This window comes from Lytechinus variegatus, chromosome 9, assembly GCF_018143015.1.
Source record: "Lytechinus variegatus isolate NC3 chromosome 9, Lvar_3.0, whole genome shotgun sequence".
NCBI lineage: Eukaryota > Metazoa > Echinodermata > Echinoidea > Temnopleuroida > Toxopneustidae > Lytechinus > Lytechinus variegatus.
Genome location: NC_054748.1, coordinates 24,630,187 through 24,702,275, shown reverse-complemented (window position 1 = coordinate 24,702,275; position 72,089 = coordinate 24,630,187). Strand labels below are relative to the sequence as shown.

General features: G+C 36.1%; 3 protein-coding genes across 4 annotated transcripts in view; 1 reads left to right on the top strand and 2 right to left on the bottom strand.

Annotated features, from left to right (window-relative positions):
• The window catches only part of LOC121420965 (gamma-butyrobetaine dioxygenase-like), an 11,825-nt gene extending 10,544 nt beyond the window's left edge, over window positions 1-1,281 (bottom strand). Inside the window, exon 1 of the mRNA XM_041615524.1 lies at window positions 1,196-1,281. The gene's annotated coding sequence lies outside the window, so the exon portion shown is untranslated. The remainder of the gene's footprint in view (window positions 1-1,195) is intronic.
• An 11,081-nt stretch (window positions 1,282-12,362) lies between these two features.
• LOC121421507 (cleavage and polyadenylation specificity factor subunit 6-like) lies at window positions 12,363-62,158 on the bottom strand. Of its 2 annotated transcripts, XM_041616238.1 has the most exons (18): window positions 62,050-62,158; window positions 52,616-52,708; window positions 51,305-51,421; window positions 47,167-47,336; window positions 46,131-46,210; window positions 45,266-45,355; window positions 44,133-44,575; window positions 43,732-43,771; window positions 39,335-39,453; window positions 38,451-38,579; window positions 36,043-36,202; window positions 34,906-35,045; window positions 33,927-34,403; window positions 32,937-33,001; window positions 29,285-29,397; window positions 26,125-26,284; window positions 25,519-25,767; window positions 12,363-14,687 (listed from the first exon to the last, which is right to left on the bottom strand). In XM_041616238.1, the coding sequence occupies exons 1-17, from the start codon at window positions 62,107-62,109 to the stop codon at window positions 25,548-25,550; spliced, it is 2,676 nt and encodes an 891-aa protein (XP_041472172.1). In that variant the 5' UTR covers window positions 62,110-62,158; the 3' UTR covers window positions 12,363-14,687; window positions 25,519-25,547. The 2 variants fall into 2 exon arrangements, with proteins under 2 accessions (XP_041472172.1, XP_041472173.1); XM_041616239.1 differs by lacking the exon at window positions 45,266-45,355.
• Window positions 62,159-69,504: 7,346 nt separating this feature from the next.
• Window positions 69,505-72,089, top strand: part of LOC121421506 (zinc finger protein 652-B-like) — a 19,699-nt gene continuing 17,114 nt past the window's right edge. The window contains exon 1 of the mRNA XM_041616237.1: window positions 69,505-69,917. Coding sequence (XP_041472171.1) covers window positions 69,544-69,917 — 374 coding nt within the window. The 5' untranslated portion in view covers window positions 69,505-69,543. The remainder of the gene's footprint in view (window positions 69,918-72,089) is intronic.

The window sequence follows — 72,089 nt, the reverse complement described above, 5'->3', positions numbered from 1 at the left end:
TATAGATAACAGTACATTTCATGTCAATATTGATTACAAAAAATCAATTTTTAACAAATATGCAGCATTGTCATCTTTGTTGTATGATTTATCCTTTTTTTATCAATGAGAAATATCAAACTTTTCCCTGTTCAGGGCAACACCTTTTGAGGAACTCCTAAAAATACACTCTTGCCAAAATTTGAAATATTTCATTGAGCTGAAGATATCATTAAAACAACATCCTCAACCAAAGAGAGACTCATGTAGGCCAATATTGAGAATCATTATCTACATTCTTTAGACAGTTAGATCTAAATCCTTTACAAATATATGAAGATTACTTTTAAAACTGATTCAGAAATAATTTAAATCCAAATTTTTTATATATACGAATAAATCGTTCGGCAAAACAATTTTCTGAGCCAATTCTCAGCGAGTCAGTGCGTACATCGCAAATTGCACGTCCCTAAATGCGCGACATAGGAAAGTATACAATAAGAATAAAGTATAACAATCATGAATATTAAACAAATATGTTTCAAATAAGAAAAAGCAACTAAAAGTAAACACGATAATGATAATAACAATCAAAATAAAAAGTGAATAAAATATGCAAATGAGCACTGACGAACTTATCTTTATTAAAACTAAATCTCTGCGAACTTTTTATGGTACCAAACAACAACAAACTTCTGAAAAGTTCGTCGGGCTCTAGATAACGTCGTATACGGAATTTCAGGAATATAGTTATAAAGACTATTTTAAATTCTTTGGCTACAGTTCATAAAATAGCAGGATGAGTCATACTTTGAGATACACATACTCATATTTTAAGACTGAAGTATAGGTCTACAAATAGGCCAGCTCATCCAAATGTGAAATTGATATTTTGTATATGGAACTTAATCAAATCGATGTAATTAGATGAGCTACTTCTTTCTCGCTAAAATACATGCAACACTAATATGAGACTGTATTTTAATTATATAAAAATAAATATCTAAAATATAAATAGGACCAATATGCTTATAATTCATGTAAGAGTATAAACTACGAATATGCACTATTCTCTTCAAATTGTTGTGCGCTGTTTCTTGAAATAGTCAATATGCCGTCCCGAACAGAAGTATATCACCAAAACATAGCATTTCCCGCCATTTCATATTAATTTAAAGCGTTGAAATTTCATTTAAAATTTATTCAAAGAATTTACCTTGAAATCAAGACGAAAGGGAAATCAAAAACACGAATGCGCTACCGCATCAATAGATCCCTTCGTGAGGAGATATTATCACGTATTGAAATGAAAGAACAAATCATATTGCAGGCTTAGTGCCAAAACAAACAAAATTATGATTTGATTTGCAGTTTGCACTCCCCCGGGGGCGCCACTTACATCGACGAGCGGATACCATGCGCGACCCCCAAAACACGTAAATAGGATGTCTTTTTCAAGATAGGGCACGTTACGTACGTAATGTAAAATGGGTGTCAAAAACACTAAAATAATGAAAAAAAGGATATCTATTTCGCTAGGAAAGCTACGTGTTAAGGGTCAATTTTGCGTGGGTATAAACAATCAAGACTAAAATGTTTTATAAAGGATGTACTTTTTGCCCCAGCAGTGAACACTACGTGTTTAGAGTCCTAAACCCAAGGTAAAACCGACGACCGACGTGTTTGAAATATCACTGTACTTAATTGTTTCGCATACATTCGTAATTCCGAAGCTTCGTAATTCCGAAGGTTCGGTTATTCCGAAGGTTCGTATTTCCGAAGGTTCGTAATTCCGAAGGTTCGTCAATCCGAAAACGAAATAAGGTTCGTAATTCCGAAGGTTCGTTAATCCGAAAACGAAATAAGGTTCGTAATTCCGAAGGTTCGTTAATCCGAAAACAAAATAAGGTTCGTAATTCCGAAGGTTCGTTAATCCGAAAACGAAATAAGGTTCGTTAATCCGAAAACGAAATAAGGTTCGTTAATCCGAAAACGAAATAAGGTTCGTTAATCCGAAAACGAAATAAGGTTCGTTAATCCGAAAACGAAATAAGGTTCGTTAATCCGAAAATTAAATAAGGTTCGTATTTCCGAAAATGAAAATAATTCATTTTGGTAACAAAAATGATGTTGTCATTACAAGATTACACGATATTATGCAATGATAGTAGTAACGATCGATGATGTGTGTTGGGGCCAAAGCATGTATTTCATTGAGAATGGCGCCCTGATCAAGCATAGGCTAATTTCGATTTTATCTGAGCAATTGCTGCCTATAAGCAAATGGTTTAATTAAAGATGCAGGGGATCAAGTGTGTTTGAAGCGTGCGAGCAACCTCTAGATAATAGGATTTGTATTGGAGGGGATGTCATTTTTAATAACAGCTTCTGCTGGTAATAAAAATAAAAATAATACTAATAATGATCCATGTGAGATGTTGAAAGCGCGAATCGCAAGCTGAAACTAGTAGACATTTCATGTAACAAGACGTGAAGTGAGCATTCGGAGCATTTTTTGTAATCATGAGAAAGATGTGTATCTTTCTAAAGAATTAATGCGAGGGCGAGTTGTAATTTGTTTATATACTGACCTGGGGCCCGTTGCATGAAACTTTTTACCTGAGAAAACTCAGGTTGTTTTTACAGGAGTTTTTGCCCTGTGCTAAAGTAATTGGCGGAAATCAGACTAACCTTAGTTTTCAGTTTTTACCAGAGTTTTCTCAGGTAAAAAGTTTTATGCAACAGGCTTCAGACAGTAATCTTTTAAGGACTGCATTTAGTGACTCATGAATAGAATATATATCTCACGAACTATATAATGAGAGCGCGAACCGCAAGCTTAAAATTTGTGATATTCCAACCTGAAAACTGGACATTTCATACTTCTTTTTTGTAACCAGGAATAGAATGAGTTCCTCAATAAACAATACTTGATGCGAGCGAGAAACGTGAGCCAAATTTTTCCGATTTTCCAACCTGAAAACTGGACATTCTATAGCATTCTTGTAAAAAAAATAATAATAGCTGGGAGAATAGTTTTCAGAACTGAAGTGGCTTCCCTGGGTAAATGATATCTATATCAATATCATCATTCTAGGCCCACATGAAATTTCCAAAAGTTTGAGCACGTGATTCGCTCGCAACATCTCACAAGGATGCCATTTTCACAGTATTGACCAAAAAGGTGAATTTTACATCTTCAGATTTGACTTTTTCCCCCAAACCGCTTGCTCTCTACGCTCGCAGAAATGAAACGTAAATATATAACTTTAGCATGTTTAGTGATCGCTTAAAAAATTGTGCTCAATTTAGTTACTACAAAAACACACAACCTCTTTACACAGATGATAATCTAATGGTGAAAATATCCGTTTGCACCAAATTGCCCCTATTGGCCCCTTTTTTTTACTTTGCCCCCCCCCCAAAAAAAAAAAAATATGTTCCGCCGCCATTGGCTAAAACACGCATCGTCTTCATGGCTAACTGCAAAAAGTTCTTAAAATGTCCCCTTTAGATCAGATCAGAGCTTATATATTTAAAAATTCTGTTCGCGCTTCTTGCTAGCAGTTATTATCTAAATTTAGTTACATAGGCATCTCGCTTTGAAGATCACAAACATATTGCCCATCATATTAACAAAAATATAGCTCGCGCTCGCATTATTTAAAAAGGGTTTATCATGTTATTACATATTTACTTTATTTTATAAGGATAAAGCTAATTATTGACTGTTAGGACTACCCTTTCAAAGAAACAAACAAAAATCAACTTTAAACTGCCGATCAAGGAAAATATGGCTAAAAAAAATCCCCCCCCCCTCTATTTGACGAAAGTTGGATCCGCCGGGAGGGAGGCAGGGGGCATCAAAAATGGAATAAAAAACAGGGGAATTAATATTTTCCAAAATGGGAAAGTTCCTTTTTCAAAAATAAATATGCCGTTTTTCATGTTTTTTTCGAAATAAAATACTCTTTTTAAAGTATACAAGTTAAGTTGAGTTTTCAGGCTGGAATATTGAAAATTTTCAGCTTGCGCCTCGCACTCTCATTCGATTGGTGAAATATGCATCCTAAAGAGGTCACTAAATGCTTTCTTTAACAGGTTCCTTTTCTGGTCAGTATGTTTAAGCTCGCGTTTTGCGCTCGTGTTAATTCTTTAGTGAGATGCACATCTTTTTAATGACAGCGGAAATCTGCTCGGATTTTTAAAAACTAATTTTCATTATTTATTGAAATAACCTAAAGTTTAGCTTGTGATTCACACTCGCAACACCTCGCAATAATGCCATTTTAAGAATAACTGACCACAAAAAACGTTATATATACAACTTCACCTTTGAATTTGTTTTACCAAGCCGCTCGCTCATTATACTCTCTCCCGAAAAATAAAGCCTAAATATACATTTTGCCATAATAAGAAGTCACTTCAAAAAAGTTATTCTCTACTTAATCACTATCAAACAGGCAATGACTTCAAGCAGATGATAATCTTAAGGTGAAAATATCACCACAGTCCCAATTTTGACGTATGAGTTTCATTTTTTGGCTTTACCCCCAACGAAAATTCGTTCGGAAGGCCCTTGCCTTCCCATCCTCATATGATAATTGAACGGCAACAGTGTCCCCCGCCCCCCTCCCCTTGCCTCTGCCTCTGCTTTCCCGGTTTTCATTTTTCGGATTAACGAACCTTATTTTGTTTTCGGATTAACGAACCTTATTTTGTTTTCGGATTAACGAACCTTATTTCGTTTTCGGATTAACGAACCTTCGGAAAAACGAACCTTATTTTGTTTTCGGATTAACGAACCTTATTTCGTTTTCGGATCAACGAACCTTCGGAATAACGAACCTTTTTTCGTTTTCGGATTAACGAACCTTCGGAACAACGAACCTTATTTCGTTTTCGGATTATCGAACCTTCGGAATAACGAATCGTCGGAATTACGCCACAAATGTTCGGATTAACGAACCCTTTTTCGTTTTCGGATTAACGAACATTGAGGTATAGGCAATTTACGTGTTTCGGAATTACGAACCTTCGGAATAAAGAACCTTCGGAATTACGAAGCTTCGGAAATACGAAGTGTAACCAATTGTTTAGGGGCTCAATTCAGGGAATACTTTCCAAAAGTATCGTTTTGTTTCCAATACTTGTTAAGGGTAGGGTTTCACACGCCTATACTTCATACTTGTTAAGGGGTGCATTTTCAGAATATGGAAAATACGTGTTTACGGTGCTTTTTTGAGATCTCACGGTCGCGCATAGTATCGTCCGGGGTCACTGGCACTATTAGGTAATTCAGGTTATACATCTTCTTTAGCATATTCTGCTATAATGATGTTTCATCCAGTCACACAGGATATTGTTCTTTCCCAATTAAAATTTCATTTTATTTTGTTTATTTCCATTTCCAACATTTACAATTTTGTGTTCCCTTTTTACCAACGATATTATTTTCTTGTTTGTACATTATATAGTAACTTTGTCTTTAAAAATTTATATATATATATTTTTGGTAGTCAAGTTTCAACTTCAACCTCTATAATATGTTTTGTTCCACATCTTGACATAATTATCATAAGCAATAAGGCAAAGAAAATTAGGAAATATACAGGAGGCTGCTAAAACCGACTCTTAGAGTGCAGCCTCCTATAAATATTTTTTTGTATGTATCTGTTAAATGTTCGGACAAACGCTTTAGGGTTTTAGCCTATTTCTATACTCGTTCAAGTTTGTCTATACCACTTATTAATATCTTTATTATAATGAATAAAATTATGGAAATGAACTGAACTATTTTCGAGGTGAGTGGACACTACGGACCAGTGGATAAGTCTTCTGACTTTGAAACGGAGGGTCGTGGGTTCGAATCCCAGCCATGGCGTAATTTCCTTCAGCAAGAAATTTATCCACATTGTGCTGCACTCGACCCAGGTGAGGTGAATGGGTACCCGGCAGGAATAATTCCTTGAATGCATGAGCGCTGAGAGGCAGCTCGAGCTAAAGCCGGGGTAATAATAATAATAACAACGCGCCTCGGAATAGAATATTTCTAGATAGATGGCGCTATATAAATGCCTATTATTATTATTATTACGGACTATCCAAATGGAACTTAAACAATCGGAGTTATCAACCATCATTCAACCGCAAAATATCCTTAACAGGGCCCAGTTACATGAAAGTTACTATTATAGTAACTTTGCCATTCAATGGTAACTTCCCTTAAATCCTTGATTCTGATTGGCTGATTAGCATTGTTGTCATGGTACTGTTACTATGATAGAAGCTTTTATGCAACGGGGCCATGGTATCTTGATTGTCGCATGTTTCCCACAACAATAAAACACTAATACTCGAATAATTAATTTTCATGAAAATGTCGCGACATTTTCATGAAAATTAATTATTTGAGTAGTAATACCCCAGATCCCCCCGATCTTCGCAATTATAAGCTTTTCGCTCTACGCGCGTGTACATCATGTACATCTTCCGGGGAGCGTTTCGTGGTCAATGACTTGTCTGACACTTTATCCGAGTTACCATAGAAACAGTGCTTCTCAGCCAATCAGAATAAAGGAAAGATGTCAGATCTGACAACTTGTCAGACGAAAATGTTGATGAAACCCTCCCCTGGTCTTGAAAAAATATCCCCTTGTGACGCGCTTATTGTGCATTATTATAGCATTAATTGCGTCCACCTTAATATGCAAGTGGTGCCCCCGGGGGAGAGCTCGATCCGAGTTCGATTTTTATTGAGCGCCATAACGTAGTCCCGGTCGTGCAAAATTATACACTAAGTCCACTTTTTTATTTTTACTTTTACAACTGATTCAGGCTTTACCTATACGCCTAAGCGAATTCCCACTTCGTCTTATGATCATGCTTTTAAATGGTGCACTCTTCTTATCCATTTTGCCCATAATTTATCTAAAACTAAACGACAATCCAGCTCCCACCCCCAAAAATCCCATGTTGTAGAGCCCATTTACAATGCCATCCAATGATGTATAGAGGGGGGGGGGGGGGGCGGCTTGGGGGTATATGGACCGCCATAATTTTTACGACCAAGAAAAGAACAGGGAAAAAGGAAAGAAAATGAAATATAGCTAGCGTGATCATTTTTTAATATTGATGTCAAACTCTATCACAAAATTCGATTTAAAAATGAAGGCCTACTTTCTTTTGATAAAATTAGCTTGTATGCTTCAGCTATCCTCCATTTGGAATTTTTCAGATAGGAGCTACATTCATAATCACAGTCAAGTATACCGACTCTATTTATCTATATAGAGTAACCATATTTAAACAAATCCAAATTCCCCCGTGCTTAAAATGATTGATCAATATCATTTGTTGATTAAAAATTGGGTCCTATTTTTGCTGATGTGGGCATATATGTCCTTGACTTTGGATCACAAGTGATAAGCTCACAGTAAATGACATTCTTATCAGTCATGAACTTAATTTGTTCTTATCATTAAAATTCGTTGTTACATTATCTCGTCATGATGAATATAGAATATTCTTTTATCATACACTGGGGAAGATATATTGTATTATTGGGGTGGACTGAAACCCCGCGATCTTTGTTTCTCACAAAAATAATATTTAGAGCTATTTTTTTTATTTAAGAGTATTGTTTTTTTTCAACTTTCATATAATCGTTATCAATGTCTGTCTTTAAATAAAAAGGCAAATAACTTAAAGGACAAGTCCACCCCAACAAAAACTTGATTTTAATAAAAAGAGAAAAATTCAACAAGCATAACACTGAAAATTTCATCAAAATCGGATGTAAAATAAGAAAGTTATGACATTTCAAAGTTTCGCTTCATTTCACAAAAACAGTTATATGAACGAGCCAGCTAAATGAGAGAGTCGATGATGTCATTCACTCACTATTTCTTTTGTTTTTTGTTTGAAATATGAAATATTTTGATTTTCTCGTCAATGTCATGTGAAATGAAGTTTCATTCCTCCCTGAACACGTGGAATTCCATTATTTTAACATTTTGTGCTTCAGGCAAGGAGGTCCTAATCGTCAAATTCGTAAAAAGTGAAATATTGTATAATTCAAACAATAAAAAACAAAAGAAATAGTGAGTGAGTGACATCATCAACTCTCTCATCTGGATGTAACTGGCTCGTTCATATAACTATTTTGTAAAAAATAAGCCAAACTTTTAAATGTCATAACTTTAATATTTTACATCTGATTTTGATGAAATTTTCAGGATTGTGCTTGTCTGATTTTTCTCTATTGGTTCAAATCAACATTTTTCTGGGGTGGACTTGACCTTTAATAAATTTGAGGGCTCGTAAATTTTCAAACTAGTGCACGGGACCACGGGTTTACCAAACCATCCCTAAACGCATTATTTATTCATTGGTAATGAGGTATTGATATTTCCATATTTTCTTGTGAAATAGACCCTTAAAAGGGGGGGGGGCACTCACTTATAATGGTATATAGTGGGCTTGTGCGGCCCCCTTTTCATGCATTGCCAACAGTTCCAAACATATCATTTTCACCATTTTAACCGGAGGGGGGGGGGACAACTCGTCCCCCCCCCCCCCGTTCATGAGCCCCTCACTTCAGCCTTTAATCGAAGACCCCCCATTTCACGATTGAAATTCTAGTTCCCAATTACTCCAAATGTGCAGAGGGTCATCTACTTCTTAAAGGGATGGTGCGGACTGAATATATTTATATCTAAATAAACAGAGTAAAATTTACAAACCAAAATGCCGAAAATTACATCAAAATCGGATACCAAATTTATTGAATTTTAACGTTTAGAAATATTTTGTGAAAACAGATATGCACATTGCCATGAATATTCATTAGGTTGGCTAAAGATGTCACATCCCTACTTTCTTTTTCCTTATCATGAAATCATAAATGTTTCATTTTTTCGTACATAATGATGTGTCTCCGTTATGATGAAATAAATTGTGACAATAAACAACTAATGCACGTAATCAGTGCCAATCCAATTGTTTTAGTTCTTGGTAGAAATTTTTTTAATAAACCTAATTTCATATAATAAAATACAAGACAACAAGTGGGGATGAGACATCATCAGCCCATCTAACGAATATTCATGTCTTTTCATGACATGCCTAGAACTGTTTCACCGGAATAATGCAAATCTTTAAAATTCATACGTTATTTGCTTTCCTATTTTGATGAAATTCTCAGCATTTGCTCTGTGAATTTTACTCTACTTATTTAGATATAAATATTTGCAGCCCAAACCATCCCTTTAAGTCCCTCTATTCATAGCAACTTCGGTTCATGGGGTATATATATATATTTTTTAGATTTTGGGGGCGCGCATCCCTACCTTTCCCATGTCCAAGTGTGTTCCTCCCCCGGCTTAAACTATGGAAATATAATACAGCCAGTCAATGAATACTATAGTATTGTCCCACTTCTTATCTCCCAACACTGATGGGGGGGATAAACTCTGAGAAAATTTTTTTATACCAATATTTATCTGTACAGATTATTGGATTTCCCTTCTGTACTGCATTTTGTACAATGACAATTTGTTGCAGTTTATTCCTTTTATTATTTGTACTTTATGATCTGAACAAGAAGGGGTGGAAGGGGGTTACTGCCATTACACAGCGGACACCGTGCTCTCACACAGCGTAAAAATGACTGATTTGGGGGAAAAGAGCCCAGTTGGGTCATTTTCAACCATGGATCCATGAAAAGGGTTTATTTCACCCTCTCATGCAAAATAAATAAAAATAATTGAGACATATTTGGGGTAAGGAAGACAGCCAAATGCTTGTTTATGTATGGTACTTCTGAGAGCCCCTCTGATCGGCGATGCTTGAAGGTCCATTGGAATTTCATGTGAACAAGCACGTGATCAATTTTTTTAAAGACAGTGCCCCTCGTATATAATTTATGTTGAAAATTTGTAGTTTCTTTCACAACTTGAACTCATTTCTCCTTACTTTTTTTCACTCGGGTCATGTTAGCGCTTCTTTCGGTCTCTTTTTCCCCCTCACAACTCGAGAGCATTTATTTTCTGTATCATTTCTTTCAAAACTTTAAAACTCTTTTCTATTATCATTTCTTTTACAATCTTAGCATTCTTTTCTTCTCCATTTCTTTCAAAACTTCGCACTTTTCTGCTCCATTTCTTTTACAACTTTAGCAAAAACTTCTTCACAACTTCGGCATTTTCTGCTTCATTTCTTAAACAATCTTAGCGCTCTTTTCTCCATTTCTTTTACAACTTCAAGACTCGATTTCTGTCACAACTTAAGAGCTCTTATCTGCTTGACTTTTCTACAATTTTAGTACTCATTTCTGCTTCACAACACAAAAACTTTGCAATTGTTCATGCGATTGATACGTTTTCTTAATTGTGCATAATGTTCAATATAATCAATTGCAAAGTTCTGTGTAAAAAGTGCGCATTTGGGTAGTCTACAAAGCACAGACTAATATTTGACACTTTAACCAATAACGGGTCTACGGTGAAGACTAGGCGACAAAGGCTCTGGCCCGTATTCTGAAGTCGGGTTTAACTTAAACTCAGGTTTAAGTTGCGGTTTAAGTATGGAAAGCCAATAGCTACATAAATCACTAACAGTAAAGATATCATATTTCAGCTCATTTGGCTCTCAAATCATTTATAATTGTCTAGGAAGTATAAATAGATGATTGTCTTCACCATCGATGAATCAGGAAAGAGCACAGTGAACATAAGAAACATACAACTTAATAAAAATTTTGACACTTTTGGCTTCCCATAATTTTAGCACAGAGTTCGACCATGGTCCAAGTTAAACCTGACTTCAAAATACGGGCTTCTGAGTCAAAACAATGCTGCCCAACTTTGGCAAAAGGAAGCAAGTGACACATCAGTCAAATTTGAGTTGCTTCTAAAACCCCCTTTGTATATTCCACGTTCAGGCAAAATTTGGGGAAGAAATGATCGTTCTATGGAAATATATTGAAGAAAATATGCTGCTGGATTGCATTGACGCCTACGTAAATGACGAACACACATATTGCTCATTCATAACAAATTATACTTTCGTAACTTGCTTCCTTTTGCCATAGTACGGCAGAATGGTAAATGATATAGCCAGCCACAGTACACAGTGTATTGTGATCGTGCATTTGCACATGCTGCCCCCAAACTATGGAATAGCCTGCCGTTTGATATAAGAAGCTCTCCATCCTTGGCTCTCTTCAAATCAAAATTAAAAACATATCTCTTAGTTAAGAAAACATGCTGTGTAGACATAAGTAAAAAGAGCTCTGAACAGCGCAGCTAAATATATCCATATAAAAGCTGCGCTATACAAATTTAATGATTATCATTATTATCTAGTCTCACTACTACAGACTACACAACATCACGAATTGCAAAAACAAGGGGTCTGTGCCTGCAGTCTACTCATTAGGTAACTTATAGATATGGTTCAGTCTGAATATAAGTTGGTGTGAATTCAAGCAAATGAAGGGTAAACAATTTGAGAAATATACATGTATAATAATAATATACAGTTCCTGTATAGCGCATATCACATTATGAATAATGTCTCTATGCGCTCCCAAAGGACTTGGATATTATTACCCCTGCTGTAGCTTGGCAGCCGTAATTACTAAGATTACAGAGCACACGCATTTCAAGGAATAAATTCCTGCCAGGTACCCATTCACCTCACCTGGGTTGAGTGCAGCACAATGTGGATGAATTTCTTGCTGAAGGAAATTACGCCATGGCTGGGATTCAAACCCACGACCCTCGGTTTCAAAGTCAGACGACTAATCCACTGGGTCACAACGCTCCACATTTGTATTTGTGAAGGTTTTATGAAAATCCATCAGAAAAAGAGAGAAAGTAGGCTAATTCTCGAGGTTTTCATTTGTGATGCGACTAATCAAATAAAGACATGCATAGTATTGTTAGTAATACTAAAACATGGTAAACATACCATAATATCAAATCCCTGTGTATTAGGACCATGTTGCTCCAACTTCATGCTCTTTAATGACAACAATCTTATTTCAGACTGAACATTCACTCTCGCAGCACAGGAAGAATAAAGCAAAACTAATACAATGCCACAAAGTATAGATAAAAAAATGTTACATTTAGGATAAAAGTGAAACATTTATTCATAACAACCACGTGAGTTTATATAAAAATAACAAAGATGCATTTATATTTGGTTCAGGAAACATTAATGAAGTCAATGATATAGCGATTCCCCCCTTTATTTTCTGATCATTACATCGATAAAATGTACAGGGGGGGGGGTGACAATGTGCCAAGAAAATAAAAAATGAGGACATACAGACTTATTATTATCATCATTATTTTATTCATTTTTTTTTTTTGGGGGGGGGGGACTTTTTGAAAGCTATGTTTTCTTCTCTGGAAGTATTAAAGTTAATGCCAAAATTTCATGAACTTGATTAAAATGTTGATCTGTCCTTCAAGAAACTTATTAGAAAGATCATAGTCACCACCCATTTTCAAATATCTTCAGAAGACATTGAAGATGACTTTAAATTTCAATAAAAAAAGGCAAGAAGAGACATGACGACTAATGTTCCTCGGGTCTCTTCAATGTGGGAAAAATCAAAGCTATTTTCTCTCCAACCTGCTCAAAGAGGAAAAAAAAAAGAGAAAGTGGTTATGATTTAGCAATGTTGAGGGTGGATTGCAACTTGGTCAAACATGAATAGGCCTAGTTCTCTCATTGCCTAAACCAATTTAGTCTAATGTTAAGTAACATTTGTCTTTTTTTTTCTTGAGACAATTTGGGATTTGACCAAGTGGTAATTCACCCAAAATGCAGTACAAAACATTATTTCATTTTTGAATAACTTTTAACAAAATGTGTGCTCGTCTTTGCAAGGGGCCGAAGAGCCCTTTGAAAAAAAAAAGAAATGTATTTGAGCTTATGGATCAGTAAGTGATCTACAAGGTCAAAATGAGAATTTTACAAACTATGAATCCTTCACTTCTGAGATAAAATGCTCAGTTTGACATTGAAAAGCTTATGTTTTATATACAGATAGTAAAGACAGAGAGAGAGAGAGAGAGGGGGCGAAGTGGAGAGGGGGACAGATACACATACAAATTAATTGAGAAAGTGGAGCTAGCATGACAAAAGTATCAGCAAATGCAATATTTACATCTTGTTTTCTTGACACTTTGTCTTCTAAAATCATCAACAAATGACCTTACAAATGTAGGTTATTGGTTACACATGTTCTACCAATTATGTTTCGTTAAAAAGAGGTTACACTGAGCAGATTTCATCGAAGTAAATGTAAGTGCCAAAATTTCATACATCTAGCAAAATTTTGAATGACACATATTCATACTCAACAACAAAAACATCACAAATTTCTTATACAAAACAATGTTAACATCCTAAAGTTCAAGCCTATTCTTCTGCAAACTTGCAATATTTTGGTTCATGTGTAAAAATAGTAACGCCCAAAGCAGATAGAAATGGTAAATATACAAAGGTCGATCTAAAATCCAGTCTGCTTCAAACTGGTTTGCTCTCACATAATTAACATGGGTGTCACTTAAAACTACCTCAGACTAGATGCAATGCCAGACTTTATATTACACAACAAAGACATTGCTGATTTCAAGTGCGCATTCAACACTTAGATTAATATCTTACACGAAAACAACTGTCAATAAAGACTAATACATGGCGAATGTCGAGATATGATGTTTAAAGATCACCGCCAAGGGCATGTCAATATCTTGTGGAATCTTGTAAAGTAGGGTAGAAGGTTTATACTGAAATCATAACAATCGCTTGCTGATGAAGCACTTTTACAGCCATGAATCAAAGAGTAATCCAAAAGAGCTGACTTGGTGTTTTCAAGCTACATCTCAAAGTTCAATTGCTTGTGTATACAAAGATTGTGGACTGATTGTCAAAAGGGTGATCGAGGGGCAGAGTATTCTGTGACAAGGAGGTCTATAGTCAATAGGAGAATGGTTTTACTTCTACATCATCAAATATTGAGAACTAAATACTATTGGACACAAAGACACGTACAAATAACTTGCCTCGGTCTGCAGGTCGGAGGTGAGGACTTTGGTATGTCTTGGTGGTGGATGGGGAGTGTATCTCTGACCAATGCTGCAAATAATCGCTACGAAGGTCCTTGCTGAACTGTCTCGAAGGCTGAAGGTGTCCTTGACGCGATGTCCTTCATGATGGACGATACTCTGATCCACTTGCTTGCGATGCTACGATGACATAGATGCTTGCGAAGCTGCAGCGACGATGAAAGTGACACTGATGATGTCCATGAACACTCAAAGCTCCACCTTGCGAAGACTCTTGACCCATGAAGGTTCTCTTGCGAAGAACTCTGCAGTATCTCTCCCGGATCATCAACTACGACAAGCGAAACCCTCACGCTCCCCAATTTGATCTGCCAAACAAGTGGCTTGGCGAAACTCGAAATTGTTAGACCAAGAGGTCGTATGTACCGTACTATACCCCCTACTCCCTATCAAACGTCAGACCAGAACTGTCACTATTCTCTAACCACAAGTTTATGGTCCCGACCATAATCTTACTAGTTTAATTTTTACGGCCATGACCACTGGCATTTATACAGCGGGTTATTATGTAAAAAAGCGATTACTTGGCCACAGCTGGATGGCAGAAAACACCTAAAACACCTAGAAAATGAAAAACAAAATGGAGAAGGGTGGCAAATAATGGGAGAAGAAAGAAAATTGCGAGTTAACAGAAGTATTCAAATAAAACAGTGTAATACATGTACCTGTATATCTCGAACATAAATTATATTGAACATGAATTACATGTAGTGACCTATTTCATTCAAAGAATGCATGAACAAATTTAAATCACAAAGAAAATATCAACCATTTATAGACAACACATATTCAGGTACAATAAATGTTTGATATTAAAGGCAAAATTCTTTAAACAGCCTAAAACATAGACGTGAAAAGAATGAGAAGGGTTCACTATCAAATCAGGTCATATCTGATTAAGATTTTTTTTTTTTAAACAATGTGGGATACAGATGAATCAACAGAAAATCTTCCAAAAATCCAGAAATGGTTGATATTCTCCACAATATAAAAGTACAAAAATATAATCACAAACTCTGATTTCACAATAAGATCTTAGAAGGTAGACATATATACTGTGCTTATACGCTGCCCCGGCTCGTGGTGCAGATCAGCAAGCCCGTGCTGCCTCGGCTCGCGTGGCAAAAACATCGATCAGTGGACAAAATTTATTTCATGAAACATGTGCTAATTGCAGGGGCAGATTTGACTTTATGTTCACACAGAGAAAATTGCAGTGTCTGCACCAGCTCGCGGAGCAAAATTGCAATGTCTGCAACATGTCATGTCTGCATAGCCAAGTGCAAGTTAATTGCGTTTACACGTATACAAAAGTCGAGTCTTCACCGCAAGCTAGTGCAGCATGTAAACACAGTAATAGTGTATCTTGATTGCAACTAATTTTCAGCACAATATCATACCAAAATAAACATATCACACTGAAATAAACAATTCAATAAATTTACATATACATCCCAGACAATCATATGCAAAAAGCTTTTGTACAATAAAAATTCTTGATTTGATCAAAATTATGTGATTTTTTTCTTTTTTAAATTTTCCTAATAATGAACAATTTAAGTAAATCTACACTTTGCTACCAAAGTTAACGATTTTCAAATCAAATTTGACTATTCAATTTTTGTTTGGTTTAACCCTAAAAAGACCAAATGTGTGATACTCAGTTATTTGGTTGCACAGTTACATAAAATTTTGTAATTGCATGAAGGTCCGAATAATGCTCAATAGCAAAATTCATTTGAACGTACATGTACATGTAATGCTCACAAATCCAATTTTGTGTTTCAATGGTACCAACTCGCTTAATTGCTGACAAATTTTAGTACCCCCCCAACAAAAATACAATTGTAATACAGGAATTGAAATTCCCAAATGATAATGGAATAGAAATTGAAATGAATAAAAAGAAAATAAATTTGAAATCACATTTTAGCAAAGTAAGTTTGCTGAAGACACTAGAATTACTCCCAACTTTTTAGGCATCAATATATACATGTATCCCAGTCTTGTTAGGGTCAATAAAAGTTAAACCGTTTAAAACGGAACCCACAATCATTTAATTCATTTTGTTCATACCTCTTTAATACAAATCAATAACATATTGAGATAACAAAAATAACATTTGTTCATTTGCAATACTCTGAAGAAATTATAGAGACATAATTCAGTCAAATAATTTCTTCCAGAAAATTTAAATCATGATATTTCAAACATAGATCAAATTAAATATCATACTGGTAAATAAATCAAATACATTGTCAAACATGTGAAGAAAAATATCAATCATCAAATATTCAAATTTTACAACTATGGACTAAGGAACAAAGTATATAAAAAAAGAAATATATGCCTGGAACCTGTAGTGAGAAAACAGAAATCACATGTTATGAGTAACTTGAAAAATATGAAATATACTCCTTTCAACCACATAATATGTCATTTGTTATTCTACTCAAAGGATGCAGTTTTTGTCTTTGTCTTTGCCCGAGTATGATGTTACGTGAATCATAAGCAAGACCACCTGTACACTAGGGTGTCATGTTACTTGACGAGGATTCGGTACAATTGTTTAAAACAAAAATCTGCCAACTGACGTTGTCTTTAAAAGGAAAACAAAGTAACGCAAAACCAGAATGAAGAGGCAGTGGGTGTCGTATTCATTTCTATACTTAAGCCAGAATTTTACTCGGTATTTGTTTCAATAAAATGCTATCCATCTTTGGCATTCAATTGCATTTTTTGTCGAAGTATTTTGCTTAAATCTAAAAGGCAGCCGCCTATCAGACTTCAGTCTGGCTTGCATGCTGTTTACAAACATGATAGGCGCAGCCATACATTCTGTACACAGATGGATTCATACATTGCGTTTTATTTGACTCAAACTTTATGACGTCACAATGGTTATTAGTATTTTGCCTAAATTTGATAAAATGAATTACTTTAATGTGATCCGAATACGAGTTTAAAGGTCAAGTCCACCTCAGAAAAATGTTGATTTGAATCAATAGAGAAAAATCAGACAAGCACAATGCTGAAAATTTCATCAAAATTGGATGTAAAATAAGAAAGTTATGACATTTCAAAGTTTCGCTTATTTTCAACAAAATAGTTATATGAACGAGCCAGTTACATCCAAATGAGAGAGTCGATGATGTCACTCACTCACTATTTCTTTTGTTTTTATTGTTTGAATTATACAATATTTCAATTTTTACGAATTTGACGATTAGGACCTCCTTGCCTGAAGCACAAATGTTAAAATAATGGAATTCCACGTGTTCAGGGAGGAATGAAACTTCATTTCACATGACAATGACGAGAAAATAACAATTTATCATATTTCATATAATAAAATAAAAAAGACATAGTGAGTGATGTCATCAACTCTCATTTGGATGTAACTGGCTTGTTCATATAAATATTTTGTTGAAAATAAGCGAAATTTTAAAATGCCATAACTTTCTTATTTTACATCCGATTTTGATGAAATTTTCAGTGTTATGCTTGTTGAATTTTGCTCTTTTTATTCAAATCAAGTTTTTGTTGGGGTGGACTTGTCCTTTAAGCATTTTGCTTGGCCAAGTAAAATGTTAAGTAAAATACATAAAAATCAATACTTAGAATTGAATACCGACCCAGATGTATTGCAGATGCTTTGCACAAAGCATCACAATATTAAAGGCAAAGACAAATAAAGCAGCCACCTCCTAGATTACAGTCAATACAGGTAAATCCTTATAAAGTCATATCATTGATTGCAATATCTGTAGATCTTTTCCTATCAGACCAGGTAGAGATAGTTGTTCACTCTTATTTATCAATATATTATTTTTATCATAAAGAGAGGAACGCAGATTGATAACGAAAATTCCCCTCTAAAAAGATATACCCCTGTTGCAAGAATAGTTTAAGAATAGTTTAAGATGTAAGAATAGGTTAAAATGTTTAAGATCACGAGCAAATAAAAAAATGCACACTTTTAATTTCCCAGACATTTTGTTTGATTGAAAAATCTTTCTGGCGCAGGCCCCTGAACTCACATGTCACTTTGCTTCAGTGCACAAGACATTTTATTTAGGTCTAAAGTAATTTAACCCTACATGTAACTAGGCCGGGCTTTTTGGGCTGTTCTGTGGCAGGGGGGGGGGGTTTGAATCACCCACCCCTTAGATATTGGCCGCCGATCGTGCAAGCACCGCAAAAATTTGCACGCTGGTAGTGTGTGATGCAATCTCCAAGGCTGTATGGTAAAATTATCCAAAATAATGAGATTTTATTTTATATGAATTAATTATGCTAATTTATGCATAAATCATACTTTTTGCTCAAATTCACATAATAAAGCACTTAGAATGCTAATTTTTGGTAAAAATATTCTTTGTAGCATTCTTAACAATCGCAAGTTCGGTTTGGAAGTCTATTTCTTATGTATTTCATTGTTTTATGTATTTCTCTGTTTTTCAACCTTTTGTTTTTCTTTGTTTTTTCACCAGATTTATTGCACAACCTTTTCGAAGCATAATTATGCTAAAATCAATTGATTTCAGCTGTTTAAAGTAAAAATAATCATATCTTTATGAATAAGATGAGGAAACTCAATTTGCATTGACTTTGTACACAAAATCAAGTTTTGGAACAATTTTTGGTCTGACATGCACTCACAAAATGTTACGTAATTTTGGAACCGCATACCCGGGCGTCATAAATTTGGTCTCAAAAGATGTGCGAGAGTAGAGCAGTCAAAAATAATTTTCGCGGTGGAATGATCGCAGGAAATGTTGAGGGGGGGGTTGATTCACCCCCCTCGGCCATTTTGGGTTAAAAACAAAGAATAAATGTACACATGTATTGTCATACATTATTTCTATATGAATTTCACATTAACAGAATCACATTCAGTTACTGATGTGTGTAAAACAATATCATGATGAATTAGTGATTGCAACATGTAAAATATTGTGTGTGGTTTTTTTCGGGGGCGGGGGGTTAATATGTAACAAAAGATCATGATGTTTATGAACATGTATGACAATATAACTAATTAATTTTAATTTGTCTAGAAAATGATCAATAAAATAGATTCTGTTGAAGCCTCTTGTAACAAGCCCAAATACTAATGAAACAGAAACTTACTTTTACATACACAAAATATTTGCATAATCAATGAGTTATTGCAGAACTAGACCATTTCTAAATTTCTGATTGTGTACCAATACAGGAATTTCTTTTTTATATAAAATTTGGCAAAAGGATAAATTTATGTCAAACTTTGGTCATAGCTTATAAAAGGCAAGTCCATCATAAAATAAATAACAAATTGAGAATTTCTAACCAAGAGAAAAAAAAACCCAAACAACTTTTTTGGAAAGAGAATAGGTACCCCAAGGAACTTTCACTGACCCATTATTGTTCTATGTACACCCTGTATATGAAATATTTTAAAGAAACTATCAATATTGGATGCACAAGTGAAGAAGTTCCTGCTTTTAACCATGTTACATAAACACATTTTGACTTAATTTTCCAGAAATTAAACAAGCAACCCTCTGTGTGATAAGAGTACTATGAGTCTAGGAACTCTTTCATAACAAAACTAGCAATAGTCAAACCATGAAACGGAACAGTTTATAAACAATTCAGACAATATTTACTTCTTTCACAAAAAAAGAGCTATGAATAAAAACATTTTTGCAGAATGTGAGAAAAAGCTACTTACTAGGAAATTTAGAAATTCAATTCTTGCTGAAACACTTATATTACAACTGTATTATTTCCTCTATGAACCTTGCGTGCTCTAAAAACAAATAAGTATGTGTTTTCGGTGTATTCAGAATACATTTTTTTGTATAATGTATAATGTCGTGTAGACATTACAAAAGTTTTAATATTCTATTGACTACACAATGAACAAACTGAAGCAGGGTAGAATTAACATGAGATTTTAAATACATGTACAAAAATTCTCTTCCTAGATTATATTAGAGTAAACCACATGTAATCAAACTAATAACTTTGGTATGAAAGATTTAGCATTATTGATACATACTACACATTTTTTTTCTAACTGGAAGTGTCTGTACATGTATATATATTTTTTTTTACTTATAGATATTATTTTTCATTTATATTCTAATAAGGCACACGTCGCAGAAAGATACAGCCTAAAACCTTATCAAAACATGGAGGATTTATGATTTCAGAATGTCAGAAGGAACAATACTGAAGCATGGAATGAAATAAAAGTAATATGAGTTACATTATTTATATAACTAACAAGTGTTTGGAAGACCTATCATTTCATTTATTCCACCGTCATGTTTAAAGGTATTATGAAAAAGAAATCTTGAATAATAACATTACTACGAGATGGCCCTAATTTTACTTGACAATGGAATTAAAATTTTCACAAAGAATTAATGGAACATGAGATATGTATTTAGCAAAACTTAGATAGGCTTCAAAAGTAATATATAAAATTTTTTTCATTTTTAAGAAATTATTGTTTTCTAATTAATATAGAAACAAAAAACGTGTATAGTCAATCATTATATCATACAGAAACAAGGTGATTTTAAAATGAGAAAAAATGCTCTGTTTTTTCCTCTTTCAAAAGCTGACCTTATTTTATCTTTTATTTATGATACTTCCATTCGAAGACACAAAACTAACAGATAAAAAAAAGAGCTGAAATGCAAATATGTAATTTGTTAATGAGGGTATTCCCCCCAAAGAAGAATGATCTGTCAGTTTATAAATATTTACCTCTTACTATTATCAAATTATTTAGTGACACACACGCTCAATAATGAACTGATTGTGATTTAAATCAATAAAGGCAAAAACAAGAAAAAAATAAAACAAGAACTTACATGTACAATAAAATAATAATAAATAATGTTCAACAATACTGTGAACTGAACTTAAGTCAATGTTCTTTTTTGTTAATATCAAATGAACAAAGAAGGGCAAAACAGAACACAAGAATGCTACACAGCAGAGATAACAGTGTAAACAGAGAAGAAAACAAAAGTGAAGGAAAATTGAAGGGAAAATGAATTTATGCACAGATGAACAATATATAAACAGAAATGCACTAGTGATTTTTAAAATCTTGAATACTTCTGAAAACATGAAAAGGATGATTTGTTTTTGCAAAAATTCTGTATAAACCACATTTAGATTGATGTTCAACATGTCAAATTAATTACAATGAATCGTTAATACCCTAGCTTAAACACTCTGAGTTTAATAAATAATGTCATCAGGGATAAATTTATCAATAGGGATGTCTAGTCAAATAATACAGTAATATTACAGTGCATAATAGTTTCATAACAGTTATATCAAAGCTTACAAAATCTTTGCACAATCTGAATGTTGAAAGAATACTGTTCAATTTCTTTTATTTGATTAGAACTTCTAATGAATTTTCATCAAACCATTCAAAATCCTGCATTTATTGGGGTGATAATAAAAATAAAATTAAGATCTTCTAGTCAATCCGATAATTTATTACAATTAATTATCAAGTCCTCATGACCAAAACGCCAAAATAAACAAAAAGTAAAAAAGGAATTGAATTAAGGTATTCTTCAATGACCGGGCGCACATCAAGTAACATGGTAAATAGAATGTATAATTTTGTTCTGTTCATGTTGTGTATACTTGGAAAATGACAATAGACTAGTACATTAAAGAGTCAAGTGAATTTAATAGTCAATCACGTTACCAGTTTAATTACACCCATATAGGTCCACTATCTGATAAAGTTGCACTTTTCATTAGCTTTTTTTGTTCTGATGAAAAAATCATATATTATTATTATTGCTGAATATTTTCAAACTGCCTAGCCTCACAAGCACTGAAAACTAAAATTCTCTTAAACAGGTAATTAAAATAGAATATCTCTTTTATGGTTTACAACTCAAATTTCAATGCAGTTGCGGTTTGTGGAAAGGGGGTGGAGGTACACTTCAATGCACCCTTTGTGAGACAACCCTATTTCCATGTTATATCGTTGTTATAGAATTTTCATGAAAACCCAGCCGGAGCCCCCTTCCGTTGTCTGGAAAGGGTGCATTAATTTGACTCCCCTCCCTCAACCCACCCTTTTGAGAACACCCCCCCCCCCCCGCCTGCTCCACTCCCACTCCGCCCTAATAGATTCTCCCTCCCTTTTCTCACTTTCTTTTTGTTATCAATTTACCATTATTTTTTGTCGACATTTCTTAATTGCAAGTAGTACAAAACCAAACTTATATAAAGAACAAGGGAGCATTTCATGAGTTTCATCAGTGCTCTTTTTGCTAGCGACCAATCAGACGCAGCGTTTCCAGTAGTTTTATAACACCTACCAGTTGAAATCAACGACAATTTTTTTCATGAAATGCTCCCCAGATTAAAGGTATAAAATTGAAAAAAAAAAACCAGAAATCACCGCTCTGAGTCAAAGTGCTCTTTCATTAAAAGCAATACCTCGAATACACATTAATGCAATCCCTGAACCTTTCTGACATTAAAAATAAAATAAATACAATGAACAAAATTACGAAGAATTGCTATTTGAATATCATGAGCCGGTTCATTGGTTTTTTAAATTTTAAAATTTCAAAAACGAAATATAGAGTAAATATTTTATGATACATTTGCTATTATTTTATTTTACATTTCAACTCGATTTTCAGGTTATCGTGAAAAGATGTACACTTTAAAAGCTTAACAAGGATTTTTTAAATAGATTTCCTAATATCTGATGAACACACAATATGCAATTTAGGTAAGACAATCATTTTCAAGTAAGATTGAAAGAAAAACAATCTATCATACGCTGAAAGGGAAACCCTGGATAAAGAAAAAAAATATGTATCAAAATACATTGTCACCACTAATCTTCATTTGATCACACAACCTTTTGAAAAATAACAAATATTTCATCAGCTACTTGTAATAGATATTTCACAAAATGCCTATGAAATTTGAAGGGCAAAAGAAGTAAATGTAATTAATAGAATTTACTGGCCCACCTTAATGAAAGGAGATGAGAGCACTTGGTATACGAGCCAAGTTCTAACATATTATATGACAAATAATCACAAAAATTTGGTCTAAGTTAGTGACTCTCAAATATCTAATCATCAATTACAATACATCATTTCTAATTATATACCTACTTTAGAATCAAGTAATTATTAGTTTACATGATTGATTTTGTTTTAGTATTTTAATGTTGACTTGAACAAAAAAAATCAAAATCATTTTAAGTGGATGCAATTTATACATTTAGGACGCATATGATTTACAATTTGAGGGGAAAATTGTCAATAAAATGTAACATAGACCTACACTCTCGGAAAACATGACATGTTTTTATGATTCAGAAGAGCATCACCTGAAAGCTCACAAAAGACACCCCGTTAAGAAGAAATACTCTTTGGAACTACGCAAACTAAAAGAAATTGGGTAGGTGATTATCATACAATGTACCGATACTGAAATTTGTCTCTGATGCATAATTACAATTTCTAAAACATTTGATGAAAAATAACTATCCAATCACAGCACAGTAGGATCAATTCGTCTCCTTGGATTATTTAAGGACATAGCAATTAGCATAATTAAATTTACACTAGTGGTCTTTGTGATTGATCACTTTTGTCATAACAATGTTCAAATACTAATCGCCATGCCCTCGACTACTGTCCTTGTAAAACAATATTGAGTTTTGAATTCACCTTTAAATGCACCCCAACACAATGAATGCCTATTTTGGAGCAATGACAATGACAATCATGATAATATACACAAAGGGAATCTCAAAGTAACGAGGCAAACAAAAAGTTACTTGTCTATCTCAGATTTCAATAGAATTAGAACTTTTATGGCATATGTACAAAAATACAGTCACTCAAATGTCTACATCATCTGGAGAAATTTTTCTTAAAAAGCACAAAAACATGTATATTCCCTTTCAATTAAAGTTGGGCTAAATAATATCCCAACAAATACCGAATCTGCGGTTCTTAAAGTATTCAAATATAAAATTTCAAAACATGAGCTCTTGTAATACATAACAAATTGAGGGGAATATTAACCATCTTGAAGCAAGTCTCCAACATGTCTACTACTATTGTTTGCCAGATATATCTTTAAGTTATATTGTCTCAGAAATAGATGAAACTATACGTCGGCACACATTTGTGCATGTTAGACGAGGCATACTTCATCAACTTTATCAATGAATGAATATATCATTCTTCAAACATGCATTTTGAAACTGAACTTTTTTTTCTTTGATCATTCTCTACAACACTTAATACAATTAGGTACAAACTTTGGAATTTCCAGCAGTAGGAATCAAAAATGTTTCAAAGTTACACAAATAGGAAAAATAAGAAAATGGATAGAGATTATAAGAAAAGAGAAGAGAATTTTCCAGAGGAAATCTACTGTGATTCATTATATATCAAATGAAACCTTAATTCAGAAAAAAAATAAGATCATTCTTTAATAAATGAATTAGTATCAACTATTAAACACCATTAATTAAAATCGAGAAAGAATGTTTAATCAATAAATTACCAAATTCAATTTAATATATCCCCTGCCGTGAAAGCAAATATCATAAGAATAATTTCACTTACCGAGATTACTTACCCAACCTACAAAAGACTTGGGAGCTCCCATCACAGTCAAACATGCTTTGCTGGGATCATTCCTCGATTGGAGTCGTCATCTAGCTAGAAAACTTGAGAAAAACTTGCAAAGAAACAGCAAACACCTCCATTTTCTAAAAAATTTAATAAGATTATACTACATCAGAAGGGTACTTACCAATTTGCGCATCTGAAAATGAAATGCTTTGAGTTAGACATGGAAAAAACAATGATCACGATTACTGATATCCAGAATGGCTGGCATCGGCAAAGGTTCACTTCTTCCTGTTGAGTCGTTTCCATGACAATAGGTTATTATGATCCAGTGACGGTTAATAACACACCAATTGTACAGGTTTTGTACCAATTATTGTTATTTTCATTAAACTGATTTTGTCAGTGTGGGCATTTTGCAAGTCAGGCGAGGTATAATGGTAGGTTTGAGATGGCATGGTTATAAGTCTCGGAGATGAGGTTAGCTTTCCAGTGGTTCAGACATATTGAAAGATAGATGTGGAGATTTTATCCAATATCTTTATGATTGGATAGATTTTCTCGTGTCTTTCAGCAGCATTTCGCTGCCATCTCCTCTTCTTTTGACTACTGTTCCAAAAAACTTTCTGAAAATCCTGACCAACTCGTAAATCATCGAATAATTGAGAGAAATATTCAGACTCGACAGTCAGAAGCAAACCAGTGCCAACCATCTTAAGACACCACTAAGAAAAATGTTTACTTACAAATTCAACGACTCTTCTCGGAGCAGCGCTTAACGTCTTCTGTACTCCCTGTCACGGTCGCGATCTCGGTCACGATGACGATCCCCACGCTCTCTGTCACTGTACTCCCTCTCCCGGCTACGCTCTCGGTATTCCCTGTCCCGACTGCGAGATCTTTCGCGCTTGTGTCTTGAGCTACGGGATTCACGTGACCTGTGGCGGCTCTCGGGGTCACGCTCTCTTGAACTCCTGTCCTTGCGTGACCGGGAACTGAAAGTATAACATCGAAAAAACAGTGTAAAATATTGAAAATTACAATTATAAACCATTCAAGTGTGTTAAACAATAGCCACAAACAATCAACCACTCCTACAAAATGAAAAATACACTATTCATGGAGGATTTTTAAAATCAAAACCCTGGTTCTTTTTTCCCTCAAAAATGTTGACTGCCCTTAGTACAAATCTCCACTTATTCTGGAAAATTAGATTAAATTTGGGTTCACATTTATAATACTCTCTTTTTTATACACATAAAGCACTTTTTTTTACACAAAATGTGTTTCGTTTTTGTTACAGATAGGTGGCAGATATGAACAAAATCAATAATTCCTTTTCTTGCTCTTACCTTGATCCTGACGAGCCACCATAGGACTTGGTCTCGATTCCGTGAAGACAATCCTGTAGAGAGCTGATGAGAAGCTTACATCGGTCATCATTGGCGACCTTTGACCTCTTGATTAGCGAGATGGCAGTCTCTAAGGTGTCTATAGCACTGGTGAACGAACCTAGGAAATCAACAACAAAAAAAAGGAGATAACAAAGAAGAGGAATTACCCACATTACCAAAACTTCCAAGTATGTGCCAGGAATCCATCAAGCTATGAAGGTGCTAAGCGTCTTTTGAAGCCGCTTTCTTGCATTCCCCATTGCTTTGTCTATGACAAAGTATGTGGATTAGTGATGAAAAGACACTTGCAAGATGCTGGGGGAAATAATGATAATGATAATAATAATTGGCATTTGTATAGCGCTTTATCAATCTACGACTGCTCAAAGTGCTTCACAATTATTATTACCTGCTCACTGGATTCATAGCATTTCAAGCAGCCTGTTAGGCGCACACTTGCTAAACCAACCACAATGGCAAGGCTCTTGACTTTTAAGATATTCAAGAGTGCATGTTTTTTAATTGAATTAAAAATGAAAACAGTATGCTGATCAAGGAATGGTAACTTTTTTTGTAATGCACACTACAAAGCATCAAAATAAGCCATTATACAAAATAGAAGTATTATGTCATAGTTGAGAACTACGGCCTTTTTGCGGTAAACACGACGTATGTAGTCCTGAAATGGACCATTTGTTATATCTCTTAGTTGTTTGATAGCTCTTAGTAGGAGTGGGCTATACATGGGTCAAAAATACTTTTTTTGTAATTTCAATATGGGAACAGTTTTTTTTTATTCCTTGTAATGTATCTCAACATGAAATGACAATATTTTTTCTCTCGGGTCCGAGAAAAAAGTGTGCCGGGCCAAAATCCAAAATGGCCGCCAAAACCCCGAAAAATCACTATTTTGGCAACAACTTCTTTATTTGGTGGTCTTTTTCTTTGGTTTTGGTGTCTATTCATATGTGTTTGGGGGTAGGCAATTTGTTTTTCCTATAATTAGTACTTTTAAACCATTATTTGTAGAGTTAAAAGGTAATTATACCTAAATTTCCCAATTTTTATAGCCTTTTTTCAGCCAAAAAGCAGGTTTTATCGTCCTGGGATTCTTGGATTTTAGATGGTACGAGGTCAACAATAGGAAGCACCTTCATAGAGCTATGTCGCTTTTATTCCTCTACTGAGTTTTACGGATATTTGGGGCTATACAGTATACAATGTACTGTACATACTGCACTGCATAAATGCATTGGCCACCATGACAAGGCCTGTATAAACTACAGTGTTATACATGTACATTTGTAGAAATGAGCTCTTAGGTTTGGAATAAGATGCCTCAGAAATCGAAGATATGTTTTGTCTCAGAAACTGAGGACATGTTTTGTCAAATATTCTAATTCAAGGGGCGGAGAAAGGTAATTAACCCCACATCATGGCATTTACACTGTAGCTATTCTGGGCCCCGTTGCATAAAAATTTACCATTATGTTAACTTAATGGTAACTTGCATGGAATCCTTGGTTCTGATCTGATTGGCTGTTGATCAATATTACCATGATAGTTACCTGACCCCATAAACATAGGCCAGTTAGACACCACAACCAGGTAAAAAAAAGCCTCCAAATGAAGAAGATATGGCTAGATATGTGATGTACATATATGATATATATGTGATATTTTTATGTGCAATTAACGTTGCTGGTTTCATCATGTATATCAGCTGACAAGCAATCAAATTCACAATTTAATTTTAAACCTTAGGAGCTTATTTCTAATGTATGACACTATAGTTTATATACAGGCCTTGTCATATGTCATGGTGGTCAATGCATGGATATATAATGCAGTGTAGTATGTACAGTAACAGTACATTGTATACTGTATAGCCCCTACAGATAATAAACATTTTTTCATTTAATAAGATATATTTCACAAATATCCGTAAAACCCATAGAAGAGGAATAAAAGCGATATAGCTCTATGAATGTGCTTTCTATTGTTGAACTCGAACCATCTAAAATCCAAGAACACCAGGACGATAAAACCTGCTTTTTGGCTGAAAAAAGGCTATAAAAATTGGAAAATTTAGGTATAATTACCTTTTAACTCTACAAATAATGGTTTAAAAGTACTAATTATAGGAAAAACAAATTGCCTACCCCCAAACACATATGAATAGACACCAAAACCAGAGAAAAAGACCACCAAATAAAGAAGTTGTGGCCAAAACTGTGATTTTGGGGGGTTTTGGCGGCCATTTTGGATTTTGGCCCGGCACACTTTTTTCTTGGACCCGAGACAAAAAATATTGTCATTTCATGTTGAGATAAGGTAAATGGAACACAAAAAAACTGTTCCCACATTAAAACCAAAAATCACCCATTTATAGCCCACTCCTACTCTTAATGAAATGTTATCAACGTTTTGACCAGCGTGCCCTGGTTGTCATCAGGAATGATGATTCACTCGAATACTTGGGTATATAGGCAGGTTGGAAGTGAAGAAGTAATAGTGACTATCAGTGATGTTAATCAGGTCCAAGTCAAGAATCGTTCTTCCGATGGCCACTGAACAACCTCGCATGGCCAGGTTGCAGTTCACCATTAGCTAATCAGATGGAATGATTTAAGTGCCTTTAACTATTATTATTAATTGTTATAACAAAGTTTTATAAAATGGGCCTCATGAGGACCTTGGGGTTTGGGTTTAGAGTCATGGCTTGAACTTGATGAACATCACCAGAGCTGCCAACCTGAACAAGAACATTTCAGTATTTTCAAAGCCGAAAATCAGTATTTTGGCGAGGAAATCAGTATTTTCAAAGAAATACCATAGGACAACACATAAAAATGAACCTTGAGAAATCAGTATTTTGCATGAAACCATCAGTATTCTTCTCATTTTTAAGTACTAAATACAAAAAAATCAGTACTACTTGGCAGCTCTGCATCACTGATACTATATGAAGTTGGTCACTACTCAAGCAGATATACAGGGCTGCCCGTTAGCTTCACTCACTGGGGCCTGAAAAGAAGAGAGCACGCAAAAAGCCTGAAATGGAAAGTTGTCAGGGCCAGAAATCAAGACTGGGAGTCTGAGATTAGGTATAACTTACCCGAGGATGCATCGTTGACTGCCCTGGCGATGGCGCTAGACGACACGTTACGATTCCTGTTCATGATCTCTTCAAACTCTGCCTCGCTCAACTGAGGAGCCGGAGATGGTTGCCTAGACAATACAAAATAAATTTGAAAATCAATTAGAACCAAGAGCAAAGTCAATTAAAAGCTGGGTATCTTATCTACCTCTTAACCAAACTATCTAGGCCGGGGGGGGGGGGCCTCCGAGGCCCCCCCCTCAACGAATCGTACAATATTTTCTCTGTGCAAAATTTTTTGACCGCGCCGCTCACTGACTCTTTACTTTCAAGTCTTGCGCAACTTTTGAGACCAATTTTGCGTCACCCGGGTACGTGGTTCCGAAATTACGCAACATTATGTAAGTGCATGTCAGACCAAAAATTGCTCAAAAACGTGATTTCGTGTACAAAGTCAATGCAAATTGTGTTTTCAACCAAAATTCATAAATGCATGATTATTTTTAGTTTTGCTGGTCTAAATGTATTTATTTTATGCTTTTTATGATCACAGAAGAGTCCCCAACAAATTTCATTGAAAAAACAATGAAAAACAAAAGGTCAAAAAAACAAAGAAATACATAAGAAATTGCAAAAAACAATATAATACATAAGACAAGTGGAATGCCTCTGGCCGTCTCACCTGCATCACGCGGTTCAATATAGCAGCAGTGCTGACTTTGAATACTACTCTAACTCGCACAAGATGTTCAGTGATACATGGTTACTCTTATGTCCACTTTTTATGAACTAGACCAATAAACTTACAGAGATATGATGGTTATTCAACAAAAAACCCCAACATGGCCAAAGTTCATTGACCTTACATGACCTTTGACCTTGATCATGTGACCTGAAACTCGAACAGGATGTTCAGTGATACTTGATTACTCATATGTCCAAGTTTAATGAACTAGACCAATAAAGTTTCAAAGTTATGATGGTAATTCAACAGATACCCCGATTCGGCCAAAGTTCATTGACCCTAAATGACCTTTGACCTTAATCATTAGGCCTGAAACTTGCACAAAATATTCAGTGATGCTTGATTACTATTATGTCCAAGTTTCATGAATCAGATCCATAAACTTTCAAAGTTATGATGGGAATTCAACAGATATCCCCAATTCGGCCAAAGTTCATTGACCCTAAATGACCTTTGACCTTGGTCATGTGACGTGAAACTCATGCAGGATGTTCAGTGATACTTGATTGACCTTATGTCCAAGTTTCATGAACTAGGTCCATATATTTTCTAAGTTATGATGACATTTCAAAAACTTAACCTCAGGTTAAGATTTCAATGTTGATTCCTCCAACATGGTCTAAGTTCATTGACCCTAAATGACCTTTGACCTTGGTCATGTGACATGAAACTTTAATAGGATGTTCAGTAATACTTGATTAACCTTATGGCCAAGTTTCATGAACTAGGTCCATATACTTTCTAAGTTATGATGTCATTTCAAAAACTTAACCTCAGGTTAAGATTTGATGTTGACGCCGCCGCCGCCGTCGCCGTCGGAAAAAGCGGCGCCTATAGTCTCACTCAGCTTCGCAGGCGAGACAAAAATGATTTGATATCGCAATCTTTTTCATGTAAACTTGCTATGAACACCACAAAGAGTTTCTATACCAAAAATTAGTACATTTGGAGCTTTATTTAGGGAGTAAGAGGAAAAAGAATGATTTCGCATACTAATTACGCATAAATTAGCATAATCACTTAATAGCAATTCGCATGAAAAATCTTATTATACAATCTTGTAGATTATGTCCCAGGCAACCCGCGTGCCGATTTTCGACGCGATCGCGCGGTCGACGGCCGAGATCTTAAGGGGGGGCCTGGGAGGCCCCCCCCGGCCATATGAACTCCCAAAATACCCCGGCCTAGATAGGGTTAAACAAACCAAACTAAATCTGGACGATTAGCCAGCGTATGTCATGAATTTTTGGCAAGCCATTTTTAACCCTATCTAGGCCGGGGTATTTTGGGAGTTCCTATGGCCGGGGGGGGGGCCTCCCAGGCCCCCCCTAAGATCTCGGCCGTCGACCGCGCGATCGCGCCGAAAATTGGCACGCGGGTTGTCTGGGACATAATCTACAAGATTGTATAGTAATTTATTTCATGCGAATCGCTATTAAATGATTATGCTAATTTATGCATAATTAGTATGCGAAATCATACTTTTTCCTCTAACTCCCTAAATAAAGCTCCAAATGTACTAATTTTTGGTATAGAAACTCTTTGTGGTGTCCTTAGCAAGAATACATGAAAAAAATTGTGATATCAAATCATTTTCTTATGTATTATATTGTTTTTTGCAATTTCTTATGTATTTCTTTGTTTTTTTGACCTTTTGTTTTTCATTGTTTTTTCAGTGAAATTTGTTGGGGACTCTTCTGTGATCATAAAAATCATAACATGAATAAATTTAGACTAGCGAAACTAAAAATAATCATACATTTATGAAGTTTGGTTGAAAACACAATTTGCATTGACTTTGTACATGAAATCACGTTTTTGAGCAATTTTCGGTCTGACATGCACTTACATAATGTTGCGTAATTTCGGAACCACGTACCCGGGTGACGCAAAATTGGTCTCAAAAGTTGCGCAAGACTTGAAAGTAAAAACTCACCGAGCGGCGCGGTCAAAAAATTTCGCACGGAGAAAATATTGCGCGATTCGTTGAGGGGGGGGCCTCCGAGGCCCCCCCCCGGCCTAGATAGGGTTAATTCAATCCTATTTCTCAATTATCAAGAAAAAGGATTTAATAATAAAACTGCTTGCAATACATAAGCAGGCATGATATTCCCCTCTGAAAAAAAAATCTGAAAAATAGCCAAGGGTCGCTAAGTCACCGACAACGTCCGAGGCGCCCCCGTCGGGGTTACAAGCTCTTGAATAGTAAAGAAATCATAAGTGATATTTCAAGGTGAGTCTGCAAGATAGTTTCATCATTTGACTTTAAAAAGCAGTAAAACACAGCATGAGAATGTTCTTGGGCAAAGCATTTCATGGAAAAAAAAAACCTCTGACAAAAAATGGAAAAAAATAGTAAAAAACAATCAGAATTGTGATTTTAATCGGGAGAATATCATGAATGGTAAGGTACGTCAACAAATGCTGGATAAATCATTCTGGTAGGAAATGTACTTACAATCAATTGCAAAGGAAAGATCTTAACAAATTGTAAAATTGATTGAAAATTTGTAATAAAAGACCGGCAATAAATTGCAAGATTTATTAGTGATTTTTGACCTAAGAGTAATTTCTGTTCTTTGGAAGTCTTCTAACGTAGAAAATCAGTAGCTTCATCAGCATCATCATAATCAGTATCAAGATAATCATGATCATCATCATCCTCTTGATTAGTACCAATATCATATTTTAATGTTATCATCATAAGCATTGCCACTGTCATAATCTTTGATCACCATTATCAGTAACAGACCAGTCCTGACATGATTTCTATCTGATTTCATATTCTCTTCTTGAATTATCTATATAGCTTCTCATTGCACTTGTCACCTCTGCAGCTGGGTGAATCAATTGGAAAAACTCTACGGAAGGGTTTTAGAAACTGTGAAGAGCGCCCTCTATGCTAAAGGTATCAGGAAATCCTACCTGTCAGGTTCTGTAGGTGGTCTGTACTCTTGCTGGTTGTATGCTTGTCTCGACTGATCATACATCTAGAAAATAAAGAACAGGTGATTTATCAATTATCATATACCTTTGCAAAATACATGTGTCATCATCACCACGTGGGTCTTGTGGTCAGAGAATTGGACTCCTAATCGCAAGGTTGTGAGTTTGAATCCCCACTCTGCCATTGTCTTCACTTTGAAAAAAAAGGCCCAAGAGTAATATCTGTCGTCTATAAGGTCAGCCACTATGACTGATTAACCTAGACGTAAAATGTTTCCTAGGTAATTGGTCATATGCCGGCTTGGCGTTTACCAGCAAAATGCTGTCCTGCTGAGTTCCTATGGGAGTTACCATAAACAAAAACAGAAACCATTGTTGTCATCAATATCATCATCATAATCATCTTTAGAACACCTTCTTAATTACCGCTACCTGTGCACCACTGTGTCACTATTAAGGACTATGGAGTAGTAAAAAATTAATGTTCTCAAATTATTATAAATGGAGTAGTAGTTGATATGATATGAAGATAAAAATGGGGTTGGACATCAAAATAATTTTTTTTAAATGGAATTGCACTACTGCTAATTTCAATGCAACAATGATATATATGGAATAAATGACAGCATGGAATAATCTATCCTAATCATTAATTCTGCCAAGTATTGTATAAAAGAATATGAATATCAAATACCATCACAAGTTTACGTGAGAAGTCTCAAATTGCTCTAGAATAATAATAATTTATTGGACTATATAACATGCCAAAGTCACTCATTAGAGTACTCAAGGCACTTTTCAAGCATTGTCAAAAGAAATTTAATAAGAATTTAACATAAATGATGTTGAGTGTTTTTTTTTAAATTTTTAGAAGTTCAACAAGTTTTAATTTCTTCATGAAGACTATTTCATAACTGAGAGGACGTGTGGGCAAATGATCAATGTTCAATGCTACTACAAAGGTCTTACTGATCTGTCTTGTTGGGGCGGAGCTTGCTGGGGTGGTACCTGCGTCTGACCAGGGAAGAAGGCGGGGTTTACATGGAGAGCTGGGGGTGCGCCAGAGGCCGGAGGCTGGACCTGCTGGGGTTGAGGCATCGTCTGCTGTACATGTGGCTGTTGAACAGGTGCCACTGGGGGCGGTCCTACCATGGAGTTGTGGGGCGGGGCCACCATACCTGGTGGGGGACCACTCATGCTGTGTGGTGGAGGCGGTCTGTTCATGTTAGGAGGAGGCCCTTGCATGTTTTGAGGGGGAGGGGCCATATTTTGAGGGGGAGGAGCCATGTTTTGAGGCGGAGGAGCCTGCATGGGTGGAGGAGCCATGTTCTGGGGCGGAGCCTGCATTGGAGGTGGTCCCATGTTTGGAGGCGGACCAGAGACAGGAGGGCGATGTGGAGGCGGGACTCCCTGTGGAGGAGGAGGTCCTCTTGGTGGTCCTTGCATCTGTACAATTATAAAGGAAAGATCAAAATGAAAATTACTCACATTGAATGTGTTTCTCCAATCTGCATTCAACTAGACTTATCAGACTTGGCGCTGCTTATCAAAAAAAAATGTTTTGCATCATAAATATTCTATACTGTCATAATTGCTGTTAAAAGCTCTCATTATTTGACATCCTTTCTGCTGTCTTGGAACTGTCAGTCAAAAAAAAAGTCAGCTTTGTTGAATAAACAACTACAGTGTGTCTTCCTGGATAACAGATCCCCATATTTTCTATACTTCAAATAATGAAACCCCATTGGCTACAATTTACAATGCAGAATTGCAGATGCTTAATAAATACCTGCATTTTAATTTAAAATATCAGATTTTAACTGTAGTTAACAGGAACAGAAACGAATGTCAATCACAATTTGCACCAAAACGGACACCAGTTGTGCAGAAGTCGTTCATAATTTGGAAAGAGCTTCATGAAAGACGACCAAGGGATTTTTTCTCTTACCATATTTTGATTTGGAGGCGGTCCCTGCATTGTAGGGGGTGGTCCCTGCATGGGAGGGGGCGGGCCTCTGTTGGGAGGAGGCGGTCCACCTGGGCCTGATATGGGTGGAGGCGGACCACCCATGTGAGGTGGAGGGGGTCCTAAGCACAGAAAAGGAATAGTTATCATAGTTAAACAAACACACTTAGGTGTACTACATTGATTTGAAGTTACACTCAAGTCAACGTAATCAGTCACTATTTCACCACAACAATTTGAAAATTACTGTGAATAGTAATGTTATCATATGTTATGGCATATGTTTAAACAAGTCTATTGATGTAAAACGTACCCAAAATGGAGAGGAATAATATGAGCTATTAGAAATAATCAAACAAAAGTGTACCACTTTAAATCATGGTTTAGAGTTATGCTTGAGTCATTTTTATGAGTAATTATTCCACCACGATATATTATGACACAGGTTTTTGCAAGTTAAATGTAGAGAAATAATGAAACTGTAGATAAATGAAATAAGAGAATGCTAACAATATTACTTTTGATTGATACAACTGGAAATAATCTATCAGTGATCTAATTATGACTAGATAATCTCACACAAAAGTTTATATCACTTTTTGCTACTACCTACATGGAGTTTTAGAGGGACGATGATGCCCCCCTTCCGATTTACTATACCAAAAAAAATGCACAAAAATTATTCCATGAAATCAAGAAAATTTAACTTATGTAAGATATCAGATTTTGACAAATACGCAATCCAGGTCTCGTCTTAAAAAAAATTGTGATCGATCCAATCAACTTCAACTACATGGAAATTCATCATTGTCATAATTTTTCCTGCAGGGTATTTGCACAATGTCTATATGTAAACAAATAGCCAAATAGAGCCACTGAAATGTCAAGGCAGATGGAATTTCATCATTGTCGTAATTTTTCCAACAGGGTATTTGCACACTGTCTATATGTAAATAAATAAATAGGAGCACATTGAATTGTCAAGGCAACGATGAAAGTATGAGTGTACATCACATTAAGAAAAACGTGAACATGCATTTTAGATGTAAGTGCTTTCCATGGTTGTTGGATCAATTCGCAACTATTTGAAAACAGGGCCCTTATTTCAAGAACGCTTACCTGGTCTTGGGGCAGGCCCAGGAGGGGGGCCACGCGGAGGCGGTCCACCGTGGGGAGGTGGAGGGCCCCCATGGGGTGGAGGAGGGCCTTGATGGGGTGGTGGAGGACCACCGGGGTGGGGCGGTGGAGGGCCCTGCATTCGAGGTGGTCCACCTGGTGGCTACAAGTAAAAGGAAAGAGACAATTTTAACAAGTGATTGTACATTGTAGTCAATGCAAGCAATCGCAAAATATGTTCTACGATGATTGCTACGCTTTATGTTACGGGTCTCCAGCAGATGTTAACTGTTACAAAATGAATAATACTACATCTTTAAGGGGATACGTTTTTAATGATGATATCATTTACACAGCACTAGCATTGACGTTACCTATTCAGTGATACCAACACAACATACAGTTAAAGATAAATTCCAGTTCTGGTAACGATCTCAAAATGACTTTTTACAGAATCTAATATAATGACCACCCAAGTGTCTGTTTGTATGAATAAAAAATATATGCCAAAGTATTCTGGAAGAAATTGTGTAATTGCTGAGAAATAAGCAAAAAAGCGTGGATTCGGTCACTTCCGTCGGGTCTTTATTCGAGCAATAATAATACACTGTCCCACGTGTGCCTATCTGTGTTGGTGATCTTCAGTGTGAACATTTTTCAGTGTAGATTTCAAGATTTCACTAAGTTCAGTTTATGTAACTGTACCAGATCTAGATCCTCGATGATATACTGACAATTAACCCTATCTAGGCCGGGGGGGCCTCGGAGGCCCCCCCCTCAACGAATCGCGCGATATTTTCGCCGTGCGAAATTTTTTGACCGCGCCGCTCGCTGACTTTTTACTTTCAAGTCTTGTGCAACTTTTGAGACCAATTTTGCGTCACCCGGGTACATGGTTCCAAAATTACGCAACATTATGTAAGTGCATGTCAGACCTAAAATTGCTCAAAAACGTGATTTCGTGTACAAAGTCAATGCAAATTGTGTTTTCAACCAAAATTCATAAATGTATGATTATTTTTAGTTTTTCTAGTCTAAATATATTCATTTTATGCTTTTTATGATCACAGAAGAGTCCCCAACAAATTTCATTGAAAAAACAATGAAAAACAAAAGGTCAAAAAAACACAGAAATACATAAGAAATTGCAAAAACAATATAATACATAAGAAAATGATTTGATATCACAATTTTTTTCATGTACACTTGCTAAGGACACCACAAAGAGTGTCTATACCAAAAATTAGTACATTTAGAGCTTTATTTAGGGAGTTAGAGGGAAAAGTATGATTTCGCATACTAATTACGCATAAATTAGCATAATCACTTAATAGCGATTCGCATGAAATAAATTACTATACAATCTTGTAGATTATGCCCCAGGCAACCCGCGTGCCAATTTTCGGCGCGATCGCGCGGTCGACGGCCGAGATCTTAGGGGGGGGGCCTGGGAGGCCCCCCCCGGCCATAGGAACTCCCAAAATACCCCGGCCTAGATAGGGTTAAGCCTGGTTTTACAGACTTTCTTATGAAATCAGTGTTTACTGCAACTACTGGCATTTCTCTTTAAACTTGAATAAATCAGTCTTCGGTGAGTCAAATATTCACCTCAGTAAAAGCAATCTCTCGTGTGTTATCATCACTCTTCTTAGTCAAATTTCTCTGCAGTCAAACAGATTTATGTGGCCAAAAATATTTGAATAAGGCAAGTTACCTGTATTACTACTTAAAGGTCAAGTCCACCCCGGAAAAATGTTGATTTAAATAAATAGAGAAGAATAAACAAGCACTATGCTGAAAATTTCATCAAAATCGGATGTAAAATAATTAAGTTATGACATTTTAAAGTTTCCCATATTTTTCACAAAACGTTGATATGCACAACTCAGTGACATGCAAATGAGACAGTCGATATCCCTCACTCACTAATTCTTTTGTTTTTTATTGTTGGAATTATAAAATATTTCATTTTTTTTACAGATTTGACAATAAGGACCAACTTAGTAATTGCACATGTTCAGGGAGGAATCAATTGTTGTTTCACATAACAGGGAGAAAATTGGAATATTTCATATAATACAAAGTACAAATAAATAGTGAGTGATGTCACCAGTCTCCTCACTTGCATACCGACAAGGATGTGAATATAACTCTTCTGTAAAATTAGGAAAAACTTTAAAATGTCACAACTTTCATAGTTTACATCCGATTTTTATGAAATTTTCAGTGTTACGCTTGTTCGATTTTTCTCTTTTTATTCGAATCAACTTTTTGTTGGGGTGGACTTGTCCTTTAAGTTAAAACTGACCTATCACTTGTAAAATTGGTAATGAAATATGCAGTTGATTGCAAATATTTTCTTGTAACGTCACCTTAGTCATTTGCAAGGTTAAGAACATGTTCTTACTTACCCCCATAGGAGGCGGTCCTTTATCCATGTTGGGAGGTGGTGGCCCACGCATAGGGGGAGGGAGGCCTCTGGGTCCACCTGGGGGAGGTGGGCCACGTGGAGGAGGTCCCTGCATGCCTGGAGGCGGCATCTGAAATGTAATAACAACAATAATACAGACGTTTATAATAATAGCCAATTATTATATAGCGTTTTTCCCAGAACGGCTTAAAGCGCTTTACAGCATATCATTACCCTGGTCATTGGATTCATTTCAATCCCGCATTAGTGCACAATTTCCACTCCCTGGGAAGCATTCCTTGCATTTATCGCAGCCTCATTATGGCGTTTGCTAATTCAAACATACAATATCTTTCGCATCCTACCAGGTAAATATATAGCACCTGTCAAGAACACATCCAATCTAAGGGTGCACAAGGTGCTTCATGTTATTTTATCTCACTACAATTTACAGTTTGGCCATTAGATAAGTTTCCAAATTGGCTTAAAAATGTTATAGTCTTGTAGTGTCATTGGAAGATTGTTCCATAGATGGGGAGCAGCTCATGCAAGTGCATAGGGTGAGAAGCCCCACATTATCTAGATTGAAGTCAATGTTAGCGTCATTGCTACCATCGTTTTCAGTAATAGGAGCATCTTCAGAATCATCATTATGACATTTGACATTGTCACTATAATCACTCTCATCAGCGCAATTATTAGCATCATCATGTTCATCATTATAATCATCATTTTCATCCTCTTCCTCATTATTATCATCATCATCATCACTGAACAGTTACACTTCATTGTAAAACCTATTATACCATTTGTTACATGACGCTGCACTGATAAACAATGTTCATATTTGATATTGAGAAAAATATGGTTGGTGACAACACTTACCCCTGGGGGAGGTCCACCAGGAGGAGGGCCACGTGGTGGAGGTCCGCCTGGACGAGGAGGCCCCTGCATGGGAGGGGGTCCTTGGTTGGGGGGAGGCATTCCTCTGGGCGGTGGCGGGCCTGATATCAATGAATGACAAGAACAGTGGAAATACACTTTGAGAATTTACCTGCATAGTAATCAGTGTTGTAGTGCCTTGATGCTCGGCCTTGGCCTTAAGGCGCCTTAAGGCCTATTTTTTCAAAGCCTTGGCCTTGAACATTCAAGCCTTGGCCTTGAGAGGGCCTTGGCCTTGAGGATTTTGAGCCTTGAAATTTCAAGGCATTTTCAAGGCATTTTCAAGGCTTTTTCAAGGCATTTTGTATTTTGTACTTTTATTTGTTTTATATTAGTAATTATAAATGTTTCAATTGTTCTGTATATCTAATGACACTAAATACTACCAGTCAGCAGTACATGTAGCAGCAGCAGAAGCAGTAAGTGTACTTAGCAGTGCCATCAATTGCAATTATCATCACATAATTATGTAACAAAGAGAAGTGATGTATTAATTAATATTATTTATTGGTAATATGATGTAATCATGACTAATAAGGATGACAATATCAATAATAATGATAATATTCATGATTAGGATTATAGTCAGTGGCGTAACTACAGGGGGGGGGGGGCATGGGGACACAGGCCCACCCCCCCCCCAATCGGCTGACAAAAAAAGGAGGAAAAGAGGAAGGAAGAGAAATGTAGTGGGAAAGAAGACATTAATGTTCATTATAATGTTATAATTATGTTATGTTACATTACATTAGAAACATTTTTTTCATATAAATGAAACATAATTTGCTCAGGGCATGTGTCTTCATTGTTCCTGGTGCTCCCATTGTCTGTTTACCGAGATATATAATCCTGTTATACTAAAACCTCCCGTTTTCAAGTCAATATACACCAAACTACCAAATATATTTCCTCGCACTTCGAGTTATTCTTTTACATGTACAATAGTATGCTTCTTTTTCATGAATACTTTAAGTGATTGTCCCATTTTAAGGTCTTAATATAAAACATTTCCTGTCCGTGCTTACGTTCGCAGTAGTGGATTGGTGAAAGATGTCTGCTCTCCATCAATTCCTAGAATGAGTCCTTAAAATGTCCCTTTTTCTGTTTTCTGATCTGAATATCAAAAATTTTCAGCTCGCGCTTCGCGCTCGCATCATTTGGTTAGTGAACTACGTAAGGTCTTCTTGAATTCCTACAAACAAGCCTTAAAATGCCCCTCTTCAGGTCTGAATTTCCTAAATTTTCAGCTCGCGCTTCGCGCTCGCAAGATTTGATTAGTGAGATGGGTATGTTAATCATGATTACAAGTGCTTTATGTGCATGTTTAGATGTAATTCTAACAAAATCAGCAAGCGCTTATTGGCACTCCCATTAAATGACTATGGTGAGATTTGTATAATCTTAATAGATAAAAGATTCCTAAAATATAGTCCTTAAAATCTTCCTGTTTGGGGTCAATATTTACAAAAATTGCAGTTCGTACTTCGCGAACATTATTTAGCAAGACAGGTACGTATCATGATTACAAAAGATTGATTGTAATGTCCCTTTTTAGGTTTGAATATCAAAAATTTTAAGCTCGCGCTTCGCGCTCGCATTATTTGACTAGTGAGATACATGTCCGTTTATTGGCACTGTCCTTATAAAAATATCTCTATTAGGTCAGTATACTGTAGGAGCTGTTATTTTCGCGGGGGTTTTATTTTCGCGGATTTCGCGAATTGCCGATCGGCCGCGAATTTAACAACACGCGAAAATATTGACACATTTCTTAGTCAGCGCCAATGCCCCCAACAGCAAAGCTTTGCTATTGAAAACATCCTGCATATTGAGCAAATGGAGATATGCACCTCTATATGTACAAAAAATAGGCTTAGAAAGTACAGTTAGTGATTCAAAAAGTTAGCTAGAATTTCACTTTTTTTAATTTCTCAAACAAAATCAGGGCCTAAACTATTTTCTAACATTATTTTATCAATATTTATACACTCACTGTAATATTAAAATGTATTTTCCATGAAATAATTTGATTTTATTGTCATCTGATTGACTCTATACACACGTATTGGTAGCTATTTGCATACTCATTAATATTCATAAGTCACATGACCAGAATTTTGAAGGTGAACATTCTGTTCACAAAATTCCACAATTTTGCACTTTTTACCAACTTTTTGAAAAATGAATCGAATCAAACACAAATTCCAAAGATTGCTTAACCCTATAGATCCTGTGGCATGATGAATTTTTAGATGTAAAGGTTAAAAAAAGTGAAATTTAAGCCACTTTTTCCACAATTTGTAACTGTTTTTACAGGGACATATTTATGTACAAAAGACATATCAGCATGGTCACTTTGAGAAGTGTAGATTTGCACATGAATTGCACTAGTTTTGCTTCTTTGAAATGCTGTGGAAATGTATCATACATCTTCCGATCGCGAATTTAACAACCCGCGAAAATGTCGGGACCCCCGCGATTCGCGAAAAATTCTGTACGCGAAAATAACAGCTTTTACAGTACCTGGCAACTGGGCGCGCTTCGCGTGCTCACGAGGCAATTCCAAGTTTTTGCTGGTGCCCCCCAATGCCGTGACCCACGGTACGCCACTGATTATAGTGATTTTATGACAGGAATAATTCTGACAGATCTGACTGCAATTTTGACAACAATTTTCATACTTTAAAAATAGCTTACTCTAAAGAATGATAACAAGGTTGATTTCTATTCCATTAGGTTTTCCTTGTATTAATTTCTTTGACCAACAAGAATGTTTTAAGTCTTAATGATATTCTGAAAAGATTCGGTAAACTTGAACACAAACTTCAATTTTGTCATTTCCAAATGGGCTATGGCATCAGTGGCATGATGAGCCAAAAATTTTGAGGGGCCAAGCATGGCATACAGAGCAAAATTTTAGGTTTCAAAATCAACAAATTTTGGATTGTGCTTGCATAAATTATTGTTAAGTAAGGTTCGCATTCAATTTACACAAAAAATGCTTAGAATGTCTAGTTTTTAGGTCGGAATATTACAAATTTTTGAGCTCGCGCTTTGCGCTCGCATTTTTTGATTGGTGAGTTATGTATCCTATTTATGAGTCACTAAATGCAGTCCAGAACAGCTTCCTTTTCTGGTCAGTAAAAATTTCAGCTTGTGTTTTGTGCTCGCGTTAATTTGTTTAGTAAGATGCACACCTTTTTCATGATTACAAAAACAGCTCGAAATATTTAAATTTCATTTCTTATTACAACATCTCGCAATGATGCCCTTTTAACAGTGATTAGCACCATAATTGACCCAAAATCGAGTTTTACAACTTCAAAATTGATTTTTTTTTTCAAAACCACTTGCTCGCTATGCTTTCTATAGCGGGAAATCAAAGCGTAAATCAAAATATCTGTCTTATCAATTAGAAATCACTTTAAAAAGCTTTGCTGAACTTAATTTCCACAAAACACACAACTTCTTCACACAGTTGATAATCTCATTTTGAAAATATCTGTTTGCACCAAAATTCTCATTTTGACTTATACTGTAAGTGCATTTTTGGCTTTGACCTCCCCCCCCCATAAAAAAAAATACATTCTGCCTCCCCTGTCCCAGGTAGAGGAGAAAGACATACATGTATGTTAAGAATGGGCATGCCAGGATCAGATCACGTTGGTAATAATAATTATTGCAATGTGAATCGCCTAGAACAATAATGTACAATGTACAAAGGTAACTATATACTTATTTTAATTTTATGTCTAAATCTACATGATCTATCATGACATTATTTTCGTTTTAAATGTACAAGGGTCAAAAATTTTGCTCGCTCACACCTTTTATACATTTGGTCCTGTGTGTCATGTATGCCGCCTAAGCATTGTTGTCTACCGGTAATTTTTTTTTCCATATATTGTACAATTGAAATGCCTTGGCCTTGAGGTTTTCAGGCCTTGGCCTTGGCCTTGGGTTTCCATGCCTTGGCCTCAGCCTTGTTTATTGAAGCCTTGGCCTTGGGTATTAAAGCCTTGGCCTTGGAGGTTTAAGCCTTGACTACAACACTGATAGTAATTCAAATTTGTTCTGACCCTGTCCGCCAAGACTCCAGATTGTGGAAACTTTTTCATCATTAATGACAACCATACCAAAGTGAAGATGAGTGCAAGATGCCATAGACACGAGTCTTTGTAAAACAGGCCAAAGTTAAACGATAGACAGCAAGACAATAATAAAATAGCCATTAAGAAAAGCATTGTAAAATGTAAACCTTGTTATGACAACTTAAGAAGCTAGACAGACAAAGCAGGAGCGTAAATCATCAAATTTTTGGAACACACTTCTTAACTTACCTTGAGGTGGTCCCTGAGGAGGTCCTTGTCCACGTGGACCCTTAAACAAAACAAGAATAATTGATTAAATTAAGTATGATCTCTCTTGTGAAGAAGGGATTTGACAAGAAGTGATGATAACCTCTCCTTCCATTATTTCATGTATCATCCATGCTGCATATCCAGAGAATACTACATTTTTTCTTCAAAATATTGTTCTTTATTACTCGTCTTCCTCTAACAACATTAGGTCTATTGTATCACAAAAAAGAGATATTTTCTGGGGTGTTTTAAATCATGCAGTCCCCACAGGGACTGTGCTCCAGTTATTACAAAAATACCAACCATCGGTCTTTTAGGATTTATAAGTACTTTCGGGGGGAGGGGTGTGCCCTTGGGGCTTTTTTTCCCCTTCATCTTACCTGATTCATGGGAGGAGGAGGACCTTGCATTGGAGGTGGGCCTTGCATTGGGGGTGGTCCTTGGTTCATAGGGGGTGGTCCTTGGTTCATAGGGGGTGGGCCTTGGTTCATTGGGGGAGGTCCTTGATTCATTGGAGGCGGTCCCTGATTCATTGGAGGGCCTTGATTCATTGGAGGGCCTTGGTTCATTGGAGGAGGCGGTCCTTGATTCATTGGAGGAGGCGGTCCTTGATTCATAGGGGGCGGTCCTTGATTCATATGAGGTGGTCCTTGAGGTGGTCCCTGGTTCTGGAACCTCGGAGGCGGGCCTTGGTTGTTGTTTGGACCTCCATAGTTATTCCCTCCACGCCTATCTCTATCTTGGTAACGATCGTCACGGTTGCGGTATTCACGATTATCACGATTGTCACGGTTGTCTCTGCCATCCCCTTGTCCTCCTTGGGCTGCAGAAAGAGCAATAAGAAAAGAAAACATTGCCCATTGACAAAATCTTCTTGACTTAACAATACAAAATGACAAAATCAAAATTCTTTACTCAATGTTGTCGGTGTCTTGGCATTTCTTTTGGAAAATATTAGCATTCCACGGCCAATGTCTAACGATGAGGTGTGATAGATCACTTGGTGTACAATGGTCAGTGGCCAAGTTTGAAACCAAGTTGGTGCAATGTTTCCCTTTGGTAAGGCATTTATTTAGTGTTACATTCTACGTGTCTCCTCCCATTTTTCTTAGTATATTGTACCAATTCATTGTGCACCTCTGCCAGTTGGGATCCGTTTCACAATGAAAAACTTCAGTATCAGCCAATGAAATGGCCCATTTCATAATGCCAAATTTGTTTGTAGCCAATCTAATGGCCTTTCTTATGATGCCAAATTGGTATCAGCCAATCAAATGGCCTGTTTTTTAATGCCAAATTTGTATTAGCCAAAAAACTAGCTTGTTTTACAATTTCAAATCCCTATCAACCAATCAAACGGCTTGTTTTACTGTGACAAATTAGCTTTTAGCCAATCACTTTCTAACATTCAGTAAATTTGTTGACTATATAATCTACTGGAAAGATATGCCAAGATGCCAACAACACTGAGTAAAGTCAAGTTGATCAGGTCAGCTATCTGCTTTATACTGACCACCACCTCTCCAGTTGTTATGTGGGTTGAAGCGGTCATCTCGTCCCTGGTTAGGTCTACCGTCTGGACGCTGATCCCTGCTATCTTGGGCTGGGGTTAGGTGAGAGAGGAGACACAATGGCAGGGATGGTAAATTGTGTTTCCTAAGAGATGTGCTTCTGTAGTCAGTATTGCGTTTATTCAGTGAAAGACTACGCATTATGAATATTCATGACCATGAACATTCTTGAATACAAATCATGAAGAGTTCATGAATATTCATGAACAAGAATCTTACTACGTTTTCAATGGTTTGACTAACTATTCAGCGTGGCAGAAGGCGATAATGGCAAGGTTGTGGATTGAAATCCCTTCGGAAAAGCTTAGTTGCAGATAATTTTGTTTGACTTCAAATTGAGACGGGATTTTGAAAAACTATAAGTCAAAACTTGTAGAAATGACGGAAAAGGGATAAAAGAGTTGTAGGCAAACACATTTTGCATCAGGGATCTCAAGGTGATTTTTACACATATGCGAATCCTTTGGGGTGGATATAAATGCTGGAGACAGATGAAAGTTCCCTTACGAACCCAGAGCAACAAATACCCAAGTCTGATTTTTTTTCTCTTCCATCAAAATATTAATTTGTATATGTTCAGAGAATATATACAAGGTAGTCCGCGAACGAGTCTCACCTGATTTAGCGATCAATAAAATATGTAATATCATCTTTTGAACTCTAGATGACCTTTGACCTTATCATCTCCATGAACACACATGCTATTACCACTTGTACCAAGTGTAAACAACAATCATAGATATTATGATGCAATCTTCAGAATATGGCCCTCAGCAAATAAAGCGAAGATGAGATATGTTTTCTTACCTTTCTTTGAAGCCTGGTCAAACTGACCAAAGCTCTGTTTGTTGTGAGGAGTGACCATCGGGAGCTGACCATGAATTTCTCTGTGCAATAAAAAAATATATAACAGATTATACAGTACTCACAGTAATTTTGATATTGAACAAATGCTTAAAGACCACGACCTTTTAAATCATTCTGATCATGCTTGCCCTAGATTCATTCACCAAGACAACAGTATTAACCAAATTCCCTGTAAAGAAAAGCCAGACACAATACTATTATTTGTATCATTTCATTTCCTAAAACATATTACACAACAAGAGGTCCTCTTAAATGGTGTCAACTACAAGAGGTACTTTTAAATGGTGTCAACTACAAGAGGTACTTTTAAATGGTGTCAACTACAAGAGGTACTTTTAAATGGTGTCAACTACAAGAGGTACTTTTAAATGGTGTCAACTACAAGAGGTACTTTTAAATTGTGTCAACTACATTACCCTCATATCACCAGATATACAAGGTTGGATGGTAGCTTGTATTTTTTTGGTACTCTAAGTTCTCTGCTTCCAATCTTACTTTTGCAAATATGTAAGTTTTTCACCTGACATGCTCCATTCCAACAATTTCAACTATATTTTTACATTCTTGTCGTCATGGTATAAGCAATGCAATCACAAGTTTGAGAGTGAACGATCCTTCATCAAATGCCATGTCAAATCAAACATGCCACACCTTTACTGACTACTGGTTGAATCACTCATATTTTGTCCTCATTCCTTTTATCATATCACTTTTTGAGGGATGGCTTTAGCTTCTATCAATCCAAGCAATTGGCCAATCAAATTGATTGTTGTAACTTCTGAAAGTTTCCATGGCAGAGAAGAAAAATTGTTGTTTTTACAACATGTTTTCTCTCTAGGGATGTATTGCTCCGTCAAAGGACCACCCAACCTTGACGTTTTGACAAGTGTGTTCTTGTCATTTTTACTACTAAGCTGAAGTTACGTGACTGTCATTTCTGTGAGGAAAACCAATGATAGACAAGTGTATCTCTTACTTCTTTCCAAGGTTGTGCATGAGGAGTCTGTAGGAGTTGTCCGAGCCGACGTGTACAGCAGCAAATCCCTTTGACTGTCCGTTTGCCCGATTCTCAAAGAATTTGATATCCTGAAGATCCTTCACGCCGAGTTCGTTGACCGCTTGCTTCAGGTCGTTGTCGGTGGTCCACTGCAATTAATAATTCAGAATCATAACTGATAGATGAGGATAAGGACAAGGATGGTCATGATGATGACTAGGATGATAATGATGGTGATTGTGATGAGTGCAATGATGACGATAATAATAATAATAGCTGCATTTATAAAACGCCTTTTGCCTGAGGATACAAAGCGCTGCTATTATTACCCCGGCTTTAGCTCGAGCTACCATCACCGGCGCTCAGTGCATGCAAGGAATTAATCCTGCCGGGTACCCATTCACCTTACCTGGGTCGAGTGCAGCACAGTGTGGATCAGTTTCTTGCTGAAGGAATTACGCCATTGTTAGGATTCGAACCCACGACCCTCTGTTTGAAAGGCGAGAGTCAGAACCACTAGACGACGCGCCCGTGGTGAAGATAGTGACAATGATTCACCATGAATCAATGGAACTCTGACATAATGGTGAAAAGATAATTTACGTAATTTTCAGGCTGGCCTTCAACTCTAAGAGGCCTGCGGGGATCCTCCCCCCTCTACATTTTTCACGATAAATTCGCCGCGTGAAATTTGTCAACCGCGCCGCTTGATGACTTTTTACTTTCAAATCTTGCACAACTTTGTGGTCCATTTTTTTTTTTAGCAATCTGCTTACAATGACAATCCTTCTCCTGCATACTGTAAATGTTACATTTTCTTTGTTGGTAGTAGATCAAATTTGTTTAGAATGACTTTTTAATTTTTTTCTTTATTATTCATACCAAAATCAATTACCGATATATTATGTTTGTTACGTAATGAAAATTGTATTGTATACGAATGTTATGAATGCAGAAGAAAACAATAAAATCAAAATTTTGAGACCAAACTTTGCGATGCCCATGTACGCATTATAAAATTGAGCGTGATCGGTTCATCATGGACGGACATTTGATAGATTTTGAAAGTTTTGAAGGCTTGTAACAAATTAGGAATAAGATGAACAAGGTTCCTTTGTGTTTTGTAGTGAAGGGTAGGACAAAGTATGCTGAATGATGAAAAAAGTTTGTTGCCATGGTTACCTACAAACATAGGTATCCACTAAATGTGCCATATCACGGACGGACATGATAGAAATGTGGTTTTTAGAATTTTTGTACATTTTTATTGTTTCTATCTAAACAGCTTAACATGGACCAATAATTGTTAATGTAACTAACACTCGGGTATGTTAGCTTCTATGTTCAGCATATTGAATTCTTAACCAATATCAAACTTCTGAGAGAATTGCAAATATTTTCCATCACGGACGGACATCCCGGACGGACACAATCAAAATACATTGGAAGTACCCTGTAAGAAGTTCTTAATACTTTCTTGGGGAAACAAATGCTATTGTATTGATGATTTGTACATATCTTAATATTATCAAACATTATTAGTTGCACAATCAAGTTGCTACAACTTTAATCAAGTTGCTGCAACTTGATTTAAGATGTATAGCAACTTGTTTTCTATGCTAGACGCACAGTATAATCTAGACATATGATTGCTCATTGTAGGTTCCAAATCAACAGCTAGTTGATCAATGATCATATTGATACAAGTATTTTTATGATCATGATGATTTTCAGGCATTAATTTTCCAAGAGCAAAGAGGGGTTTTTTAAGGTAAAAAATCTAAATAGAAAAGATCAACAGGTCGCTGATCCTTATGCTTGTTTGTTGGATCAACACTTTTGGGGGACTATCTTTAAATCCATCTTTTGCACATATCAAAGTGGAGACACCCTTTAATATCAACAGCCCTCATGTATTTAGGAACTGACCGAATCCAAAATTGAAATTAATATATCAATCCAAAGCTTATTAAAACTTTTAAACACTGCAGTGCAAGCTTTATGCATTTTCACAGTTTACCAGATATTAAGCGATTTGCTTAAAATTAGCTCCATAATGGACTTCAAAAAAAGGTATTAATGTAATTTTCACAAGCCTCAAGAGACTGTGATGTCATGTTCTGTTAGAAGCATTGTGAATCCCTAGGTTTGTACATGGAAAAAATGATTTTTCTGCTATATCAGATTATGCATTGCATTCTACTTCTCCATCACTTTCTGCAAGCTTGAATTGATGAAATCTACAGCTTTGTACTTGTTCTTGCATTATTTTATTTCCTGCTTTTTTGGCGTATACATGTACATGCAGCTTTCCAACCCTATCTGCATTCCAATAATGTTTAACAATTTTTCCTGACAAAAATATAGCCCCAATAATAGCCCCAAAGATATCACCCCAAAAAATGTGACGAGTTGTAGGTAGTTACTCCATTTGAGTTCTGAATAATTCTCAGAGCCACTTCTCTCTGCAATTAGAAGCTAAAATTAAATTCATAATCTGCTCAGCAAAGTTTCTCATTTGCATATCTTTCCACAAGTATTTCACTCGTCCGTCTGTGATGAAATGTCCGTCCGTGATAATTTTTTAATTTATTGTATGCATAAAATGTATGGATTTTAGCTATGTTCAAATAAAATGATATACAGTGTTCAGTGAAATACTTCTACACAATTTTATTTCTGTTTCTATTCTGATAAAGAATAAAAGCTGAATCCATAGAAATTATCCTAATAAAAATGATCCCGGACGGACATTTATTTTATCACGGACGGACAGAAATGTTAACATCTACAAAGAAAGTTTACTTCCCATATTTTTTTCCTATTAATTTATGTTTGATGATAGATTAATGTTCAGAGTGCAAGACCATTAAAAAAATTGGAGTAACTTTGAAAACAATAAAACTAGAGTGAATTTGAGTGAATTAACTTTGTCCGTCCGTGATGAAATTAATGTCCGTCTGTGATCATTTTTGATTGAGTTTATGATATGGATAAAATTTATGGATTTCAGCTATGTTCAAATAAAATGATGTACAGTGTTTAGAGAGATACCTCTACACCTTTTTATTTTTTATTTCTATTCTGATAAAGAATAAAAAAACTTTTCAACTTTTTTTCCATCACGGACGGAAATTTCAAAATGGAAATGTTAACACCTACCAAAAAAAATTACTTCCCAATAATTTTTTTCTACTATATTATGTCTGATAATAGAGTAATGTTCAGAGTGCAAGAACATCCAAACCAAATTAGAGTAACTTTAAAAACAATAAAACTAGAGTGAATTTAATTTGAGTTGAAATGTCCGTCCGTGATGAGAGGTAGCAGCACCCCCATGAATAAAATGGACTATTCCGGTACTTTCGGAATCATCAATCTTCATGAAACTAAGTTTTTTGAAACCTGATATATCAAAGATTATTTTAAAAGCAAATTTGATAGAAGTACCTAAAAAAAAATTTTTCACCTCAATGCGAACCCTTAACCGATCATGCTCAATTACGCAACATTATGGAAGTGCTTGTCAGACCCAAAACTGCTCAAAGACGTGAATTCATTTACAAATCCAATGCAAATTGTGTATTTAGCCAAAATTCATAAAGGTATCATTATTTCTACTTCAATGATTAAACTTAATTTAATCTTGTTTATGATCAGAATTAAGTCTGCAACAATTTCCATAAAAAACAACAACAAAAAAACAAAAGTTGAAAAACAAAGAAATACATAAGAAATATAACAAAAACAATAAAAATACATAAGAAAATAATTGGACACCAATTTTTTTTTGAAGTACATTTGATCGGGATCCTTAAAAGAGTCTGTGAACAAAAAATAGCAGTTTTGGGGCCATATGTTAGTTGATAAGCTCAAATGTTTTATTTCATGCATAAATTACCATTCGTAATTCGTTAAATGAAAAATCTTAAATTCGAACAAATTAACCATACAGCCTTGTAGATTTTATCGCACACTACCACTGCAAATTTTCTTTAAAAAACAGCATGAGAATGTTCTTGGGTAAAGGATTTCACATAAAAGAAAGAAAAAAATTCCAATTTTAGTCAAGAGAATATTATGCCTCTACTACTACTACTTCTGAAATGTGACTCACCCATGTAAGATTGCCAACATAGAGGGAGACTCTCTTGCCTGAGTACGGCGGTTGACCACCGGAATGCTGTTCACTGGAATGTCGACGGGCTTTTGAGGCATCACCTCCACCAGACACCTGCATGCAGAGAAAAAAGAGAGGTTTATAAATAAAATCAAAATATAGGATTTGTACAGCACATGTATCCACCTTGTAAGTTGCACTTATTTTACCCCGACTAACCTAGTCTACGGATTCCACTGCTCACAACATATCTTAGGAATTTCTTCCTGCTGGTACCCATTTACAGAGCTGCCAACCTGAACAAGAACATTTCAGTATTTTCAAGGCTGAAAATCAGTATTTTGGTGAGGAAATTAGTATTTTCACAGGAATACCATAGGACAACACATAAACAGAAACTTAAGAAATCAGTATTATGCATGAAACCATCAGTATTCTTCTCTATTTTCAGTACTAACTACGGAAAATCAGTACTACTTGGCAGCTCTGCATTTACCTCACCTGGGTCGAGTGAAGCATAATGTGGGTTTAATTCTTGCTGGGGATCGAACCAATGTCCCTCATATGGGAAAGACGAGTGTCTAAACCACTAGACCATCATACTGGTTCAGAAAGTTCAAACTACTCATCAAAATTAAGATTTTTTTTAGACACCCATCCCTATGCCAGTCTACTACTAGTAACTTCAATTCTTATAATAATATGTCCTTTTATATAGCGCATGTTTTATGTGCATATACTCAACTGCAGTTTGATACTTGGTATCATATTATTACCCCGGCTGTAGCTGAGCAGCCATATTAATAGGCGCTGATTACAGCGCACACGCATTTCAAGGAATAAATCCTATCGGGCACCCATTCACCTCACCTGGGTCGAGTGCGGCACAATGTGGATAAATTGCTTGCCGAAGGAAATTACGCCATGGCTGGGATTCGAACCCACGTCCGAAGACTAATCAACTGGGCCATAACGCCCCACAATACTAGCCACTGTACTTCTTGGTCTAATTCACACTACTGTATGTGTGTTTGCGTGTATCAATCAAAGTTTTTAACAAACAAACTCTCAAGAATATGGGGGTGTTGCAAGAAAATATTTGCGTTCCATTGCAAATATTCTCTTACAATTTTACAACAGATAGATCAACGTTAGCTGTAGCAAATCAGATTGAACTTCTTGTTTCAAGGAGCAAATTAGCAATCAATCACTAATTTGCAATTAACTGCAAGACATATGATTGATTTAAGGACCAAAAATTGACTTGCAATTGATCGCAAGTTTCTTGCAACACCCCACTAGACTTACATTTTGAGACTTGCTACTTCCGTCTGAAGGTGCTGTTATGACATCATCATAGAGATCTACACCGCCAGAGCTAGAGTTATACTGTTCTGCCTCCTACATGATGGGGAGACAAAGAAAATCAACAAATTATTACAACATTCATTCAGGTCTTAAAGTACAAAAAGTTCAAATTGTGGATGATTGGCAAGAGAACTGGCAAAATCTGCTTAGGTCTTGCCTCTAATATATTACACGTTTCCAATGCTTTAAAGGACAAGTCCACTCCAACAAAAAGTTGATTTGAATAAAAAGAAAAAATCCAACAAGAATAACACTGAAAGTTTCATCTAAATCGGATGTAAAATAAGAAAGTTATGACATTTCAAAGTTTCGCTTAATTTCAACAGTTATATGCATATCCTGGTCCGTATGTGAATGAAAGGGACAGTGAATTCAGGGAAAGGGCCTTTTGAAACCGAAAGTGGCATTTCAAACGGAAAATCACGGAAAACGTATTTTTCCCTCACAATACACAGAAAAGCAACAGAAATTACTCCAAAATCACAACAAAATGAGAATATTAATTGGCCACAAAACCCCAGAAAACACGATCTGACTTCGCTACAATCATGACAATGCACACATCGTGACAGCAATCGACATCAACACACTCGATTCTACCCTGGCCCCGCGCCCGTACCCGGCCGCAGGCCTGATTGGGCTTCATATGCACTCATATCGTTCCAACAACACGGTCGTGTGTTGCTGCCCTCTACGTTCGAAGATGTAACATCACGATATCATGGTCTTAAAATCCAAGATGGCGGATTGGCCAAAGTCGTTGACTGATGATAACGATGTCCAAAAATCCCTAAAATTATCAATGAAATTTCATTTCACCTAAAAAAATGCTAATAATGTGAAAGGTGAGGATGTATGCAACTATGCATGCTAAATGTACTTTTAAAAATACTGTGAAGAATTCAGTAATTCCATCGATTGTCTTTTCACTCTTGTGTGACGTATTATGACGCTTAGTACGTACGTGTGATTTTTCAAAGATGCGTCATCTAAGGAAAGACCCTACGCGCAGTATGATATGTCATTGAAATTCATTATAAGTGCGCAAATTTGTTATGTTTTATTTACTTACGCTATTTATTACCAAAACATTATTTTTGTTATTGAAATGCGCATATTTGATCACTTTTGAATTTTACATGAGAAGGAAAGGTCGGCTGACATTCATCTCAGACAGATCTCCCGTTATTTGAGACTGAGCATTGTTGGTTTAAGAGAAAGAATCAGGTGAATATTAATTCTCTCTTTTATGACATATTCCTATTAATTGACAAATTTTGCCGAGACATTTAATGATTTTAATGATTATTTTGGACTTCATAAACGAGAGAGAGTATTTGCGAGAAATTTTATCATTAATCGATTGATTTGTTTCGTTTAAACAGAAAAGCACCATGAACGTGTGGAGGCGAAGGTTGAGGGCTTTTGTAACCTAAGTTCGATTTTATTTAAAATGTCACCATTCCTTTATTAGTGTTAGTTTTTAGTTTTATTTCTTTTTGATACATTTTTTTAAAGAATTATTTTATATAGTTTTTTTTGTATTCAGTTAGATTAAGGATTATACAGGCTCAATTTTAGAAGAGAATAATTAAGTACATGGAAACAGGATATATCATTTTTGCTTGAATAGGAATAGTCTTTGTCTTTATGTTGAACTTGTTGTATTGTGAGATAGGAATGGAGTAAAGTCGACTGCTCTCATTCATAGGTGGTGGTTTTTATAAGTTTATCTCTTTGACAGTGGCATTCAGGAGGCTGTATAGCCTTGCGGCTGAGTTGCCATAAAGAAGAAATGTTAAAAGTTCTAGATTTGCACCGACAAAGTGAGTGACTTCTACGAGACTTAGGAAAGGTAGAGAGTGAAATTCCCTGTGGGGTGTAACTTGTTCTTGACAGTATTTAACTGTATTTTTGGAGAAAGAGCAACAAGGCCAGTTGCTGACGGTGTCTGTTGACGGAGCTGGGGCTAGGTATATTGAATACTGCAGGCAGTTAGAACAGAGTGAACTATATAATTTCAGGAGTGCCTAGAAAAGACTTGTTTGTTTATAGAAGTGAGAATTATAGAATTGAGTTGTATGATGAAAAGATACCAATTTATTTGGTCAATTTTTATGTGCCAATTCTTGGCCTATTTTTCTTCAAAAGATACCAATTTAGTTGGTCAACTTTTTATGCCAATTATATAAATTGGTTTATATATTTTTTTTCGGATGAGTAATCATTCATTGCTAGGATTATTTAATATTACATGTACTTGATTTGAGCCTAGATATGTAGATCATTTATGTACGTAGTTAAGAAATAATTCAGCTGTACAGAATCAGATTGTTGTATCATTTATTACATAATAATAAGCTTCCATCTTGGAGGCATTATTGGAAATTTAACGCAATATTTTCTGCTGATTTCCTTCTGTCTGGTATTTAGTAAATTGTTTGCATTCATGTGGTTTATGGTGATTTATGATTGTTGACGATGATTGATTGATTGATTGATTGATGTTTATCTATTTGATTGATTGCAGCACGTCTCTATATTGGAGACCACTTACCCGCCATTGAACTCGGATAGGCTACCCGTGAACCCCATTAATTGATAGAGAGGTTTGAATATGAGTAGTTTTGTTGTGGATATCTTTTATTTACTGGAATTTATTCCAAATTAATCTGAGTTGCGGTCTCAGTATAATCTCCCGCATGGTGGCAGCATTTACCAGGAGTTTTAGGGGGTTTCACGTTACATTTTTCTGGTGGCAGCGGTGGGATTGTCTGCATTTTCGGCACAAAAAGATACATTTGTCTGGTGTAGCAGTGGTGTTACAATTGATTATGTAGGATATATTTTCTGGTGTTTGCATTTACAGGTGGGATTGTCTGTATTTCTTGCATTAAAAAAAAAAATACATTTTTCTGGTGTAGTTGGATTGCTGTATCGAGCGGTCGAAAGATTACCGCGACGTTGAGTGGTATATAGTTGAGAGATGCTTTCATGTAGTTGTTAAGTTACATTTTTCTTGGTGTTTGCACTTGCAGGTTGGATGCCGCGAGTGAAAAGATTATTGTATGGTCAATATTCTCAGAGTAGTTGTGAGGGATTCTGAAAAAAAAAAAAAAAAAAAAAACGAGAAGTCGTTTTATTTTCAAAAGTATTTTGAGATATAGTAGTTCAGATGCAAGAGTATTTGGAATGCTACGTTCATCTTATAATTTGAATGAATGCGTAGGAGACATTTTTGTAGCACCAGCAGGATGCTGTGTAGAGGACTTTGTCATTTGACAAAGAAAACAGTGAGATGCTGCGTGTTGGATACTTTGTTAAGGCAACAGTGGAGGTTGCAAGTGTGGTAGAAGTTACAATTTGCTGGTGACAAGCTCTTATAGCCTATTTTTTAATGGCATTGTAGTATTTCACTAGGATTACATTACAGTAATAGGTGTTACATTATTGCATGTGGTTACCAGACAGTTCGAGTTGAGTTACAGAAGTAGTACTGTATAGACATTTCTTTTAAAAAAAAAACTACGGTTCAGATACTTAATATAATTAGGTATAAAGGAAATGGTGACATAATTTTATGACATTTAAAGTCATGCAAAATTTGGTTCCAAAGAAAACTTGGATCCGAAAAGAAATTACAGGCCCTGGAGAAGAGATGTTTTATACAATCTCACTACTGGTCTGGAGCCCTGAAGGAATGCTCATCGATGCTGATTATCTGGAGACTGATCAACTCTGGTACTGGCTCTGATGACGACATTCTTGGGACGATGGTGACGTTCTATACGATGATGACGACAGGACCACTGACGGTTGCCGGTGGCTGAAACTCTGGTACTGGCTCTGATGACGACATTCTTGGGACGATGGTGACGTTCTATACGATGATGACGACAGGACCACTGACGGTTGCCGGTGGCTGAAACTCTGGTACTGGCTCTGATGACGACATTCTGGGGACAATGGTGACGTCTCTATACGACGGTGACGACAGGACCACTGAGGGTTGCCGATGGCTGAAACTCTGTGGCAATGCTCTGGTTGATCAGAAGACTTCACTCTCCAACTGATGAGGCTGGGATCTACTCCAAGGCGGACGACGACTGGCAGAAAGCTAATTGGATCCAGCCTGGAGAGACGACACACGATTTTCTGTTGTGACACTGATGTGGTGAATCCTGATCAACGTTACTGGCTGTGGACAATAATTCTCGTTGATTAAGTGATGACGAGAATTGTATTCAACGTTCAGATGTGATCTGAAGAATTTGGTCGTTATTTCTACAAATCGACGCGAGTGTCTATGGACTTTTCTCGTTGAGATGACGAGAATTGGAATTCAACTTTGAATCAGATGGGATTTGAAGCTCATCGGGCGATCTTCCTGCGAGACGTGCATGGCTGCAATATTTCTCGTTGTGAGGTGACGACCGGGGTGACGAGAATTTTATCTCCGATACTCAGATGGACTGAAGGTTATTCTCATCCGGCGACAATTCTACGAATCGACAACGATGTGGCGACAGTTCTGCAAATCATCTTGATAAACTGGTCAAGCTGTCAACCACTACTTATCTGACTTGACAAACCCAGAGATGGATGGTGTACTAGTATAGCAGCTGAAAACTTTCAGTATAGGTACATTTTCTCGGGTGCTATTCAACACTTTGACAATTCATTTCATACAAGCAATTAACTTTGCAGTTTACAGGTTATACTTCATGATGTCTGGAACAAGATTGGACTGAACTACAGATATGAGATGAGTTAATAGACTGGTAGATGTCCAATTTCTTTTCGAAACCGTGATGACAGCTACAGACTAGAAGTCACCTGTGAACAGAGAGAGACTTATCTATAAAGAAAGACATTACAAGTCAGGTTGAAGATATACCATTCAATTATGGAAGACTGTTCTTATCCTGAACTTTATTATTTCATACACACACTTATGAAGTGTTATTAATTTTGAATATTAATTATTCAAATTTGCTGGGACAGCAAATGTTTAAGTTGGGGGTAGTGAGACAGAGACCCCATATGTGCTTTACATATATATATATATATTTTTTTTTTCTTTTTTTTTTTTATTTGATATTATGTGCTGATTTTTTTTTTCCTTTCGAATTCTTCATGTTCATTTTATTTTTACTCGTTCGCTGGGACAGCGAATAATTAAGTTGGGGGTAGTGTGAAGAATTCAGTAATTCCATTGATTGTCTTTTCACTCTTTTGTGACGTATTATGACGCTTAGTACGTACGTGTGATTTTTCAAAGATGCGTCATCTAAGGAAAGACCCTACGCGCAGTATGATATGTCATTGACATTCATTATAAGTGCGCAAATTTGTTATGTTTTATTTACTTACGCTATTTATTACCAAAACATTATTTTTGTTATTGAAATGCGCATATTTGATCACTTTTGAATTTTACATGAGAAGGAAAGGTCGGCTGACATTCATCTCAGACAGATCTCCCGTTATTTGAGACTGAGCATTGTTGGTTTAAGAGAAAGAATCAGGTGAATATTAATTCTCTCTTTTATGACATATTCCTATTAATTGACAAATTTTGCCGAGACATTTAATGATTTTAATGATTATTTTGGACTTCATAAACGAGAGAGAGTATTTGCGAGAAATTTTATCATTAATCGATTGATTTGTTTCGTTTAAACAGAAAAGCACCATGAACGTGTGGAGGCGAAGGTTGAGGGCTTTTGTAACCTAAGTTCGATTTTATTTAAAATGTCACCATTCCTTTGTTAGTGTTAGTTTTTAGTTTTATTTCTTTTTGATACATTTTTTTAGAATTATTTTATATAGTTTTTTTTGTATTCAGTTAGATTAAGGATTATACAGGCTCAATTTTAGAAGAGAATAATTAAGTACATGGAAACAGGATATATCATTTTTGCTTGAATAGGAATAGTCTTTGTCTTTATGTTGAACTTGTTGTATTGTGAGATAGGAATGGAGTAAAGTCGACTGCTCTCATTCATAGGTGGTGGTTTTTATAAGTTTATCTCTTTGACAGTGGCATTCAGGAGGCTGTATAGCCTTGCGGCTGAGTTGCCATAAAGAAGAAATGTTAAAAGTTCTAGATTTGCACCGACAAAGTGAGTGACTTCTACGAGACTTAGGAAAGGTAGAGAGTGAAATTCCCTGTGGGGTGTAACTTGTTCTTGACAGTATTTAACTGTATTTTTGGAGAAAGAGCAACAAGGCCAGTTGCTGACGGTGTCTGTTGACGGAGCTGGGGCTAGGTATATTGAATACTGCAGGCAGTTAGAACAGAGTGAACTATATAATTTCAGGAGTGCCTAGAAAAGACTTGTTTGTTTATAGAAGTGAGAATTATAGAATTGAGTTGTATGATGAAAAGATACCAATTTATTTGGTCAATTTTTATGTGCCAATTCTTGGCCTATTTTTCTTCAAAAGATACCAATTTAGTTGGTCAACTTTTTATGCCAATTATATAAATTGGTTTATATATTTTTTTTCGGATGAGTAATCATTCATTGCTAGGATTATTTAATATTACATGTACTTGATTTGAGCCTAGATATGTAGATCATTTATGTACGTAGTTAAGAAATAATTCAGCTGTACAGAATCAGATTGTTGTATCATTTATTACATAATAATAAGCTTCCATCTTGGAGGCATTATTGGAAATTTAACGCAATATTTTCTGCTGATTTCCTTCTGTCTGGTATTTAGTAAATTGTTTGCATTCATGTGGTTTATGGTGATTTATGATTGTTGACGATGATTGATTGATTGATTGATTGATGTTTATCTATTTGATTGATTGCAGCACGTCTCTATATTGGAGACCACTTACCCGCCATTGAACTCGGATAGGCTACCCGTGAACCCCATTAATTGATAGAGAGGTTTGAATATGAGTAGTTTTGTTGTGGATATCTTTTATTTACTGGAATTTATTCCAAATTAATCTGAGTTGCGGTCTCAGTATAATCTCCCGCATGGTGGCAGCATTTACCAGGAGTTTTAGGGGGTTTCACGTTACAATACTTTATGTACCAGCATAGATCCGATTAGAACGGATTGTATTGTGTTGTTGGTACAGTGGCAGATACAAATTTTGACCAGTGCGAGTGTACGTGTTGTGATTATGTGTAAACGGAATTGTCACTTTTCCGTGTGTACAAAGTCTATGGGGAAACAAACATGCTGAACCGGAATTTGAGATTTTCCGAAACAGAAAACGGAAAATCACTGTCCCTAAAATGAGGAGACTGATGACATCATCAACTCAATATTTCTTTTGTATTTTTATAATAAAATATGAAATATAATTTTCTCCTTATTGGCAAGAGAAACAACAATTAATTTCTCCCTGAACATGTGGAATTAGCAATGTTTAATAGTTTGATCCTCATTGTCTAATCTGTAAAAAATGAAATATTGTATAATTCAAACTACAAAATACAAAATAGTGAGTGATGGACATCATCGACTGACTCATTTGCATGTCACTGAGTTGTGCATGTAACTGTTTTGTGAAAAATAAGCAATCTTTAAAACGTCATAACAAACAAACGTAGAGGGCAGCAACACACGGCAGTGTTGCTTTTAGGAAGGTCCACTTCGCTCAGATTTTGTGACCATTTTCTGATAGAACACTTTTTTGATTGACATCAAATGACTCATTTGCACGAGATTGCGTGCTGTCGCCAAGCGAAAGACAATGAAATCAAGATGGCGACGTAAACACGGTGGCAAGTTTTCCATCTTTTCATAACATTTTTCTAGTTTCTTTAAGAATTCTTGTTTAAATGAAAGCAATATCATAGAAATATCGGAAATGAAGTAGTATTCTATGTACATGAAAAATACATTAGGAAAGAAGATATCTCAGGGGCGAAAGCAGGTTTTTTGGCGGTACACTCAAATAAATGGGAAGCAATTCCTGGCTCCTTTTAGAGTAAGCATACGTTCATGACGTTAGTAAATGATCTTTATTCTCTAGGAGCCTCTTGGCTAGGCTAGGCTAGTGTGGTAAAATGTACCACAGTCTGGGGCACGTGCGACTGATCCCTACATACATGTACTACTGTGGGATGGGTTGGAGCAACTACCTCCTTGGTTGGAGCACCCAAACCCCCAAGCCCTGTGCATTCATCCATGCTTGGGTGCACAACTCAGGTCTCAGCATAGCTGCATAGTCAGGCCAGCCAAGGGATCTAATGATCGCTTGAGAGTCGACCGGTGCGAGACGAGGATGTCTGATTAGAGAACATCTACACAAACCAACCTTTGCTTCACCCTCTCGCCCTTCGAGTTTCAACTATCTACAGCAAGAATAAATCACACCAATAACCATCTACGGCAAGAATACATCACACCTGCAACATCTTTGAGTTTCTTTGGGCCTGCTTTTTACAGGGATGCCAGTGGCAAATTGCTCTTGGGCCAGATTTTTTTTTTAGAACAAAATTGATGTCAGACGTGTATCAATCAGATATGATTATTTACGTCTGGGACCGACCTTTAACGTCACCATCTGAAAGACGTGACCAGGGCTCGAACCTCTGCACCAATTTGTAACTTCCCCACAGCTTGGATTACAGGCGCATGCCACAACGCCCAGTTGTGGCTTACTCGCAAATTTACTATCGTATCTTCTCCGATCGCAATGCGGAAGCGAATGACCGCGGCACTTGCACGCATTGAGTTTTGAACGCGAGATGCGCCATGTCAAACGAAGGCAGAGGGATGTCGAATCTTGGCCGTAAAACATGGTATTGGTAATACATTTCAAGATTTTATGAATTATTGAGATTGAATCTAAAAATTAACATTGAAATTAAAAATTGATAAATATATTTAACAAATATTGCCTAGGCCTATTGGGGCAAATATCATTTTGTGAAAAGAAAGTTGAGAACAAAAAATATTGCAGAAAAGGCTTAACATGTCGAATCTTGGGCGTGTTACTCTATCTCGAGAATTTCCTTCTGTTAACCCACTTTCCACCTTTTCCCCTCACAAGTACCGTGATTTATATACAATCATTCATATTATTACCACACTAGCTCTGGCTCTGCCTGGGCCACCGGCGCTGCATGCCGGCTACCCGGGGTGACTTCCCTACGGCCACGCACGGCCTCGCGTACGCTCGTACCAATTGAAACAACACCGCAACGTGACTGCGAGACACACACTCAGAAAAGCCATACGCTGACACCTGCTCACTTCATCAATCTGAATCAAATTAAACGTCAAAATAAACGATGTATTGTAGCATGTGAAGAATTTTATTTGACTTCAATGTGATCTCTATAATTCAAACCCTCATACTTTTCAATTTTTGCATTATAAAGGATACTACGTACCTGGCTAAATTCTTGGTCAACATCATCAGCATACAAATCGATGTCCACGCCATCCGCCATCTTGACAGAGATCTAACTAGCTAACTCGTCTCCAATTTTTTTTACGAAATCTCTTATCGCGATTTTACGTGCTAGGAAGTAATATGTTTATATTGTCGGTTAATGTCTGTTGACTTTTGCTTTCTAAACTTTATTTTTGAATAAAATATAAATATTTGCTTTTGAAAAAAAATTATTTAGTTTACTATCCATCATAGAGATATAGGCCTATCTATACTTAATTAGTATACATCTTATGCTAGCCATTCACGTCTAGTCTGACAATATTTTTGGGAATGAGGTTAAGATTTAGACAACCATTTCGCCCCACTGCAGATTCGTAGATAACGAGTTCGGCCGGGTACTCGAAGACAGAGACAAACTGATGCAGTTGAAGTCCGAATCCGAACATTATCCGTTTTGTATGGAAGCTTAAAAGTGCCACCGAGATGTTGAGATAATTATCTCGGGAAGTCGACATCTTGATAGCAGAATATAAGATGACGAGATCCTGGATCTCATCATGTTGACATCTTTTAGAAGAGATGATGAGATGACGAGATCCTGGATTTCATCATGTCAACATCTTTTAGAAGAGATGTTGAGATGACGAGATCCTGGATCTCATCATGTCAACATCTTTTAGAAGAGATGTTGAGATGACGAGATCCTGGATCTCATCATGTCGACATCTTTTAGAAGAGATGATGAGATGACAAGATCCTGGATCTCATCATGTCAACATCTTTTAGAACAGATGATGAGATGACAAGATCCCGGATCTCATCATGTCAACATCTTATAGAAGAGATGTTGAGATGACAAGATCCCGGATCTCATCATGTTGACATCTTGTAGAAAAGATGATGAGATGATGAGATGATCTTGTCATCTCAACATCTCTTCTTAAGATGTTGACATGGTGAGATCCAGGATCTTGTCATCTCATCATCTCTTCTACAAGATGTCAACATGATGAGATCCAGGATCTTGTCATCTCATCATCTCTTCTACAAGATGTCAACATGATGAGATTCGGGATCTTGTCATCTCATCATCTCTTCCAAAAGACGTCAACATGATGAGATCCGGGATCTTGTCATCTCATCATCTCTTCTAAAAGATGTCGACATGATGAGATCCAGGATCTCGTCATCTTATCTTTTGCTATCAAGATGTCGACTTCCCGAGATAATTATCTCAACATCTCGGTGGCACTTTTAAGCTTCCATAGTTTTGGTTTTTTTTCTCAAGTTTTATTTTAACAATATTTATGCCAGAAGAATTAAGGATTTAAATGAATTTGACATCCAGACAACGTTACGTTACCAGACTTAGGCAGGAAGTTACAAAAAAGGAGAGAAATAATTAACAAACACAGTTTTCATGCAGTAATCGAGGCCGGTTGACTTAGCGTCTTTCAGCTAGAAATGATAGGCCCATACAGTCCGCCCCCCCAAAAAAAACGAAACCGAGATTTATCGATGATTTATCATAACTTAATCACAAATACAATAGACAAATGATCTATTATTGTAAAGCTTAGAATCTCCTCTTTTATCGGAAAATAATAAGATAATTCTTCCTTCACGCATGAGTGAGCAAAAACAATTTGAAGAAAGGATACCAAAAACTCCTTTAGCGGGGGTATCTGAAATTTAAAAAAAAAATCACATTCCTAAAAAGTTCATTTGATACCTTAATCATAGAAAATGGTCAAGAAGTAAAAAAGTTCTGTTCCCTCGAAACAATGCTTATCTGATTTCCATAATTTCATTTAAAAAACGTGTTTTCACCGGTTTCCCACAGAAGCTCGTATACGGTTAACAAAAAACTAAATGCATGGCTGATCGTCAACAAAATTTAATGTCGAGTGACTCGGAACGCTAACCTGTAAAACCACTTCATTGTCTGAAATTATTGAAATTCAAACTTTATATAAAATAAGCAGAACTTTGTTATTTCTTGACCATTTTCTGTAATTGAGGTATCAAATTAAAGAGCAGATATGATTTTTTTTCAAAATGTGGTTTCCTTTTTGAATACCAGATACAGACCACCAAGTGACTTTTGGGGATCCCTCTTCAAATTTCTTTTGCTCACTCCCCGGGGGGGCCACTTCCATTCACGAGTGGATACCATGCGCGACCATGGGGTCTCGAAAAGCACCCTAAACACGTAATTTCCATATACTGAAAATGCACCCCTTAACAAGTATTGGCGTGTGAAACCCTACCCTTAACAAGTATTGGAAACAAAACGATACTCTTGGCAAATATTCCCTGAAATGAACCCCTAAACAAGTAAAGCCTTGTTTTATTGTTACGGGTTCTGTCGGCTTTACCTTATTTGGTTTAGTACGACCCCACCTTCTACACCTCGCGCAAATAGGACTCTAAACACGTAGTGTTGGGGCAAAAAGGACATCCTTTATAAAACATTTTAATTTTGTTTTATCATCCCCGCAAATTCGACCCTAAACACGTAATTTTACTAGCGAAATAGATACCCTTTTTTCATTATTTTTGTGTTTTTGACACCCTTTTCACGTTACGTACGTAACGTGCCCTATCGTGAAAAGGACATCCTTTTTACGTGTTTTTTTGGTCGCGCATGGTATCCACTCGTCAATGTAAGTGGCCCCCCCCGGGGCTCACTCATGTGTGAATGAGATTCCAGATGAAAGAGGAGACTCAAATGTTTACAATGCATGGTAGGTCACTTGTCTGTTGTATTTGTGATTAAGTTATGATAAATCATCGGTAAATCTCGGTTTCGTTTTTTCTGGGACGCACTGTATAGGAGCCTATAATTTACCGATCTCGAATTACGTTCCTTTCACAATGATAGTGATGCGACTACTTACAGCCGTTGGGATTGTGTGCATGGAACATTACACTGTGACCAAAATAATCGGATAATTGTGAAAGCCCCTTTAGCATATTGTTTAGACAGACAAAACGTGCCTCGATCGTAAGTGGAAAAATAAAACAAAAGAAAATATTTCGATCCATCTCAGGCGAACAGGTTTTAAGGGGTTTTGAATTTATTCTCGGTTTGCACGGGTCCAGTATTATGAAAAAAAAAATGCTATGATTGAGGGCGGACCGTCGGGCCGGCGTTGACAGTGGGGCCCGCCAAGCCTAGGGATGCAAGTGCGGCAGTCGTTGGATATATAATTCACCCAGAGTTAATACTGTTCTCCTTCACTTCAGGGGAGAAAATTAATAAAATTAAGGATATATTTTATAACTGAAATACATGAAAATATGACGATAATCGAATTTCACGGACGAAAATGCGGAGATTTAAAAGTTTCGCTAAAACTATATATACAGAGCACATTTTTATGAAAAAAATCCCCTGTGTTGGGATGCGCTCATTTAAGCCAAATTGATTGTTGCCTAATCGGGGCTAATCGGAGGGGGAAAATTCAGACAAGTAGATTGCATCGAACAAAATAAACTTCATAGAATGATAAAGAATAATGCATTGCAATTTAAATTTAGAAAAAGTTAATCTGTCATCAATATTTTTATGGAGATTTCAAATAATGTGGATGAAGTTGAGATGATGATGTCTGGGGTGTCATGCTGATTCAATCACATTATTTGCTCTATATACTCATGTGAGATCACAATTGAAACGAACAGAGACCGGGGGAAATTGTCGTGTGTGTTTGTCCGGGGGGGGGGGGGGGTTGCCTTTGAAACTGCGGCACTCAACCACAGACCATCAGATCGGGAATCCCTATATTATTGTAAAGAGATCCCTAATATTCTGGCTAGCGCGCATGCACATGTGCATTCATAATTATGGTCGGATCGGGCGACAATGATTTTGTTCCGTTTAAGTCGAGGATTTGTTTTCATCTTTATACGCTGAATCACATAATGTTTCATCATGCCTAAACCAAAACCTATACACTCTTAAAAAACAAATCAGTCGAATTGACTAGACCAGTATATAGTCAGCTGGGAGCAACTGATATGGCAATCACTGATATTCACATTTCTGACATATATTCTAGTCAGAAATAACTCTGTTCTAGTAAAATATGACTAGAAAATAGATGGGACTAAAATAACAGTTGCACCCAGCTAGCTGACCCTATTAACTAGTCATTTTTGACTGATTTGTTTTTAGAGTGTAGGTGAATCGGATAAAAAAACTTGGGATAATCGAGGCTATAACCCCGGGCTTTAATTGGGGCTTAAATGATTAGTAAAAGTGGAATCGTTGCAAACGATAGGAAAGGACCAGTGGCGTACCTAGTATTTTACACAGGGAGGGGGGGGGGGCAAAACCGTCCGCCAAAAAATTTGACAAGCAAAAAAAAAAAACAGGTCTTCAAGCTCGTCAGGGGGGGGCAGGGATACGTCCTTTGCATGGGTTGTGGCTCGTCGGGGGGGGGGGGCAGACATGGAAAGGACTCTGATCGTGTGGAATAAGCTGCTTAAAAAAAGTTTGACAGCTATATATAGTTATTGTATGATCTGTATATCCTTATCACTTGCTCCTTATACATTGCTGGTCTCTGATCATGATTTCCTTAATGATATCCATGGGCTTCGTTTTGGATTTATATGTACATATATATTCACCTGAATTTCTTTTAAGAAAGTAGTTTAATGAATCTCATATTTTCTTTATCATTATGGGACTCCAGGAGTGTGCCAGAAAACAATTAAAGAGAGTAAAATTTACCGGGCAAAATGCTGAAAATCTGATAAGAAATAACACTCTTATTGAATTTTGTGCAACATTTAATTTGCAAACAAAGTTATTTGCACGACATAACATGAGTATTACGTCAAATAACAATCATAGGGCCTATCTTCATGCATTACATGCATTATGGGGGGTGGGGACTATACATCATTAATTGTGTGCAGTCTCCATTGTGGAATATTTACATTAAATGTTACTTGTCTAGCAGTGATTACATCCTAACAATCGTTTTGTTGTTGTCTTGCTTAGTATACAGTGCGTATCAAAAAAAAATTACACTTTGAAAAAGCCCTGGGAATTAAAAAATATACAACATGTGTGTAATTTTTTCACATATATTCTTGGGTTTGGGTCTCATCTATCCAATGAAAGTAAAAGTTTTGAAAGAATGTTGCACTTGAGTGACCACTGTCCATTTTTGTAAAGCTCGCAGAAATTTGTTTGCGCAGAAATGCTCGTTTTCACGCTGTGTCGAGGGGAAAGGGCGAAATAGAACTTATCCTGCAAAACATTTCTCATACATTTCCCTTGCACTTTTAGTATAAAACGGATACATTCAAGCATTTTGGAACAATTTTGTCACCAAAATTGAAAATTTAAACACTAAGCACAACCTTTACCCTTTTTGTGCCAGCTGGATCTGAGGACATAACTGAATCTAACCAAAAGTTTATAACAGACATCTTTAGCATTTTTTCATTAAGTTTTTATCATTTAATGTGAGTTTGCATTTCATTTTTCATTTAATACTTGCTTCTCTAAACTTTTCCCAAGCTTGAAAGTGATTAACAAAATGAAAATCAAGCCTAAGCCGTTTCATGTGGATTACAGCTCACTGTAAAGCAAATACCATCACGATGGCCTTGGTGTGTGGGGGAGTGGGCTGGTGCGCAATGCACTCTTCGAAGTGTTATGGGCAAGGAAACAAGTTAAAAAGGGAAAAGATATCTTCGAATCAATTTTATTAGCCAAATTTAAACTTGTTTTTCATGATTAAGGACTACTTTTATTCGCATAACTATTTCAAAGTTCTCCTGCGCAAATCATTTTTCACTAACTTTTCAAAAGTAAGTAGTGGTGCTCACTCAAGCGGTAATATTTTTCGAAAGTTATATCGTCATTTGCTTAAATGGATCTGTACCAATGTTAAAATGTGAAAAAATCTTCCGGATATTACAAATGAATAATTTTACAGGATTTTGCTCTAAGTGTAAACTTTTTTTTGATACGCACTGTATGATAGGGCGAGACTATATCAAAAGTAGGCCTAAAATTACAGGCGTCGCTTTTCCGACAGCGTCGGCGGGCCCGTCAGCGTTTTAAGGGGAAGTTCACCCTGACAAAAAGTTTATTGTAAAAATAGTAGAAAAAAAATAATAAAAAATACTGCTGGTTTGAGAAAAATTCAAAAAGTTATTAAAATTTCAATTACTTGATTTCGTCATATGCAAGCCGCGTTCCTACATAGCGAATGGTAAAAAAATCAATGAAATTTAATTTTCTCAGAAAATTTAAAATGGTTTTCACCGTTGTATATCAATAGACAAATCATTTCAAATCATGAATAGAAAATAAAATCAGGAACCATATGGGGCAGCTGCTCGTTTATGACGTACGTCACAACTTTGAACTCTAATAACTTTCGTTATCTTTAACGGATTTTCCTTAAACCTTCACCAATATTTTTTTATTTTTTCTGCTATTTTTACAACAAAGTTTTCTTCAGGGTGAACTCATGCCCCTCTAAATATTAACCAAAACGGTCCTCATAACTAAGCTATATATGGACGCATAGTTCATAGCCCTCTTCACCGATCGTGTTACTGATCAACATTGAAACATGAAAGTTAAAGGTCCGACAAGTCCACCCAGAAAAATGTTGATTTGAATAAATGAGGAAAAACAAACTAGCATAACGCTAAAAAGTTTCATCAAAACTTCCGGATGTAAAATAAGAAAGTTATGACATTTTTAAAGTAAAGTTTCGCTTATTTTCCACAAAACCGTGATTTGCACATCTCAGTGGCATGCAAATGAGACGGTCGATGATGTCCCTCAGTTCACTATAGTTGTTTTCTATTGTTTGAAATGCACAATATTTCATCTTTTTTTTACAGATTTGACACCAACTTGACTGAACCATATAGTATTAAACAATGCTAATTCCACACGTTCATGGAGGAATTAATCGTTGTTTCACTTGACAAGGAGGAGAAAAATCATGAGAATTTCATACAATAAAGTACAAAAGAAATAGTAAGTGGATGATGTCATCAGTCTCCTAATTTGCATACAGATCAGGATGTGCATAACTGTATTTTGAAATTAAGTAAAAGTTTAAAATGTCATAATAACTTTCTTATTTTAAATCCGATTTGGATGAAATATTCAGTGATATACGGCTTGTTGGAATTTTCTCTTTTTATTCAAATAAACTTTTGTTGGGGTAGACTTGTCCTATAATTAAGTTTGAAACGGTTCTCCCATCTCGGCCCCTTTATTCTTCTTATTATTGAGAAACGACGACGAGTGCCTGCCAAGAAGCTATATATAGTAATGTGCCAAAAGGACTTTCTCGGAATCGAACCCGTGCACGATTCCTCTTCACGAGGATTTGAATACTAGTACTAGTATGACCGCGTGGTTCAAAGTAAAGGCCGAGTACTTAGATGGCACGATGTGGCTGTAGGGCGGAGTGTTTGGAAGCCCGCGCCTTGTAATTTTATGATCGTGTTTTTCAGACAGACAGCAAGAATGTCGTCCACGGCCACGTCCATTAGAATTAGAATTTCAAATTCATGGCAAGGCTGGCAGGAAGTAAAGAATATATATGATGGGGAGTTAAGAGCTATTGACGAAGCTTTAAAAGTGCGGAAACGTGTACACAAATTACAGTCTTCGTCCCACGATGATTTTGCAAATCACTTGCTCGACGTCCACCGCAACTGGTGCGAGGCGTGCCCTACCCCAGGCGGCCGACGAGGCGGGCGGGAGGAGAGGTCAAGCGCCGGTGTTTCAGAATCGTCAACCACCTCCGCCGGTACTGACGTCATCGTGCTAAATCCGAATTCCCAATCTATGGCATCGTCAAAAAATAGGTAATTAACCTGATTCAGGCCTCTACAAAATTTTTTTTCGTCACTTGCCCTGTTGGGCAAGTGATGAAAAAATTTGCTTGCCCGATAGAAAAAACTGCTTGCCCAATTTTTTAAATGATTTTTCATTATGACGGCACTATACTCTTTTTATTAAAGGGGAAGTTCACCCTGACAAAAAGTTTATTGTAAAAATAGCAGAAAAAATAATAAAAAATATTGACGAAGGTTTGAGAAAAATTCATCAAATAATTAAAAAGTTATAAGAATTTCAATTATTTGATTTGTGACGTCATATGCGAGCAGCATTCCTACATAGCGAATGGTAAAAAATCAATGAAATGTCATTTTCTCAGGGAATTCAAAATTGTTTTCACTGTACCTTTTGTATATCAATAGACAAATCATTTCACACCCGATCATGAATAGAAAACATAATTAAGTCATCAGGAACCATAAAAAACTTGAAATTAATGCATTTTATATTACATAACACATGGGGCAGCTGCTCGTTTATGACGTCACAAATCCAAAACTTTGAACTCTAATAACTTTCTTCTTTAACGGATTTTCCTCAAACCTTCACCAATAATTTTTACTATTTTTTCTGCTATTTTTACAACAAAGTTTTTATCAGGGTGAACTTCCCCTTTAAGGTATACTAAATAACAATTGAGAATCATGTCCAGTATAAAAGAACACACATTGAAAAGGATATTTTCAGCAACGTAGGCCTGAGTCTTTACATTTATTTTGGAGAAAAAAAATATTTTATGGCTATTTAAGGTTTTAAAAAACCCTTCAACAAAAGTTGCTAAAATTTCATATTTTGCATCTTTAAATCCATGAAATGGCTACCTGCGTAACATATTTCCTTAGAATTGCTTTCATTTACCGTAGTTGGAAACTATAAAGAAAGCCAGTGAAAAATGTTCAGCTCTTTATTGACTCGGAAAAAATTATTTTATCAAAAGTGGAGTGGCTAAAATTTCACATTTTGCATCTTTAAATCCATGAAATGGTCATTTATTTTCCATATTTCCTTGATTAAAAAAAAAAAAATTATTTGGAAACCATCAAGTCTTTTCTTCATCATTTTATGATGTTCCACTCGGTCAATAATTTTATCTACATGTTTTCACATGCTACTTTTTTTTCTATTTTGAGGAATACCTGTTCACTTATTAATGAATTATTAGTAACATTGTTTAATATTGTATGATTTTTAAGTAATTTTTTTCACTATGCTTAGAATCTTGGGTGTGTGTGCGTGTGTGTTTGTGTGGGTGTGACTGTGAGTTGAACTTTGATATAAATAAATTCAATATCTAATTTCTACTTCGCCTATTCCAGTACAATAACCTGTACTCGGCCATGTAATAAAGGCCCACATACCCTAACTTTTCCTGAAGTTCTTTGAAAACGCAGACTTCTACAAAAATTGCATTTCTCTATGGGGGAGTCTAAATTTGGTGAGAATGTATTCATTAATAACTTAAATATACATGACAATGAAGAAATCATCAAACTTTATTGGAAGTTTTGAATAATATACCCGAAATGTAAACTCTGTCTGAAACAGAAAATCACCATCACTGAGGCCTTTACTGAGCGAATTGTCCCCCAGAGCTCTGGCAGAGAGACAGAGCTCAGACTGGCTAGCTAGTATGCGCACGTGTGTGAGCCTCCCGCCGGCCTTGTAAAATAGATGGATCTTTGTTTGATGATTTATTGTCTGATATTTACCTCATCCCCTCAAAAAGGGAAACAAATGAATTTTAAGTTATAATTAACAAATACGGCAAGTTATTTTGGATGTTAATAGGCCGTTTTGAAAAGCAAAGCCGAATGACATGACAACTCACCAATGCGAGGTTACTAGACTCTGTGATTTATTTCCTGTGTAATTCTAATTATTTTATCACAGAATTGTGATATGGGAAGGGGGAAAATGTGCATTAGAAATTGCACATGGTGGTAGTCATAATGGACCCCTATACTACATTCAACTGTTTCCCGGCGCCATTGCGTTGATTTTTTTCATACCTGGTACCATGTATGGAAATACGTGGTACAGAAAAAATAACGCAATTTCGGAATTTGAAACTGCGCTACTCGCTATTTTTTAAGGCTGATTCATGATTTTGAGTGTGGATTTTGGATGATTTATGGAAA

Bases quoted from the DNA above. Each gene is read 5' to 3' on its own strand.
- LOC121421507 (XM_041616238.1), bottom strand. From the start codon at position 62,109: ATGGCGGATGGCGTGGACATCGATTTGTATGCTGATGATGTTGACCAA. The intron at 39,454-43,731 runs GTAAGTTAAGAA...CATTGATATCAG, and splicing joins TCCTCAGGGACCACCTCAAG to GCCCGCCACCGCCCAGAGGA. The intron at 26,285-29,284 runs GTAAGTTATACC...TTGATTTCCTAG, and splicing joins AGTCAACGATGCATCCTCGG to GTTCGTTCACCAGTGCTATA.